General features: G+C 36.4%; 1 protein-coding gene across 1 annotated transcript; it reads right to left on the bottom strand.

Moving 5' to 3' along the window:
* Window positions 1-19155: 19155 nt before the first annotated feature.
* LOC145684722 (putative G-protein coupled receptor) lies at window positions 19156-62829 on the bottom strand. The gene is made up of 2 exons (XM_081757095.1): window positions 62723-62829; window positions 19156-20736 (listed from the first exon to the last, which is right to left on the bottom strand). The coding sequence occupies exon 2, from the start codon at window positions 20678-20680 to the stop codon at window positions 19292-19294; it is 1389 nt and encodes a 462-aa protein (XP_081613221.1). The 5' UTR covers window positions 20681-20736; window positions 62723-62829; the 3' UTR covers window positions 19156-19291.
* Window positions 62830-72089: the final 9260 nt, after the last annotated feature.

Raw genomic sequence — 72089 nt, 5'->3', positions numbered from 1 at the left:
AATGTCAACTTAAGGAACTGAGAAGTGTAGAAAAGTTTACACAAAAGCAAGAAGTAGCAAAGCGTTGCTATCACAACGTACTTCATCATCTAGGTCAGAAGTACTAAGATTTAATTTTCCAGAAGCCTGCCTATTTCGTAGACAGTGTACATCAGATGAATTTTTAAAGAAACAGAGTAAAAAACTTGTGAGTGACCGTGAGACTGTACATCGCTTGGAAACCATTCAAGTTAAAGATTGTATTATGGAAGCAGCTGACAGAAGAAATGACGACTGGGGCAAAGAAGTTAGCATTAGGATTGGCAATGTTCATGATTTAGTTGCTGTTGAAGCCAGATACTATTCCCCATGCATGAAAAATTCCTACAAGACTTTTTCTGGAATGAAACGTGGTCGTTCGAAAGATAATGTTGTTTCAGATGTCATGGCTTATGCTGCTTGTAGACGATCCAAGAAAGCTTGAACAAGACCATTCAATACCTCAAATTTACATGTTCAAAAGAGTATTGTTCAAGACACTTGAACAAGCGTCTCGAATGGTCTTGAAACAACTCTTACACGATCATAGAGGTATTGAATCATGTTTTATATACTTATTGATAGATTGCATTCCAAAACAAGTGACTGAAACTATGAAAACAAATGAAAGCGAAACTGCGTACTGATTTAGTTCAGATGTTCGCATGAATAGCTATATTACCATATTTTTCCTAACTTTCTGCAGGCATTTGGAATGTAATAGATTACCGGTATATTAAATCATTTAGAAAACAAGTCAATTGATTTTATAGCAACCCTCTTCGAATTTCCTCTAAGTATTTTGCCCCTTTTACATTAAATGCGGGTTAGGTTAGCTTACGTTAAAAGAGTAAAGTGCTGTTAGAAATAAAATCCCTGTACTAAGCTTTTTAAAAATCTGATTCTTCAAATGCCGTACTGATGGCAGAATCACACTCAAAAAGAAATATCGAACTGTTTCCCAAAATTGTATCACGAGCCAATGACTACCTTTTGATGTTATTTATGCTATGGCATCGAAGAATGTTTAAAGAAAAGACTGAAGACGTAGAAAACCAAACGAAGCAATGATAATATTTTTTTCAGCCATTGGACTTACCGCCCATATCTGCATCAAGCACATTCACAAACCTATCCCATATCTGGTACTGGGTAAGAGAAACCCGTCAAACAGATAGTAATTTTACTGTTAAAATGTGTGAGTGCGTATGAAAGAGGACTGTTTGGGATAATAATTTCCACTTACGGAACATGCCTGTATAATGTAGGAAACAAGTATTTTATGTTTAGAAGTTTAATGTTACCAGTATCGAATCATTACAAGGACTATAGTTGAGTTCAAATGAGTGAATACGATGTCAAGGGTTTGTTGCACTATTCTTATTCTTATGTTTCTTGCACTATAACCTCCGTCAATGACGCGTCTGCTCCCGAGAGACGTACTCTCGCGTGGGCCCCTTTCTATGTTCCTGCCCTGACACTATTAAATAGCATTCTCGGTTTTAATGCGTTTTTCTTACTTAAGAAAAACCTACCTTAAGAAATAACATCTGAAATACTACGTGTGAATTCCGTAATAGAATAATTGCATATTTTATAATAGAATAACATGTAATAATTTCCAGGGTACTTCAGTTTGCTAGCATAACATCAATCTGTACGCAATTATTATTTTTTCATTATCCCAGATTAATAACTGTACAAAACGTCTTATTAAAGCAAGAAAAGTCATATATATATATATATATATATATATATATATATATATATATATATATATATATATATATATATATATATATATATATATATATATATATATTTAATGAACTCTTCTTTCTTAATGTACACCCGATATTCTTGTATATTAAATTCTCAAATTAATACTTATATCTATTATTGCCTCAAAATTTAACAATAGTTACAGGCATGCAAGCACTGTAACTACATAAATCGTGTATATTATCAACAAAAAAATACTAACAGTATCTTCCAGCCATGATATTAGCTTTTCTTTATTACCATAAGCACACTTTGAACATCAGGTAATAATGGAAAAGAGTAATAAAAAGATATTTATTGAATAATTGCCGCTATGTCTCACGACGTCATCATACTTGTTTTGTATTTTCCTGCACTCAATTCGAGCGCTGATTGGCTATTGAATGCTCTTGAATTGGATTGTTTAGAACAGGACCGAAACGAAATCTCTTGAGCGAAACTATTGAATTCAAGACAAAAATGACGTCAGTGCTGACGTCTTTTTCATCAAATAGTCTTGAATGGTCTTGAACAAGACTCTTGTTCAAGCTTTCTTGGATCATCTACAAGCAGTATAATGCTTTCAACTACCTTGAATCTAACAAGGAAGAGTGCCTATTTTCATTCAGTGAAATTTTTCAAGATTATAATGATGCACTGCTAACTGAAAAAGCAATAAGAACTAAACTGAAAGAAAATTACTCAGAAGATATTATTATATCAACAAACAAAGAATGTAGGGTGCATAAGAACCAAAACTTGAAAGAGAGCTGCGTCAGCGTATGATGCACACAATCCTAACGAAGAGAGAATATTAAGAAGATGCTTACTACCATACTTTTGATTAAGATGCACTGCAAGTCCTACTTACAATGAGGATAAAAGATATTTTGGTGTAGCTGATGCAATTATGACGTGAGAAATTGTAATACTTTTTATTCCAAATTTTGTGATATTCCTTGTCTTGTTTTTCAAGATAGTAGTGTCGAGAAGGCATTTTAAGATCCCAGGAATGAATTAACGTCAATCAAATATTCTCTGCTGACGGCTATTCATCAGTTTCGTAAACCTGGGATCTGATATCTTCAGCAATTATTTGGCCGGCTCTCATTATGATTCTCAACTTCTCTTCGTCCATATACTTACGCTTTTGACGATCATACCAGGCATCCATGAGAATTTTATGCCATGTATCACGGAACCAAACTATGGGCTTTGTGTTTGTTGATATAATAATATCTTTTGAGTAATTTTCTTTCAGTTTAGTTCTTATTGTCTTTTTTTTTCGGTTGGTAGTCCATCATTATAATCTTGAAAAATTTCACTGAATGAAAATTGGCACTCTTTCTTGTTATCTTCCATTATAGAATCTTTAATTTGAATGCTTTCGACGCGACTTTTACGATGTACATTCTCACTCTCACTTACAAGTTTTTTACTCTGTCTCTTTAAAAATTCATCTGATGTACGTTGTCTACAAAACAGGCAGGCATCTTGAAAATTAAATCTTAGTACTTCTGACCTAGGGGTTATCGGCGTAGGTGATGCAGTACGTTGAGATAGCAACGCTTTGCTACTTCTTGCTTTTGGGTAAACTTCTCTACACTTTTCATAAAGTGTAACACTTCTCAGTTCCTTAAGTTGACATTCGTTTCCAACTTTCACTTTAATATTGCAGTCTACTAATGTTTTCATTCCTTTTGTTTTACTATACATGTAACACTATCACCTAGAAATCTCTTACAGATAAAACATTTTTCAGCTATCTTGAACATAAATGATCTAATAAACCTGATTACTTATCCTTAGTCACACCTGCAATGAATGACAAATATATTAATTTATATTTTATATAAAAAATCACTAAAACAAAATAGTATCAGAAAATTTTCGTTAAAGTTCTGTTACAAAGCGATGCTGAAAGAAAAAATGTGTAATTTGCCACGCCTATAACATCTACATGGTGCATCCTAGAGAAAAATGAAGAGAACATTTCTTTTAGAGAATTTAATGTAGATAGATTACTTTTTGTAATAACATGTTTTGCTCTAAAACGATTTCCGTGCGAGATATTTATAAAAAACTAATATTTGGCGGCATCTTTCCAAGATGGCGGCCAAATCCGAGGTGGTATCGTGGTGCAAAATTAGTATGTTGTTACGGGCACTTATATAAAGAAAATAAAATTTGTTCCAGCTTTCCACCATTGTTTTCCTTATTCGACCCTAAATCATCCCTTATTGACTGGCCTAATTATGGTATTTATGCATCTGATAATGGAAATGGTATGATACAGTCATTGGCATTATGTTTCGTACTCTATGTTTGGACATAATGCAAAACTATCATACGTATAATACACCATACAATGGTGCGGATAGCAGCTCCGCTGATTAAGAGTGGACTGGAGCTTTGCGAGGATGCCGTGAAAAATGGGATAAATTTAACATGGGAATTTTTCAATTTTGCATGATATCACGTCCTACACTACTCATTTGGAGAAAATCGTAAAGTAGGTTTATACATTTAACCATATTATTCATATTCATGAAGCATTCATAAAGTGTATGTGTGTAATGTGCACAAAATTATTAATATTTTTTAATTTTCTATAAGGAAATCAAGATTTACCACTAAACCCGATTCCGTTTTTTAAAGAAAGTAATGATAAATAGCAATTGAGGTGTATACCTTCACAATCTTTGATTCGTCTTTAATCAACCTATAATTTTCTTATTTCTGATTATTTATTATTTACAGGGAAAATGGTAATTAAATTAAAGAGTGCACATTCTCGTAGTAATAAATGTTTAAAAAGTTCAGCATTTTCCCGATCAGGATTTTCTTATTTCTTCTTATCATACGTATAATACACCATACAATGGTGTGGATAGCAGCTCCGCTGATTAAGAGTGGACTGGAGCTTTGCGAGGATGGCGTGAAAAATGGGAAAATTTAACATGGGATTTTTTCAATTTTGCATATCACATCCTACACTACTCATTTGGAGAAAATCGTCAGGAAAATTGAAAAAAAATCAGGACTGACATTACATAGAGAAAAAAGTGAGGACATGGTAAAAACGCGAAGGAAGCACGTGGGTGACGATGGTTGTAGTCCCGAATAATTTGTGATTTTCTCGGAAACGCCTATAACGATTTTTTCATATTTTATAAATACATGATTTATAACAATCTGATAATATGGGATAAATCATTTATCCTGAAAAATCGGCAAGGGGTAGTTCATTTTGGACGATTTTTTCAAATACGAAACAGACGATATATAATAATTTGATTAATAACCTTATAATAGGGTTGAGTAATTTCTTCCGAATAAATCCGCAAGGGGTAGTTTCTTAATAGAAGTGAGTTTATTACTGGATGATATTCTCAAAAGCCACTCAATTGATTTTGTTGATATGACATTAATAATTCTCTAATGTTGCGTAAATCATTTTGTTGACACCTCATAAATAAATATTCAATTAATAACCCTGATATACGAGGGTGCCATTTGTCACTTTTATAAAAAAAGTTCATGTAGGTAATTTTTCTCGAATGAAATTTCCTCAAAACAAAATGTCGCTCGTATTTCATGTTTAAGCAATAACTGCAACATAATATGATATAGGCCTATTTTAAGAAATTGGAGTGAGAAAATTTAGTGGAGTGGCCTATATCTTTTATCACATATCGAATTGCGAAAATAATTATATAATTTTTTCTCTTAATGCGGAATTTCACAAAATGCTAGAGCAACTGTTCACTTACTTTTAATAATGAGTTTATATACTGTTTCATCTCCCTAATATGTCGCGAAATATCCTATTCTTGACATACATTTTAAACCCTATTCCTCCACTTTAGCATATACATTTTGATGACATAACAAGTGAGTATCGTTTCACTGTAATTAAAACTTCCAAACTATGCGAATTCAAGGAGATTTAAACGTATTCTTGGGACACTAAATCGATTGCAAAAAGTCGCTTCTTGTTTTACTCATTTAAAAGCAAATATTGTACTCATCGTTGGTGTTTTAAAAATAACAGTCGTGCACGAGCAAATGCTTATTTCTTTTAAGGATTCTGTTAAAGCGGAGATTCGGTTAAAGAGAACGATAGTACAGTTTAATTAATTTTTTTAAAAAAAATTTATCGAAACAAAGTTGAAATAAGCAAAATAAATAAATAATAACAGAATTCATTCTCCTTAATAGTTTAAAGTGGTGTATATTTTATATTTTAATACATACTTTTAAGAATAAATTATGACATTTGCATTAAATAGTGAATATTACACATGATTTCTTGCTATAGATAGATCAGACAATAAAAATATGGTGTACTGTGAAATATTAAAATATTGATGTGGTCAGCGAGCTCAAGTATTTTTCTTTTATTTCGCATCATCGCAGTGTAAGAAGCTTCATGCTCAAGGGAGGTACAAAATACAAGAAAGATTGGAAAATTTTATAGTAAATATTCCTCCTCCCCTTTCAAATCACCCCTGCTCCGTTCCAGACTAACCTGACAGTAGTTTGGACTGGGGGAGCTAGGAGTGCGACCATAGCGCTGCTTGACAGCTCTAAAAGAACAAGAAAGGCAGAATGGTCGAAACTCACTCATCCTCTACTCGCTTTTTCACGAAGCTTTGCAGCCCTTGTAAACAATGCAGACGACAGTGTGTAAATGTTGCCAACTAACCAGTGGTGCCCACCACCCCTTATGTCCATGACGCACCCCCCCCAATTGTCTACCCGTAGGTGTTCTTCCATGAAAAAATCTTCTTTTCGATTAATTTTTACACTCCCTCAAACATATTTATACAGATTTTAACCCCCCCAAATATTTCAATGACGCACTTTGCGTCATAGCCCCCCCTTGTGGGCACCCCTGAACTAACAGACTAAAAAGTTTATAGAAAATCTCGAGCTAACAAGTTAAGAAACAAACCGAAGAGCGGGAGATTGAAAATGAAATGGCATGGACTTCTGATATATTACCAAGATGCATTTTCTTTCTCCTGAATCTTTGAAGTAGCATATAAATACAGACACAGAACACTAGGAAGCATGGCTACCCGCAGTGGGGAAGGGGGAAAGGGGATGTTGCCTCCCTTTGTTTTAAAAGATTTTTGGAAGTGCATGTCAAGACATACTAATTTGCTTACTTAAATGTTGTAACACTTAATATATTCATATTAAATACTATAGTATCTGGTATTATAGATTATTTACTGTAGTTAAAAAGCATACGCGCGTAAATAACTGTTGTTTTACTTGATTTATTATGTGCCCTCGTGTATCAAAATATTGTGTATTCGCGACTGAGTTTGTGTCGGTCTTTTGTCCTCCCCTGGAATCGGTATTTTACCCCCTTGAAAAAGTCCTGCGGATGTCCATGCCTGGAAGCCGGGCTGAACAATCTCTTAAATTTTCCCTGTAACTGCAAATCATGGCTAATCGTGGTTGACGATAAATCCTCGTCCTTTGATATCAGGGAGTTCGCATTAATGGTTCAAAATATTCAATCTATCACTACTAAATTTTATTTAGCCTGCCCATAGCGTCAAGGGATAACATGGAAAATTAGAATCAGAGCTATTGGATCTTACTATATTCTCTAGCCTCTGTTGTCTTACTATGTTTATTAGCTTGACTAGCAGATCTACTAAAACATATGCTCTTTACTCCTGTCCATTTCAAGACTGTTTCGGATCACTACGTAACTCTCAAGTAGAGGCAAGAGAACATGTGGATCAAATAATTGTTCATTTAAAAAAAACGAAAGAGTTTATTTATTGAATATATTACAATTTTAGTATCCCTTGAAGATTTTTTTAGGTATTTTGTTACTCCTGAGAACGGACAATCATTCTTGCGACTCTTAAATGTTCATTTAACCCTTAACGTATCAAGCCTAACTCGTCAACGTTGTTTACAAAGCTGGGGTCTTCTGGCGACTCCAAGTATTATTTTAATTTCTCAACATAGTATTGCAACTCAAATTATTATTATTATTATTATTATTATTATTATTATTATTATTATTATTATTATTATTATTATTATTATTATTATTATTTGATGTCTAAAAGCTTACCTAATTTAAATGAGCATTGTTGACATCAAATATTATGTTTCTTTAACAATATTCAGTTTTTCGTAAAATTTTATACTTTTGTGTTCGTAAATCTGAAATACAAGTTTAACAATGGAGCTTTTACATTTTCAAGTATGTTTTTATTTTTTGTATTTTTTTTTTAACGAACGCATCGTTGATCTAATTAGATAGTATATCCCAAACGCATGCAAGACACACACAAAAATCCAGAATAAATTGATTCTTATTGTTGCAGCAGTATCACCAAATATCACTCTCTGGGGTCCCTAGAGGGTATGTTAAGGGTTAAACCCGATCGTTTCTTTTAATCGATATGCGAATTATAACCAGGAGTAAAAGTGTAGGGGAACGCGGGAGAACGCCATCCCCGACCTCGGAAAAAATGTACGGCGTCCCCCAGTTCCTAAAAAATTAAAATGGGCAAGGATAGGCGTGTGGACGGCGTGACGTCATGCCGGTTGCTACCGTCCCCCTACCTTTTCAGATCCTCTTTTAACTCTGATTATAACATACAGAATTAACATCAGACGTTACGCTACTTCGAATCGGTGAACTAGCTTTTATCTTTCTTTCTTACTTATCTTTAAAATAATAGACCTACAATTTTTTATATCCAATTATCCGAAGTATAATGCATTTAATATATTAAATAGAAATTTAGCACAAGGGCTCAGTTTTTCTTTTGGGTAACATAATGCACATTTGCAGCCCAGTTAACTGAAACTGACTAAACAGTTTGAGTACGATTTAAAAAAACAAACAAAAAAACGAAATATAATCAAAAGTGAGCAACACTGACAATGAGCCAAATGACCATTATTCTTCCATAAAAAAATAGTCCCCAAGAAATTCCACTTGTTCAACCTAGGTAGCAATTATTGTATTTTTAAATCACACTAAGAACATTTTAGTTTCAATTAAAAACACATCTCTACATGTGGATTGATATCTTACACAAAAATATTAAATTTAACAATAAAACAGTCACAACCACTGACAAATACGCAGAGCGCGCGCTATAGTTGATGATGGTCATGCAGGCAGGAAGCTTACCAGTGAAGGATTACATGCACGTGCAGAAGCAGAAATATTGCGGGAAACAGACGAAGCGTTTTCTCCTGCACCAATCACTGAATACTCGTGCGCGGAGTGATACAAATTGAGTTACGCGGTTTGTTTTTGAAGGGTGCAAAGGTACGTGAAAAAGCGAGTACTCCACTGCAAAAGGTACAGATTGATAGGACAGCGACAAAGAGCAAGTTAGTTATATCTTACATTGTATTGTTACCAATTGTATACACGACTCCAAAAGTGCATTACCACCTGCTATTCTCCTTTTCCTGCAATAGCAGGCAATCCAAAAATATTGGCGTTTGGGTTGGTTGCAATTCGAAAGGCGTTGGACCACACCTAAATTTTGTAACAAATATATCAGTGTGACAAACTGCAAGAGAATAAAACAAATTGTTAACAATGACAATTTTACTATCGTGACGGAGTTGGATGATATAAAAAGTTACAAAATGATCTTACTTAAGCAGTTCAAACAAGATGAATGGCGGGAAACAGATACCAGAGGAAAGCATTCCTCTCATCCCCCAAAAAAGAATCTCATAAAAAAGAAAAAAATGAAATGAAATGAAATTTTTGAGTTTTACGTCCCACAGTTATGCCGGTTAGGCTAAAGGAGACGGTGATAATGAGAGATGAAAGAAATGGTGGAATGAAAGTGGGAGGAAACGGAAGAACCCCGAGAAAACCCACGCACGCGGTGTTTGTCCACCACAAAGTTCACTTGGCAGGAGCAGGGTTTGAACCCGAGACCCCAAGCACCAGAGGTGAACGCTCTACCACTGAGCCACCGCGGCCCCCAAAAAAGAAAAAAAGTTACATAATGTAAAGGTTTAATATAAAAGCCCCACCCAAAATTTAGGAAGTCGACACCCGAAAGGCAAAAACAACTGAGTCAATGAGCCAATTGAATGAAATTTTACACAGATATTGGAAACGTAAAATGAAAAAAATATAAGTTTCGTATTTCCTGGAAAAGGGGTTAGGTGAGACACGGCCACTCCAAACATTTGATCACGAAATACCAAAAGTACTAGTAACAGTATGTAAGATGTGTGTAAAGAACATCAAGAATTGCAACTAAACATTACGTATAGACAATACTAAAAATAAACGAATACGTTTTTTTATTTTCTGCGAAAAACGGCTTTAAGGGGCAAAAGCCCCATCTAAAGATTTGAAACTTGACGCCCGAAAGGCAAAAAGAAGTAAACCGAAGTGAATGAAATTGTGCGCAGATATTGTAGACGTAAAATGAGGGAATACGGGTTTCGTATTTTCCTGGAAAAAAAGAGTTGGGTGGGGCACAGACAAATCAAAACATTTTATCATTAAATATCAAAAGTACTAGTAACAGTATGTCACATGTGTGTAAAGGACATGAAGAATTGCAACATAAATTGGGGTATGGACAATACGCAAAAAATAAATGAATATTGGTTTTTATTTTCTGCGGAGAAATGGTTTTAGGGGCAAAAGCTCACCCCAAATTTTTAAAGTTGACACCCAAAACGCAAGAACAATTGAACCGCAGTGAATGAAATTGTGCACAGATTTTGTAGACAAAATGAGGGAATACGGAGTCCGTATTTTCCTGGAAAAAAGGGTTGGGTGAGGTACGGACTCCTCCAAACATTTGATTACGAAATAATAAAAGTGCTAGTAACAGTATGTCAGATGTGTGTAAAGGACATGAAGAATTGCAACGAAACTTTACGTATGGACAATACGCAAAAAAATAACGAATACAGTTTTTTTTATTTTCTGCGTAAAAACGGTTTTAGGGGGCAAAAGACTTCACCCAAAATTTTGAAATTTGAGGCCTCAAAGGCAAGAACTGCACAGAATTGAATGACACTGTGCACAGATACTGAAGACTTAAAATGAGATAATTGGGTTTCGTATTTTTCTGGAAATGCGGTTGAGTGAAGGACGGACCTTCTATACCGTTGATTACGGAATATCAAAAGTGCAAATAAGATTTCGTCAGAAGTTCGTAAAAATATTGAGAATTGCAACGAAACTTCGTATAGGAACAATTTGCAAAACAATAAATGAAGCGTGTTTTAATATTTGCGGAAAAACAGTGCTGGGGCCTAGGCCCCATCCGAAAAAGAACTAAATATTACCGTAATAGGGCAGGAAAGTGTGGACCGAAGTAAATGAAACTGTGTGTAGATATTATATAGATCCTATGTAAAATAAGGTCTAAAGTGTCCCAGATCAAAAGCAAACTGGAAATAAATCGACAAGTGTTTTTGGTTATGCACAAAACCATTGTGAGGGTTAAAGGTGCCTCCTGAAATACAATACAATACGCTATACTGTTTGTGCTTGTAGTTGATATGCCAAATTTGAAAAAATCGGATGGATACACGACACTTCTGAAACACGAAAGGCCATATTTTACATATCCAATATCTACATACAATTTCATTCGCTTCGGTCCACTTCTCCCGCTACTTAATGCCTCGGTCCACTCAACAGTTTTTTCTTTAGGAAAATACGAAACACTTATTCTCCCATCTTACCTCTAGTATTTGTGCACATTTCATTCACTTCGGTCCACTTCTTACCTTTCAGCATTTTGGATGGGAGCTCTTGCCCCATAAATCCGTTTTTCCGCAGAAAATAAAAAGCCAGTATTCGTTTATTTTTTGCGTCTTGTCCATACACAAAGTTTCGTTGCAAATCTTCATATCATTTACACACATCTGACATACTGTTACTAGCTATTTTGATATTCCGTGATCAAACGATTCGAGGGGTAAGTACCCCATCCAATCATTTTTTCCCGGAAAATTCGAAACCGTATTCTCTCATTTTGTGTCTACAATATCTGCGCACAATCTCATTCAGTTCGGTTCACTCCTCTTTGCCTTTCAGGCGTCATCTTTCAACATTTTGGATGGGGGTTTTGCTCCCTAAAACCGTTTTTCCGCAGAAAATAAAAACAACTATTCGTTTATTTTTTGCGTATTGTCCATACACAAAGTTTCGTTGTAATTTTTCGTGTCCTTTCCACACATCTGACATACTGTTACTAGCACCTTTGACATTTCGTGATCAAATCTTTGGAGGGGTTCGTGCCCACTCAACCGTTTTTTCCAGGAAAATACGTAACCAACATTCCCTCATTTTATGTGTACAATTTCATTCACTTCGGTTCACTTTCTCCTACCTTTCTGGCGTCAGTTTTCAAAATTTTGGTTGGGAGCTTTTGCCCCGGAAACCGACTTTCCGCAGAAAATAAAACAAACCTTATTCTCTTACCTTTTGCGTATTGTTCATACACAAAGTTATTTGCAATTCTTCCTGTCTTTTACACACATCTGACATACTGTTACTAGTAGTTTTAATATTTCGTGATCAAAGGTTTGAGGGGTCCGTGCCCCACCCAACCCTTTTTCCAGGAAAATACGAAACTCGTATTCACTCATTTTATGTCTACGAAATCTGTGCACAATTTCATTCACTTTGGTTAACTTTTCCTTGCCCTTCGGGCGTCAAGTTTAAAAATTTTGGGGGAAGCTTTTGCCCCCTAAAACCGTTTCTCCGCCAAAAATAAAAACAAGTATTCTTTTATTTTTTGCGTATTGTCCATACACAAAATTTCAGTGCAATTCTTCATGTGTTTTACGCACATCTGACATACTATGACTAGCACTTTTGATTTTTCGTGATCAAAGGTTTAGAGGGATCGGTGCTCCACCCAACCGTTTTCTCCAGGAAAATACGAAACTCGTATCTTCATTTTACGTCTGCAATATCTATGCACAATTTCATTCACATCGGTTCCCCTCTTCTTAAATTTCGGGCGTCAACTTTCAAAATTTTTGGTGGTGCTTTTGCCCCCTAAAACCGTTTTTTCGCAGAACATAAAAACCCGTATTAGTTTATTTTCTGTGTATTGTCCATACACCAAGTTATGTTGCAATTCTTCATGTCTTTTACACACATCTGACATACTGTTACTAGCACTTTTGATATTTCGTCATCAAATGTTTGGAGGCTTCGTTGCCCCACCCAACCCTGTTTTTTAGGAAAATACGAAATCCGTATTCCCTCATTTTGCGTCTACAATATCTATGCACAATTTCATTCACTTCTTTTTGCTTTTCGGGCGTCAAAATTCAAAACTTTATGTTGGGGCTTTTGCCCCCTCAAACTGTTTTTTTTCGCAGAAAATAAAAAATCGTTATTAGTTTATTTTTGCGTATTGTCCATACACAAAGTTTCGTTGCAATTCTTTATATCATTTACACACATCTGACATACTGTTGCTAGCTCTTGATATTCCATGATCAAAGGTTTGGTGGGGTCTGTGCCCCATCCAACAACTTTTTCTAGGAAAACAGGAAACCCGTATTCACTCATTTTATGCCTACAATATCAGTGCACAATTTCATTCACTCCTTTACACTCCTTTTTGCTTTTCGGGCGTCAAATTTTAAAATTTTCGATGGGAGTTTTTGTTCCCTAAAACTGTTTTTCTGCAGAAAATAAAAAACGTATTCGTTTATTTTTCGCGTGTTATCCACACACAAAGTTTCGTTGCAATTCCTCATGTCCTTTACACACATCTGACATACAGTTACTAGCACTTTTGATATTTCGCGATCAAAGCTTTGGAGGAGTACGTGCCCCACCTAACCGTCTTTTCCAGGAAAATAGTAAACCAGTATTCCCTTATTTTACGTCTACAATATCTGTACAAAATTTCATTCATTTTGGTTCACTTCTGCTTCTTTTTCGGGCGTCAACTTTCAAACTTTTGGAGTGCGTTTTTTTGCCCCTGAAACGGATTATCCGCAGAAAATAAAACAAACTTTATTCTTTTATTTTTTGGGTAATGTCCATACTCAAAGTAGTGTTGCAATTCTTCATGTCCTTTACGCACATCTGACATACTGTTACTAGCACTTTTGATATTTCGTGATCAAATGTTTGGAGGGGTCCGTGCCTCACCCAACCGTTTTTTTTTAGGAAAATACGAAACCATATTCCTTCATTTTACGTCTGAAATATCTGTGCACAATTTCATTCACTTCGATTCAGTTGTTCAAGCCTTTCGGATGTCAACGTTCAAAATTTTGGATGGGACTTTTATGCTAAACCTTTACATTATGTAACCTTTTTTATGAGAGTCTTTTTTGGAGGAGAGAAGAGAAATGCTTTCCTCTGATATCTGTTTCTTGCCGTTCATCTTGTTTGAACTGTTTAGGTAAGATCATTTTATAACTTTTGATGTCATCCAACTCCGTCAAGATAATAAATTGTCATTGTTAACAATTTGTTTTATGCTCTTATTTGCAGTTTGCTACACTGACATATTTGTTACAAAATTTCGATTTGGTCCAACGCCGTTCGAATTTGCAACCAACCCAACCGCCGAGCTTTTTGGGTTGCCTGCTATTGCAGGAAAAGGAGAATAGGAGGTGGAAATGACTTTTCGAGTCGTGTATACAAAATTAGCGCGTACTATATAAACAAATGTTTGCAGATTCTACGAAAGACCGTCATCACTCTATTAAAATGTAATACAAATGCGGACAGCTGAATCCTCTGGCAATGCAAATACAGGGGTCAATAAATAAGTCGGACATATACCTACTGACATACTCTAAGAGAGGACAAACATTCAAGAGAAGAAAAAAATTAATTACCCTATATTATTTACTTAAGGTAAATATAAACAGCAATAACAAAACTCAATTTCATGACTATAAAAAATACAAAATAGTGAAAATACAGCTAAAATCCATGCCACAAAAAGACCTCGGACAGGTTACAGGACCTTTTTCTTTTCGGAGTTAATAGGGGAATTTCTAAGATTGTGTCTACTTGGCAGTTTTAGGTGTCAAAGTGAAGCGAGTTGAAGCCGTGCTGTTTGTAGGTGGGGAAACTGTGTGTTTAAAAGTTAAAATGGGAAGTCAACGTGGGCAAACTTCTGTAGCAGTTAGAGAAGTTATTTTAAAATATTATAAAATAGGAAAATCACTTCGTGATATTGTAGAAATAGTAAATAGATCACACTCGACAGTTCATGACATTATTAGACGTTTTAAATCAACAAAATCAGTGGAAAATAAACCAAAAATTGGTAGACCTAGGGTGGTTTCAAAGTGAGACTAGCGATGGATTGTATTACATGTTAATAAAACCCCAAGATAAGTGTCGTAAACTGACCAAAGAAGTGTTAGGACATCTTAACGGAAGTGTATATCCCGAAACGACAAAACTGGTTTTAAGAAGAAACAATATACATAGAAGAACACCCTTAAGACCCCGTTTATGAGCAAGTGCAACAGAAAAAAAAAGACTCAGCTTTGCAAAAACTTGTAAAAATAAAGATTTTTCGTTTTGGAGCACTATGTTATTCGCGGACGAAAGCAAATTAAATTTGTTCCTCTCAGAGGGTCAATGTTATGTCTGGCGAAAACCTAAGGAAAAACTCCGAGGGCGTAATCTACGATCCACTGTAAAACATGGAGATGACTCGGTAATGGTTTGGAGTTGTATGTCTGGTGCTGGTCCAGGTAAACTGTGTGTAATCGATGGAATTATGGGCCAAACAAAGTATTTAAACATTCTGAAGTAAAAAATGGTTCAAATTGCTGAAACATTGGGAATAACAGAGAACTTCCAGTACTACCAGGATAACGATCCCAAGCACAAAGCACTCAATGTGCGTTTATGGCTCCCGTATATTTGTCCGCATGTGCTCGAAACACCTCCGCAATCTCCTGATATCAACGTTATTGAGCATTTATGGGCTCATTTGGAAAACCAGTTCAAAAGCGTACTATTAAGACAAAGAAAGACTTGGAATCAGCACTTCAGACTGAATGGGCAAAAATTGATTTTTTTTTCTGCAAGAAACTTGTAAAATCCATGCCCGAAAGATTGAAAGCCGTCGTGATAAATAAAGGATTGCCAACAATATATTAAAAATATCTAAAACATTCTAATATTCTGCTACAAATTAAGTGTACGAGTTCTTTTTTGATATGGATTTACTCTATGTTTTTACTTTTTGTATTTTTTATAGTCATCAAATTGAGTTTTGTCATTGATGTTTCTATTTTTCATAAGTAAATAATATGGAGTAAGTAATATATATTTTTTGTTCTCTGAAGCATACTCTTGGAATGTTTATTCTCCCTTGGAATGTGTAAATATGGATATGCCCGACTTTTTTATGTTGGGCGAATTATAAGGCATTCTCGTAAAGTAGATTATGTATACATGGCCTATCATGTGTTCACAGTGCTGGCAGATACTCTCGACACTCCACTGTTAACGATCTCATTATGAGAGCCCTCATATCCTCTGGAACGCCTTCCGTGAGAGAGCCAATGGGGTGTAGTCGCTCTGATGGCAAGAGACCTGATGGAATGTCTTTGGTGCCTTGGAAACGAGGGAAGGCTTTAATATGGGATTTCACTTGTACCGATACCCTAGCCCCCTCTAATCTTCCTTCATCTTCGACAAAAGCTGGGACGGTTGCAACTCGCAGAGAATATGAAAAGAGACGAAAGTATAGCAACCTGTTGGACAAATACCACTTCGTCACCATAGCCATTGAAACTTGTGGGTCCTGGGGTCAGGAAGGTGTAAACTTCATTAATGAAGTTGGACACCGTATAGCTATTAACACAGGAGACACCCGAGCTTCATCCTACCTTATACAAAGGATAAGTATGGCTGTGCTAGGTTGTGCTGTGTGTAGCAGCGATGCTAGGAACTCTCCCTCCGGGAAAAGCTTTGGACGAAATTTTCCTTTTGTAATCACTCTCCTCTCACCAAACTCTCGAAAAAAAAAATATATTATTGTGTATTTAATGACTTTAGATTTCTGGAAACAATGTGTGCAGAATAAAGTGATTATAGTGGGAAAAAATTAAAAAAAAAAATGTAATTTTAAATATGTATGTAAATTTTCAGTTAATTGTATGTAAATTTTCATTCTTTAGTGACTTTCAATAAAGAGATTTACTATTTTTAATACAACACTCTAATATCGATTTTATGTCGATTCAATGCTCCTTATGGTTCATCTAGTGCAGTGTTATTCAACTATTTCTTCTCGTGTACCCCTAGACACAGTTCACCATCTAACTGTGTACGCCTGAAGCTGTTTAAAAGGAATTAAACCTAAACTTAATACACATATTCCATTGATTAAAAAGGGGGCCAAATAGAAATCCAAGAAAAAGACAATCAGTGTACCAATCCAAAGATTATTTACAAGGGAATAAATGCACATCCAAAAAAAAAAAAAAATTAACATGCAAAATTTCAAAACACATGGAAAGACATCCAGTTCTACTAAGGAAGATTTTTCCTCATCCTCCCTGATAATTTACACACTGAGGACAATGTAAAAAAAATTAAAAATCCTAAAAGTAACTTTACAACTAATCTATTAATAAGATGACTGAGCTTGTTTCCGGGACGCCAACTCCTCGATTCTTGGTCGAATCTTCGAGAGTGAAAGAATAAGAGCTGATTCAGGATTCAAGCAATTCTGTGCTTCGTATTTTATTGAACAGAGAAACCCTGTTCACTCAAATATGTCAATGGAAATGGAAGGAGTTGTGAAATAGCACTGATCATTCAATAAATTCTCTATGATCATTCAATAAATATTGGAAATATGCTTATTTTAGGATTATGTACTCCCAGAAAACTTTTTGCGTACCCTCAGGGGTATGCGTACCCCCGGTTGAATAGCACTGATCTAGTGGGTATATGCAAAACTTATGATTCTATTACTCTAGAATCTTTTTGAAACCAAAAGTAACTTCTAATAAACAATAATATTGTTTGGATGATTTCTTTCCAAATAATTCCCGGTCACTTTCTGCCCTTAACTTCATTTTAGCTTTTGAGGATTTGTTACAATATTTGAATCACATCTTGTTATTCACCGTAAATTTCTGTAAACGTGTTTTATTAAGCACAGAAGGTCAGATGAAGACTTACCTTTAAATGCGAACCCAATATTCAGTCTTAATTTACAAATTATGATAATGGCAGAATCTGTCTTGAAAGTAACACTTTGATAACTAGTATATGGTAAACAATTTATGTCATTATCACTTACGTTTTTAGCTGTCTCTGATGGTCGAGTAGCTAACGCGCACCTTCGGTTCGCCGAGTTACAGCTTCAAGATCCAGTGTGAGAACCTTGAACTTTGAAGGCATTATGGTGGTTCGGAATTTACCTTAAGCTGTATATTTACGTCTCATATATACCTTCTGCTGAAAAGGGACTCAAAACCTCAGCAACAACCAACTAATGCGTTCAAAATAGTCTCGTCAAGACTGTATCCACTTCTTCCAGAAGTTTCACCATTGTTTAAATTGTCATTATAGACTTGCCGTCACGTTCCACATAACGTTCCATCTTGACTAAAATTGAAATGTTTTTTCAGTTTGTGTTACAGTCAAAACTTAGTACCTGTGTTTGGAGAGCAAGGAATGTTAGGAGTCAGAAGAATATTATGTTCGGTAAAACAAGTAAAAAAAATATCATATGCTAAGAATAAGAGAGTGCGCTGTACTGATCTAGCTCTCAAGTATTCGCTGCTCGTAAGTCTAAAAGTTCGAGCCACGAATCATCACGAAGACAACAGAGAACCACAATGCAATTACTTTTGATAATATTTTAGGCTTATTATGATTACTTATGTTGATCACTCCATGAAAGTCAAACATAACCGTAAACATAACAATGATCCTACTGGTTTTCGCCGAGGTTTTCTTTTTCTTGATGATAGCGAATCGTGTCGGTGGGTTTTCTCGGGTTACTCTAGTTTCCTTCCACTTTCTGATTCCATTCATCATTCACTTGTTTTAATCATCGTCTTCGTTAGCCTAAAGGACATAATGGTGGGAGCTACACTGAAAGATTTCATTTCATTTCATTTATGATAATAACGAATGCTTTCTCTGAGATGACCCACTCTGGTTTCCGGATTGTACCATCACCTCTAATGAAGGTATTCTTTAAGTCGTGGGTTTCAACTACGCATTCCAAAACTCTACGGCTCTTCACTACACTCTATTCATTCACAGTTTGACGGCCAGCTACTCAAGCTCATTATTGCCGAAAAATCTTGCAAGCGCACGATGGTGCAGTATACATTCCAATCATAAAACGTCTTCCGTGTTCCTTTTTGGGAGAAAAAGTAAGGGGATACTGTTTTGAATAGACCATGCATGTTTAATTTCAAGGTATATTCAATTACACACATTACGAATGAGTTCACGAGTAATAACTCATATTTCCATCGCAAACAATTAGATTTATGGATTTTGACCTGTCCTCTCTTCCAGAATCGTTGGGAGACAATGATCAGTTCTTTCACTAGTGACCAACGAAGATCTTGTAAGTCCTTCAGAGACACTGGTCTTCTCCAGAAACTGTAAGAAGTCTTCCAAATCATTTACACTTTCATCATTGTTTTGCCCTGTCTTGGAACGGGAGCAACAGATAATATTCCAGAACCACCGGACTTTTCGCAGCAATTCTTCCCTAATTGGCCGATTCAATAAGCCGTAAACCAAAGGATTAAGAGCAAGTGTTAGATACACTAACCAAGTAATTACAGCAATTCTGATGTCCTTCCAAAATAGTGCTTCTGATGATAGATGTGCAAAGCACCGAAATTGACACTCTTTAAGTACATTAGGAGCTGCTACGGACACGTCTTCCAATACTTTTGTTTCACTTGTTAATAAATTTTTGTCTATCTTTAAATCGTATAACATTTCATAGAAATTTCGCATTGCCATTTGGCACTTCAAAATCGTCTTTAGCTCACATTTATCTCCACTTATAGATGTCCAACAGCCATCACAGTAGGCACAATACAGATGGAACACAAAATACGGAGTCCAAAACGGGAAAAATAGTCCAAAGATTACTAAGAGAGTCTTTTGAGGTTTTCCTCTGCGTTTAAAACATTTAAAAGGATTTTGAATCGTTTTCCACAAAGAGGAAGATCGTTTCGCTTGAGATTTTGTAGCTGAAAAGGATTCTTTCTCGAACTTGTTGTCTATTGCTAGTGAAACTGACGGAATCTCTGATTGTGGAGATACTTGAAACCGAGCTTTCCTTGCAACTTGAAAAATACTTGAGTACATACATAACATAATACATAATGGGATAAAATAACAAAATATAAACACAATTAGCACATATTCCGGATCGCTCCAGTCCAAAATGAAGAGAAATGTACACGAATGCCAGTCTGATTGACTATGCGTAACGTAGGGATAAATTGCAAAGCCTGTAGAAGTCAACCAAATTGCTATAATTGCACCAGTCGCTCGAGTAACTGTCAATTCAGTCTCGTGGCTCATTGGAGTCACGATAGAGAATCTTCTGTCTATACTGATGACACACACAGCCCAGATGGTAACATACGCTACGAGAGAATGTAGAAAGCCCATGGCTGTACAACTAGACGAAGACATCTCGTAAACTTCACTAGAAAGGACTATGATAGCTTGTGGAAGCACAGTTATGCTAGCCAGAAGATCGGCAATACAAAGATTGAGAAGAAATGCATTAGTTGGTGAATGCTTCAGTTGCTGGGTTCGAAGTATAACACATAAGATGCTGAAATTCATCACTGTAGCCATAATATCTATTACTGTCATTACAATTGTCACTAAAAGATGCACAGCCATTATCCATGTAGAACTGGTGTTCCAAAGCACAGTTAATCACCAAGAATGTTGCTTCCCTGGAAAGAAACAAGTCATCAACAATTATTAAAGAAATTTTAAATATATCAGTATTAAGAAACAAAGTGATTTCGCCATATAGAAGAAAATAATAATCGGAAAAAAGAAACCCAGTTACAAAGAGGGGCTAATTGTGAGAAACTTCTCTTTGCATTCCAGGAACTGAAAACGAATAACTTTGTATACGATTGACTAAACATTTTGCTTTTTCAGAACGTAAATTCTACGTACGATTGCGTTCATTTAATCATTTCCTTCGGAAAACAAATAAAACGAGAAAAAGCAAATATGTTAAATCAATGATGAACATGATTTTCAGCACAGAAAGGAAGGGCTTGAATCCAATAGAGCCATTTACGCTAAATTTAAATATGTAATCAGTAGAGCCCGGCAGTTGAAGAAAAATGCTCTTTTTTACGAGTGCCCGAAGACGAGGCTTAACATTATATATGTTCATTTGGGGTCACTGTAGGCCAGAAAATGGTGGATTTCATTTGTCCTTTTTTTCCCTTTTTCGGCGTTTCTTGTTTATTGGTCTTTTCTAAAGCTTTTTATATGTCCTGACGTCTTTTTTTAAAACTTTATGTTTGGACAATAAATTTACTGGCCATTAACTCGAATCACCACCACCTCTTAAACATCTTTTCTTTACTAAAGAAAATTCTAAAGATAAGACATTCTTCAACGACTGGACTGATAAGACCAGATCTGCAACAATCAGAAGTCAGATAAGAAGGTGTAACAACGTCCTCCAGCAGGGGGATGAGGGTCGGGAAGTTTTCGTATTTTAGTTTGGACTTCAGTTTGTGGAAGGACAGAGCGTAACATGCCTAAAATTAAACCTAAGAAAACTTCCTTTTTGCGTCAGTTTGTATCTGAAGGAGCAAAAGTTTATTTCAACGGATAGAAATATTCTTTTCTGCAAACACTGCGAAGTAAAAGAGAGTGCAGAAAAAACGATTCCATGTCCAATAGCATGTTGGACGTGAAAGCAGCTTCCCGGGCTGCGGTGAAAAAGGAAAAACAGCTTCTATTATGACAAAGTACTAGTGGACATTTGGAGCAAATACCCCGTTGACAAAGATAAACAATGAAACTTTCAAAATATTTTGGAGCAGTATATAAATCAGAAGATTCCTGATGAATAGGTCCTCTGAAAGGAGTATGTGCACCGCTGCACCGTTTCTTTCAACAGTGTATTTTATACTACCAGAAGCTTGTATTTCTTGAGCATTATATTTAGTGATGAGCGCAAGAGTCTTGGTCTTGTAGTTTTTGCAAGAGTCTTGCATACAAAACCAAGACCAAGACCAAGACCAAGACCAAGACCAAGACCAAGACCAAGACCAGGATTCTTGATGCAAGACCAAGACCAAGACCAAGACCAGATCTGCAAGACCAAGACCAGACTCTTGCGCAAGAGTCCTGCACAAGTTCCGGCACTCCTTGAATTCTGTTTTTATAGAATGTAAAATAGAAGGGGATGTATTTCTTGGCTTCAGTAAAAATGCTGCTGAAGTGAATGTGTTCCCAGTAGTTTATGCAATCCTTGTGAGTCGATCTGCCCCTGTAGCATATAGTACAGCAGTAGTGTAGTAGTAGTGTAGTATGTCGTTTTCTGAATTGATTGTTCGCGTTTTCTGTAGATATTGGTCGTCTTCAAGCCCCACAGGTGTCATCTTGCGCCATGTCATCTTGTTTGATGGACAAAGACTGTGTGCGTGGATTTTCTAGGCGTATTTCCGTTTCCTCCTACTTTCTTCATTCCATCACTTCAGTCATTTCTCATCATCACCGCCTTCCTTAGCCTTGGTGCATAACCCTGGGACGTTAAACTAGATACTTCATTTCATTTCAAAGCATGTTAGTGATGTTCTTCCAAAACTAAAGAGAAATGTAGTATTGAACATCAGTAATTTCGTACACCAAAGGGTCGACTACATGGGTATGGCCTTGGCTCCGAGACATGTGACCGCAAGTTTGATTTCGTGGTCGGGTGCTTATACGTTGAATAATTGATTATAAGCCTGGAATGTTAGGGGCAGTCGATCATTTTTATATATCTTCCCTCCTCTTTTATATATCTTAGGGGCAGATCGACTTTAACGGATTGCGTAAACTACTGGGAACATTAGCTTGGCAGAGGGGAGACAAGATATATAAAAATGATCGAAAATGACGAATATTAGTGTCGATTCCATAGTTTCCGAGGTCGTTGATTTGAATACTGGCACTTCCGATACCGTTTACGACCAAATGCAGCCCCGTAACTTAGGGGAGGGGGATATGCATAATAATGATCAAAAATGACCAAATATTAGTGTCGAATCCATAGTTTTCGGCGTCGCTAAGGTGAACAGTCATACTTCTGATCCCGTTTAAATGCAAATTCATCACCGCAATTTGGGGGCTGGGGAGGGAGGAGATATATAAAAATTATCGAAAATGACCATTAACAATGTCGAACTCATGGTTTTCGAGGTCATTGAGATGAACAATGACACTTCCGAAGCCGTGTCTCGCAACAGGAGGTTGGAGGAGATATATATGTTTATTGAAAATGACCGATATTAATGCCGAATCCATAGTTTTCGGGTTCTCTGAAACGAACAGTGACACTTCTGATGCCGTTTAAATTCAAATTCAGCCCCACAACTTGGGGAGGAGGAGAGGAGAGAAATATATAAATAATCCAAAATGACCGATATCAGAGAGCGCTTTAGTAATAGTAAAAAGTGACTGACGAACGAAATATGTTATTATTGTTTTAGTTTAACCCAACGAAGTGGATAATTGATGCTAGTAATTCATATTCACAAGTGAGACTTCAAATAACTTGGAATTTGATGCCGTTATTTTGTATTTCTAATACATGTCAACATTATTTATATAAATTGAGTTTACACAAAAGACATAGACAGTTGAGTCGTTTTCAGTTTTCACTCAAATTATTCTAAAATATTAAGATGTTTGATTATAGTAATTATTATTTCTTTTTTTCTCTCTTTTTTGGGTCAATATTGCTGAACATATTATTATCATCATCATAGTTATTCTGCCGTTATTGGCAGGTTACTTACTGCAACTAAAAAGCTTCGACGTATGGTGTCCTCAGCTAGTCTCTTCGTCTTGACGTAGAAATTTTTTTTTTTTTTGTTTAATACCTTCCTTCAACTACAGTCTCCTTTGCTCCCTCCTTCTCTTTCCTTCCACAATACCCTCTAGCACGTCTCTCATAATACAGTTCCTCGTCAGCCAATATCGCAACCAGTTCCTGTTTCTCCTCTTAACAATATCTAAAATTCTTTTTTCCTGCTATTGCTAATATTTCTAACACCTTCTCATTCGTTTTCCGTTCAACACAGATAATTCTCTCCTTTTTTATCCATGTTTCGAAAGCCTGCAATTTTTTCATCGCTTTTGCTAATGTCAATGTTTCTGCCCCTTAGAGTACATATTGGAATTAGTATAACAAAATCTCAATATTTAATTGGAAGTTTGTTTAATACAAGAATTAGCTAATCGTGGTTGAAAAGAAAACTCTGACGCCTTTAGAGTGTAAAAATAATTTGGCAATTCGTGGTATTTCAATAATCTGTACCGTCTTGATTTTCTTTCATGTGTCTCAGGGGTAGTCTCCCCAGTTTGGGAACCAGTACAGTGTTCGATCTGTTAAAAAATATAAACAGATTACGAAGCGTTGTGATTTATCTTATCAGTAGTGAAGAGTGGGCACCCATTAAAAAAATAAAGGTAATCACCTATGTTGTACACTCTCATCATACTTACACGAAGGTAAAACTATATTACATTTAGAAACTTACATTGCATTTCCGTTACTATTGACGCATTATAGAGTTTATTATCCCTTAAATCGAGAGTAAAATTTACCTATGAAAAGCACAAGATTTCTTAAATGCAAGAGTTGCAAGACTCTCGCAAGCAAGACCAAGACCAAGACCAAGACCAAGACCGTATGTGCAAGACCAATCTTGGTCTTGCATTTGCTCATCACTAATTATATTTAGGGATGCGCACGAGACAAGATTTGTGGCTGCCTCGTCTCGAAAATGTGCTGTAACAGTGATGGCTCGACTCGAACATGTATATTTCTCTATTGGAAGAGCCGTGTCTCAACTCGAATTTTGTCTGGAAAATCCTGTCTCGACTCGTCTCGTGCCCATCCCTAATTATATTCATTAAATATGCAATTCTAATTACATTGGGTCTTATTTTTACGTTCTTTATTTTATAGTTTTAGGTCCTTTTTTATAGATATTTTAAGTTCTTTTTATAGGTCCTTTTTGGGCAGGTTTTATGTCTTCAGCTTCCGAGCCCTAGTAATTAGTCTTTGTCTATCATTCTTGTTTCTCAAGTGATATTCACGGAATCCTTTTAAAATCATACTTTTAAATTTTTTTTAAATATTGAGTTTCAGTTAAGTACCTGAATTTGCTTTGCAAGAATATTGCTCATTCTATTTGAAATTAAACACGGTACATCAGTTTTGTTGCCATCTTACATATAAGGATTTATGATTTTTTCCACAATTTCAATGGAATTTTTTAAAGTCCTAGATCTTGTACTTTCAGTAATACAAATGAGTGGCTCGAGAGAAGACAATGGTAGCACTATTTCTAGCAAAATCCGATTATTAGGTGGAATGGTATGGAATTGGACCACAGAATAGCATGTAGGTAGCTTGCCTTCTCAAATGGCAGAGGAAACTTGTTTGGTACGTGCCATTGCATGTAAATATTGAACTTTCTTTTCCAGTTTACTCAAAAATTAGAATACGTCACTTACCAATGTTTTCACCCGAGCCGCTTAAATAAAGAAATTACACCAAGAAATATTTGTACTTACACTTGACAAATGTTGAAAGTATTGTTTGAATCATATTACCATTTTTAGAAAAATAAGTATTTCCTTTCATCTAAACGTAACGTAAGAGGCATACTTTGTAAAGCCCAGATACGGTGAACCTCCATAAAGAGTCAATTAAAAACAAGTAATAAATAAATTAATAAATTTAAACTAGCAACCAGAATAGGGATTTCCACTAAAATACGGATTTAATATTTAACCATTTCACTGCGTAAGTCTACTTTTGTAGACGGAAAGAAAATTTCCCTAACCTGCGAATGTCGACTACAGTCAATGTTTAAAAAATTTTGTCCGTATCTTGAATTTGTCGAGAGTAGTCGCCAAAGGTGTTCTGTGCGAATCTTTTGCATCCTATTGTTTATCATGCAATATCATGTATCTCAGAAGAAATAGAGGAAAATTATGAGAAAATTGAACAAACAATAGATAGGGAAAAAGGGAGTGCATTCGTAATCGTAATGAGAGATTTCAATGCAGTAGTGGGAGAAAAGCAGGAAGGCGGTATCGTAGGTAAATATGGTTTAGGCGAAAGAAATGAAAGGGGAGAAGGACTAGTGAATTTCTGTAGACAGAATTTACTAGTAATTAGGAACACTTGGTTCAATCAGCACAAGAGAACAAGATATAAATTGGAAATCACCAATAGGCGGCGGAAGATATCAGATAGACTATGTTTTGATTCAAGACAGGTACCGGAATAGCTTAAAGAACGCGAAGACCCTTCCCGGCGCCAATATTTTGTTTGATCATAATCTTGTGCTGGCCGAAGTAGATATTCAACTGAAAATGTAGAAAGAATAAAAGTAGGCAACAAAGTGCTGAATACTGAAAAGTTGAAAAACAAGGAAATAAGAAATCTTTTCGTTGAAAAACTTGTAGAAAGATATTCAAACGAGGAAAGAATAGGCGCAGGTAATAACGCACGGTGGGAACACTAATCTTTGCCTACTGTAGGCTGCAGAAGAAGCATTAGGTTACCGCAAGCACAAAACGGCTAAGAAACCGTGGGTTACAGAGCAGATGTTGCAGAAAATGAGGGAAAGGAAGACGTGGAAACAAGTTGATACAGAAGAAGGCAGAAAGATGTACAGAAAGTTAAATAATGAATTACGGAGAGAAACAGACAGAACGAGGAAAAAGTTTTACAAACGAAAATGCGAGTACATAGAAGAATTAGAAAGAGTTGCGAAATATGAAGAAATGTACAAGAAGGTGAAATCTATGGTACTTGAGAAACTGTAAATGCATTCAATCCAAAGTCAATTGCGAGCAATATTGGTGAGAGGGTCGAAACATTATGATGTGTTTAAGGTTGTCATCCGCCATCTTGGGATCAAGTTGTTTATTTTAAATGACAATATGGTCGTGTGACGTACTAAACAACATCCTCGTTCGAAGACAAACACGACGGTCATGTTTTTCCGAACGCTGCAACGGTTTTGAAGTTCTGAATAGATTTAGGATATATTATGCGTGAAATGCTATGAAATGTGCTGTGCAAAATTTCGAATTGAAGGATAAAGTAAAAAACAAGCGTTGCAACACCTCACAATTACGTGATTTTTAATAACCAGGCAAAGAGAGAGCTAATACATATTGTAACGGCCCAAAAGTAGCATTACATTTTGTTTTCTCTTTCGTTCGCATTAATTTATTAATTAGTTATTTTCTATCTTCTTTACTATTTTGTAAAATTATTGTATTAAAATATTATACATATATATGGTAGAACCTATGAAAGCATAAGTCATGACACTTCCTTGAAATGTCACGGCACTGGAAAGAAAATTGGGAGTAGAAGAAAAGAAAGTTGTATTAAATACTGAATATACATTTTTCCTTAGTGATTGTTGATTTTGTAATGAGTTCTTGTTGTACACTCCACATCAAAAAAATTGTGACAGATAACGCCGTGCAGTTAGGCCACCCAATATATACTCTCTTATCACTTAATCGTGTCAGGTAAAGAGACCCCCTCTCACTCCTCCTTTCTTCTCTCCCATACTAAAGTTAGCTAACAACATGAGCGCAATTCTAATTTCAAACTACACATGTATTAGTTTCGATAAAATGAAACAACAAAACCGAGACGAAACAAGATTCATAAGTTGATGTAGGGAGAAACTGAAACACACAAAATGAAAAACTGAAACAAATGGATTACTATTACATAGAGATTCAGCAATGAGGCAGAGAGAAAGAGAGAGAAATTGAGAGAAGAAGGAAACGAAAAGAGAGAACAGATAAAAATGTGTAATTCAAACGTAGTAAGAAAAGAACCTAACATTATAAAGTTCCGTTTCCAGAAATCCAACAGTAATATAGAAATAAGTTTGTTTTTACATGTTTTTTAAAGAACCATTCGAATATATTAGAGATGCTTTAAATGTTCATTAGGTCACTTTCATAAAGGATAGCATACTTAATTTGCAGTAGAACTGTAGATCTCCGAGACACATCTAGGATAATGTCAAAATTTAACATTTTGTTTCCGAGTGGTTCGATTGCAAATTCGGTAGTGTTTATTGGACGTACTGATTAAAAATACATTCTAATAAACCGAGTAGGTTAGCGTTGGTCGTATCCTCCATTTCAAACTACTAATGCAAACTGAACAAATAAATAAAAACGAAAAGAAAAAAAAGGAAAGAAAGAAAGAGAAAATTGAATGAGTGCTATTTTACTAGTAAGTTTCTATAAGAAATACCCTATTAAAAGTCCAAAAGTTTATGTTTCGTAATGAAAAGTTACAAATGTTCCAAAGGAAAAGTTTATGTTTCTCATAGATGTAGCATGTTTCAAATTTCAACGTGAATAAAACATATTGAATTATAGGATGGAAACAAATTTTTTTGTCGAACTAGTATAAATAAAATTTTGTTTTCAAATAACCAAAGAGGTCACCATTTTCTAGTCTTTTCCGAATATTTATCTGTTCCGAACATCCAGCATCGATTTCCTCTCTTGCGGATATAACGTAATTTGCACAGAAGGAATGAACATGCTAGAGCTCAAACGGATCATCGTGTCAGTCGGATGATATTGGTTAGGTAATATACTACCACTGGGTCGATGATTCAAACCCGTAGTGACCCGGTAATTTTACTGAGACTCAGTAACTTAGAGGTTAAAAAGAGATTTCACTTATTCTTTACGTTTAAACAGTATTTCTATCAGAGATGACGAGGACTGGAGATGTTATCCCCAGAGCGCGAAAAACACGACGCCGAAGTTCCCAGTTAATTAGATTTTCCAGACCAGGTATATCGGGCTCTTGCTCCGTTTTAACTTTGGAACACGCACACGCGCATGAAGTGCGTGTTTGTGGGAGACAGAGAGGAGGGGAAGTGAAAGATGCAAAGACAGGATTGGGGAACGTCAAGAAACAGAGAGAGGGGGACGATTATAAATATGAAACATACTTATCATTACAGTGTATGATATAAAACACATACACTACTTGAATTATCGCCAGTGATGCTTTGTAAGCTCTCCAATAGAAGATGAATCTCTGTTTATGCCATTATTTTATGCAAGAAAAATCACACTACCTGGTGGGAATCGAACCAAGATTTCCGATTTGGAAGTCTAGCACTTTACCACTACACCATCGATTGCTTTCCACAAACTGTATTTAACAAATGGTGTAGTGTTTCTTTCTGTGAACGATAACACGTGAAGTATATACTGCAGATCAATAAAGTGTTTGGAATGTCTGGTGATTCCCTTGCCCTTTCCCAACCAACATTCTTAAATCGCCTTTATCATAATACAGGTGTTTTCTTCCACATTCTTAAGTATTGCTATTCCAGTATTATAAGTGGATTCTTCACAAGCACTTTGTAAAAGAATCAACTTTGGTACTAACAAGATTTGAACCTATGTTAGACAGCTGTATTATTTATAAGGCCATTACGTTACCTCTACCCTATCATGACACATTAAACTACAAACCAAATATTACTTACTTTAGCCCTGATTTTTGGAACGAACCGGCTTCTTCCTGTAAGGTTATTTGAACCAAAGTGTATAACGACATTAAATTATTCGACGACCTAGAGAGAAATTAGTTCCCACTTATAAGTTAAATAACATACAATCCAGGAATATTTACAGAAATAAAAACATATTTTGCAGTAATTTCAGCATGCAAGTTCAGAAGTACGCAAATAATAATAATAATAATAATAATAATAATAATAATAATAATAATAATAATAATAATCTATATTATAAAATTGAAAATAACTATGTTTATGGACCCTAATCTCGTGAACCATACCACCGATCTCGATCAAATTTTTAACATTGATGAGGTTCGGACCTGGGAAGCTCTTTTATCATTTCATTTTAACGGTAGAACTTAGGGGGAGAAACAGACGAGATATATGGAGATGAATAAAACGTAGTAACTCTTGAACCACCAGACCGATCTCTCTCAAACTTTCAACATAGATAAGGTTCAGATCTGGGATGATTTTTATAATTTCAGTTTGACAGTGCAACGTAAGGGCCGGAGAAGGGAGATATATGTAAAAAAGAAAATCAAGTTCAAAAAATTATTATTATTATTATTTTATTATTATTCACGTACTTTTGAACTTGTACGGCGAACTTACTGCAAAATATGGTTTCTTTCTGTAATTTTTCCTGGATTGTATGTTTTTCCTTTATTAGCGTGCACTAATTACTCTCAATGCCATCAAAAATATGAATTTTGTTGTGCACTTTAGTGCAAATAACCTAACAGCAAGAAGCCGGTTCGTTCCAAAAATCAAATCTGAAGTAAGTAATATTTGGTTTGTAGTTTAAGGTGTCATGATAGTCGGACTGCGCCAGGGGTGCTGTCTTAGCACCGTTCTTTTTGCTTTGGTTTTAGACACACTTCTCCATCGTTTGGCCATGTTGTCTTCGAATGGACCCTCCCTGTTCCGCAGTCAAAACATTTCCGCAATCCCTGTTCCGCAATCGGTATGCTGACGATTTGACCATAACCGGAGTTGATCCTGTCTCACTACAGGGCGTGTTTCCTGTACTGACCCGTTTTCCCGCTGCTAGGGTTTGCAGTATAACGACAAGAAAACACAGGTGTTGTCTTTTAGTGGTTTCCAGCTCCCAGAGGCTCCTTTGGTTTCTCCGGCCTTACCGTATGTCACTTCACTAACTATTTTAGGCACCCCCTTTACGTCTCACCCAACTCCCAACTATGATAAAGTATGGGCTCCCGTTTTAACGCAAATCCTTAAGCTGTTCTATTGACAGCGTTTCCGTAGGCTCCATTTACTTCACCGTATTCATTTTATCAATATTTTTGTTGTGTCTAAATTGTGGTACAGAGCGCGTGTTTTTCCTTTCCCAGAAATTTATGCCAAACGATTTGAATCTTTATTCCTTTGGCATATTTGGCGAGGTTTTTAATTTCGCATTCCTCGTTCCGCTGGCGGGTTGGGCTTAGTCAATATTCGTATCAAAGGCCAAACGTTCTTTATGGCTGACATTTATGCGGCGCTCTCAGCTCTATCACTAATCATTGGGTAAGTTGTTTTTGGAAGGATTATGGTCAACCGCAAAACCCTCCTTATATTCAATTCGTTGATCAGTGCCCGGCGTATATCAAGACGTTTATCCGATATTGGAATTATTCCGGGATGTTCCTCCACCCTCAACAACACAATGCGCGCTCGTTATATAGGACACTCACCGCGCACTCTTTCTCTACCACTATTTTACGAGTACCTCAGCTGGATCCACACGTAGATTGGCCGCAGGTGTGATCTAACATCGTGAACCCTGTCATACCTGAGTACATACCGGTTTTGTGGTTTCAGGTAGTACATCAACTTCTCCCAACACGGGCGCGTCTCTATGAGATTCAACGAGCCCCAGATGCCTTGTGCGAGCACTGCCAGCAAGAGGACACATTAGCTCATCGATATACACACTGTGTCGGCTCGCAATCAATTTGGCACACCATGCAGGAGGTGTTGGGACGCATCACCCGTCGCTCGCCTTCACACTTCACGGTGCAATTTATGTTATTCCCTGATTTTCATTTTTATCCCCCCCTAAACATCGAGAGGTGCTGTTTCTTGTTGCCAGCACTCTCGTCTATTTTCGGCGCTTCACAACCTTGCACGTATTTTGAATTTTTGAAACGCACACGTCGAAAGTTATATACCCCTGACAGGGACCGGTACTTTTTTAGCCGGTTTTTAGAAGTGGTTTTGCAATAACGCACATTCCTCTTTTTAAGACTAGCAAATGGCAATGTTTTTAAATGCCATATAATATTCTTATGTGATACATAGTATATAAGTGTTATTATGATATATAAAGCAGGTTTCAGCCTCCTTTTGTACTTAATTATGTTTGGCTCACATGGTTGTGTTTCCAGTTTGTAATTTATGTAAGGAAATAATAAAACTGATAGTGTAGTGGTAACGTAATGGACTTATGAGTAATACAACTATCTAACATAGGTTCAAACCCTGTTCGCGCCAAAGTTGATTTTTTACAAAGTGATTGTGAAGAATCCACTTATAATACTCCATTATCAACACTTAAGAATGTGGAAGAAAACAACTGTGTCATGATACAGGCGATTTAACCTTTTGTCACTCGCGCTGTTGGAAAAAGCAAACAGGTGAATAAAAACTAATGCTGTTTACGAACGGTCGCATTAGCGGAATCATCCCCTCTGCTATTCCTCAAGTGGTTCCTCCCCGTCTTCTACCTCGAAGCTCGTTGACATGTTGCAATTGTAGTAGCTTCCAGTACAGGTTGAGGAAATAGTTTCGTCTGTGTTTGCTTTTTCAAACGCGCGAGCACTTCCGTGATAAAGGTAGCAACCATGTATTATTATGGAGTTTGAAATTTTCCAACGCGCGATCAATTATGTAATAATTACTGTTTATGAGTGAAGTTTTGTTTTTCTAAGCAATGTCTCGCTTTTTGAATGCAAGTGAGATACAAAAGTGGCTTGACAATATTAATGATGAATCTGATGTTTATTATCGAGAATTAGTGCCTGCTAAAAGGGATGCAGATATAAGTATTGAAGAAGTGAATGAGTATAGATGCAGACTCAGATGCAATCGACGTGGATGTGAGCCACAGTCACAGTGAAGATTGCTTCATCGGGAAAGACAAAGTGTAAAAACATTGAGAAAAAGATGTGAAACCTAAGGGTATCTGAAAAAATAATGCTTTTTTGAAATTTATCAATGCAGCCATGATTGATGAAATTGTAAAGTGTACTAACAGGTATTTGGATAAATTATAAACCAGTTTCGAAAGAGAACGTGACTGTAAAGCAACATCAAAAGCGGAAATAATGGCTTTGTTTGGACTTAGCTAAATTTGTCGAAATAAGTAAGTACACCATTATATCAAACAGTCAGAAAACATTTTACAGACACAGTCTTACAGTTACAAACAATTATCTGTATTGCATATTATTCAGACTGTAGCGTCAGTTATTTTTAAAACTTAATTCGTTTTCGCAATAGATATAAAGTTCATTACGCTCATTTTTCATGTAGAATTAAAGCATATATATATATATATATATATATATATATATATATATATATATATATGTGTGTGTGTGTGTGTGTGTGTGTGTATTAGTTCCAACAAAAGTTACCAAATATAGTGTCTGTATCTTAAAATGTTAATGTTGGTAAAAAGCAAACGCGCGAGCATTTGTTACGAAATATCGCGCGAGTGATAAAAGGCCGGTTGGTTGGAAAAGGGCAAGAAAATTACCAGACATTCCAAACACATCATTGAACTGCAGTGTACACTTTACCTGTTATCGTTCACAGAATAAACACTACACCATTTGTTAAATACAGTTTGGGTAAAACAAGAGGTGGTGTAGTGGTAAAGTGCTATACTTCCAAATCGGAAATCTTGGTTCGATTCCCTACCAGGTAGAATGATTTTTTCGCATAAAATAATGGCTGCAAACAGAGATTCATCTTCTATTGGAGAACTTACAAAGCATCACTGGCGATAATTCAAGTAAACAGTGTGTGTGTTTTATATCATACACTGTAATGATAAGCATGTTTCATATTTATATTCGTCCCCTCTCTATCTCTTTCTTGACGTTCCCCTACCCTGTCTTTGGATCTTTCACTTATCCCCTCCTCTCTGTCTCCCACAAACACGCACTTCATGTGCGTGTGCGTGTTCCAAAGTTAAAACGGAGTAAGAGCCCGATATACCTGGTCTGGAAAATCTAATTAACTGGGAACTTCGGCGTCGTGTTTTTCGCGCTCTGGGGATAACATCTCCAGTCCTCGTCATCTCTGATAGAAATACTGTTTAAAAGTAAAGAATAAGTGAAATCTCTTTTTAACCTCTAAGTTACTGAGTCTGAGTAAAATTACCGGGTCACTACGGGTTTGAATCATCGACCCAGTGGTAGTATATTACCTAACCAATATCATCCGACTGACACGATGATCCGTTTGAGATCTAGCATGTTCATTCCTTCTGTGCAAATTACGTTATATCCGCAAGAGAGGAAATCGATGCTGGATGTTCGGAACAGATAAATGTTCGGAAAAGACTAGAAAATGGTGACCTCTTTGGTTATTTGAAAACAATTTTATTTATACTAGTTCGACAAAAAATTTGTTTCCATCCTATAATTCAATATGTTTTATTCACGTTGAAATTTGAAACATGCTACATGTATGGGAAATATGAACTTTCTCCCTTCGAACATTTGTAACTTTTCACTACGATACAGTTTGGACTTTTATATAGGGTATTTTTAATACAAATTTAACAGCAAAGTCTCACTCATTCAATTTTCTCTTTCTTTCTTTCTTTTTCTTTCTTTTCGTTTTTATTTGTTTGTTCAGTTTGCATTAGTGGTCTAAATGGAAGATATGACCAACGCTACCTACTGGGTTTATTAGGATGTATTGTGGATCGGTAATTCCAATAAACACTACCGAATTTGCAATCGAACCACGCGGAAAAAAACATGTGCCTGAAACTTCAGACATTATCCTAGATGTGTCTCGGAGATTTCCACTGGAAGTTCTACTGGAAATTGAGTATGCTATCCTTTATGAAAGTAACTTAATGAACGTTTAAAGCATCCTCTATATATTCGTATAGTTCTGAAAAAACATGTAAAAACAAACGTTATTTCTATATTACTGTTGGATTTCTGGAAACGGAACTTTATAATGTTAGGTTCTTTTCTTATTACGTTTGAATTCCACATTTTTATCTGTTCTCCATTTTCCTTTCCTTCTTCTCTCCTCTTCTCTCAATTTCTCTCTCTCTGCCTCATTTCTGAATCTCTGTGTAATAGACATCTACTTGTTTCAGTCTTTTATTGTGTGTGTTTCAGTTTCTCCCTACATCAACTTATGAATTTTGTTTCGTCTCGGTTTTATTTCAGTTTATTGAAATTAATAGATTTGTAGTTTGAGTTAGAATTGCGCTCATGTTTTAGCTAATTTTAGTATAGAGAGAAGAAAGGAGGAGTGAGAGGGGGTCTCTTTACCTGTCACGATTATGGGATAAGAGGGTGTATATTGGGTGGCCTAACTGCACGGCGTTATCTGTCGCAATTTTTTTGATGCAGAATGTACATCATGAAACTTGATAGTCTTTCTGGCCAACAAATCATTTTTTACTTTCTTATTGCCATGAATAATTGAAATTACATCTGAAAGTAGCTTATATAGTCAAATGTTATGGAATATATTATGCAGCAGTTCCTAAAATAACCTAGATTTTGTACAGTAGAAGCTGGTAATACATTGTGAGTAAAATTTTAGTCAAACAGTTATCATAGCACAAATCTCAATGTAGTTTAATCTGTTCCTCCATAGTACATTTATATACTTTAATTCAACTACTATTGCAATGTGATGAATTGAAGATAAAAAGGCAGAAGAATAAGTGAGTTTGCTAAACAGACATTATGAAGTAAGTTGAGGAGATGACGAAGTAAGATGAGATTTTAATCAATATGATTGAATCAACGATGTAATTATGTATTATTGTTATAAAATATTGGATCATATGAAACGAAGAATTAGGAATTAAGGGGATTAATGTATGATATTAAAGTATTCCTCCAGTACTCATGTAATTACTCTTGTCATTCTCTACTTTGTGATGTTATGCAGAATTTCAGAGGAATAGTTAGGAAACTACCGCGCTATTGATGTTATATAAGCTGTGTACTACGTATAGATATGTATCATTAATGCAAGGTGAACTTAAGATCCATAGCCCTACTGTATATTTGTGGATATTAAATTTTATTACTGATGGGAGATTGTTGAACATCGTTATTAATTGAAGATCCCTTTAGCTGAATTCCATAGCATAGACATATGAAGTTTTAAACAATAAGCGCCCGTCGATGGCCATCCGCTTCCCTTTAGCTCCTATTCTTCGAAAGCAAATTAGATGCGTTATACAAGTATAGTTTCTATTAAGATGGCGACCCAAGAGCTAACTTAATGAAGTGAAGGAGAAAAAAAATAGTTGATGTTAACTTCTTGGTACACCCAGCCACAAAAGTATCTCCCCTAAGTGTTCCAATTCCATTACTTGGGGTCCAGGTAATCGTACAAAAAATAAATACCAAAATTTATAGTTGTAAAACAATTTCTTCTGTTATGACTTTCGGTTTTAAATTTCACGACTGTAAATCAGGTCAAGAGGACAAAAGTTAGTTGTAATATGGGCAAAGTTACTACAATCTAAGAACCCAGCAAAGCTGACTCTCAATGAATTATATATATAAAACTAAATATTCTAAACTTTCTAAATAGAGTACTCAAAAAAGATCTCAAGATACGTGTTTTTAAGCAAGTCATGATTATACTAACTACTGCTTACTTATTAACGACTAGCAGCGTTCACCCCGCTTCCCTGCGGTCACCCCGGAACGCAATAAACTTTGTTACTTAGATAATTTTTACTTTTTCGCTTTCAAGTGATATGATAAAAACCATAGAAGATTGCAGTAAATCTTAACATTATATCGCCTGTCATTTATGTTAACCCGCCCCGCTTCGCTGCGGTCATCCCGGTGCTGGCATATTGTAAAAGTGTCTGTAAAAATAAGCAAATCAATTAAAAAATTTTAAACAGAAGATTCAAGCTATTTTCCGCTGTATATCGCCTGTCATTTATGTTAACCCGCCGAGTGACACGGTCATGCGGGTTGCATATAAATACGTTTATTTTTACCTATGATGAACTAATAACAAAGGATTTGTACGTTATGGACACTTGAATGGTCAATTATCTCAAGACACTGGTAATTAAAAATTAAAGTGATATGATAAAAACCATCTAGGGTCCAAATCCTAATAACCCCCCAAAAATGAAAGAAATTGGTTCAGCCGTATTAGCGTGATGAGCGGACAAAGGATTTTGTACGTTCTCTTTTATATATATAGATAGAAGATAGATGTTATTATTGCTATAATAATTGCGTTTCTTCTTACTTTCCTTATCCATTTTCTGTTAAAGATTATAGCTTCTTATTGAAGACTTTTTTATTATTAACTTATTACCAACTGCATTCTTCTACTTATAATAAGGAATACATATATTGGTTTATTTCGAAAATGTAAAAAGGAAGCTGACATCCGCTTAATGAATTAGGTCAGTCATAGACAGTGCTGCTCGTAGATTTCATGGTCTTTCACAAAATTCTATGCGAGGTCCAACCAAACTTGTGAAATCTCCATCTCCGTAAAGGTCGTTAGCACAGTTGCAGCTTCGTTTTTGTTGAAATAGTCAACTAACAATATTTATATGGTTCAAGTTATTTTTATTATTTCTTCCACTACTTTTAAATTTGAAAATTGGAAGATCTTTTGTGTAAAGTGTATCCATCTCATAGTGGGCTACTTACATGATGGTGCACCACAGGCACTTCGACGGTAGCTTCAAACTTGAAATACTCATAATTGAATAAGCAAAATAAATAAAGAAAAGAAATTAACGGGTCCCAAAGACCCGTTTTCCCACAGTATTAGCCACGGTTACCCCCTTTGCGGTCATATTAGTAAAGAAACACACTTTGTCCTTTACAAGATAATATTTCCTCGACATACATTTTCATTCTTTTTATGATTAACCCCTTTCTGCATGATTTGTTTTCTTTTAGCGAATAAAAATAATCAGTATTGGAAATCCTCATATGGGAACTTGAAAAATGAATTAAAACTTGAATTTTAGATTTTTCACTTAATTCCGACGAAAAATAAGTAAGTGCCATATATCACACACTTACAACTTACAAAGAACATGCCAGATTATACCAAAATCTCTTATTCATACACGTTAATATCTCACACAGCAGACAAAACAGTCATTTGATGCCTTTGATAAATCACCAAAAAAGCTAAAGTGAAAAAGGGTATGTGCCATATATGGCACGGCATGCGGTAAGGGTTTAAATAATATACAATAAGCCAGTACATTACTCACATATTTATCTTCATATTCTCTTGTATTTCTTTCATTATAATATATTCATGGGCATGTTTAGTTTAATCCTTTAAAACAAATGCTATAACTTCAATAAAAGTATCACAAATTGCCTACTTATAATACAGTACATAGAAAGTATATACAGTATATTCTCTTATTATTTGTGTTATTCTCGTACATACAATTTTCACTTTATGGTTGTCAATGAATAGGTTAGGTTCTCTAAAATAACGATGTGTATGACATGTTCCTTTTTCTGTACTTAAAGAACTATAAATTTATTTACACAAAACTTAACATTTCGACTCATATTTCTTTGATTTACATAACTAGTTATATATTTTCATTAGTCATTTCGATAACCTGAGAATAGGTATAAACTACAAATTTATAAAGTAGTCGTAACTTCGAAATCAACATGTATTCTTCTTCCATTTCTCATTCAATCACCTTCTTTTAGACATTTTTTTTTTTTCAATTGCAAACACAATTAGAGTCACAATGACACAATTTGGCATGTATAAATATTATAATGTCTTATGAATGTTCGTTAAAATGTCACACATTAAAGCTTATACATACCACGTTCTTGATAAAGTTATTAGAACCCATTACATATCAATAGAAGCATCTTAGGAAGAAGGGCAATGCATTATACGACATTACATTAGTAGAATCGCTGTTGGTGTTCTTTTAGGTACCTTATTGCAACCACAACATTGACCTACACCACGAGATATAGAAAGAGTAGAAACAACATTTTGATTTTTTTTCAGTTATTATGTAACAAATTTAAGAAAGAAGATGATAATGGTGAAATGAAGAAAGTGGGAGGAACCGGACATAACTAGAGAAAACTACACGATGTTTGTCCATAAGGCGCACTTGCTGGGAGCTTGGATCATAGCAGGGTCCTCCCAAAAAATGCAGTTTCTACTAACGTTAGAAATATTTAACTCAGTAGTCGTGACGAGGTACAACCCCACTCTAGTAAAAACACTGTATAAGATGTAACGTTTCAATACTATAACAGTATCTTCATCAGACTTAAACACACTTATCCACACTAGACAAATGTGTTTAAGTCTGATGAAGATACTGTTATAGTATTGAAACTTTACATGTTAACAGTGTTTTTACTAAAAAGTGTTGTACCTTGTCACGACTATTGAGTTAAATATAAAATATATTTACAAGGTCTACAGGTGGTTTATTTAACGTTAGAAATATTCTTTGAACACATCGTTGTGCATGTTAAAGAGATGCAAAGAATTTTCACCTATACAAAATTAAACATCATTTTCATTACTGCTTACAGCAACTGTATACATATACTTAATTTTCAACTTTTTTCATCTCTGGAGCAAAAACAGATAATTCTTTCAGATATATTTATTTCCTTTTTACAGAAAGTAATTTATTGCTTGAATTATTAAAAATAAACTAAAATATCGGTCTGAATTTTATCACTATTTTACTTATTTATTTATAGACCATTCTCGTGGGTAATGATGTATATAGTTATTCGCTGTAAGTCGTAAGTAAGACTCGTGCGGATAACCATAATTGATAGGACAATCACTACCAACTTAATTAGAACATGTCTGGCCCCATGTGAACGCAGGAACAGTAACCAGTCTACTATTGAATCGCACGTTTATGTACTTTTCCCAAGATTTTTTCTCCATCTGTTCATCGCTTACAGGATTTTCGTCATTGACTAGGCACATGGGGGATGCTGATATTTCGATAATATTGTCGTTTTACCCTTTAACACAATGACGACTATTGAGTGTGTTTAAATTTCGCATATAGGATGAATATCAAAATTTTACTATAGGGCATTAAGCTGCATATCCACTAATCTGTTCTTCCGCTATGGGTGCTTTCATCCTCAATTGTCATCTCTATAAATATTTGAACAACTTTTCGCGATTTCATCTTCGAGGAGGATAACATGTTTTTATAACACGAATCAGGTGTATTCTACTCACCGTACACCTTCTACCCTCGCTCTATAATCTACCCTTGGTTCATCTAACACATCCCTAGCATGCGATTCTGACAGACGCATGATTATGACAGCATTTCCTACGACCACCACCTAGCTACTTTAAGACTACATACCCGCTCAAACAGCAGTTTGTATTTATGCTGGAAGGTGATATTAACATGAGTACTATGCGTTTTTACAGCCTTATGTGCTAGATGCGAGCAAGTGTTGTAATCATGAACACCAAGTTTTCCTTCTTCTTTTGAGCAAGCTTTCGTGTAGATGAATGAATTCTTATTCTATGTACTTATTTTGAATGGCGGCAGACATCAAAGAGTATAAGGGTTAGAATGGTCTAAAGCAAATATTGTAATCTTCGGAGTGTATAAGAGTTAAAATGGTCCTAAGCTAATATTGTAATGTTCTGAAAGTCCTTTTTGCACATTTATCTACAATATCTATAAGCCCTCCCTTTCAGCCTTCGGGTTAATCTAGTTGCTAGTACGTGAGCATTTTGTGTAAGGGGTCCCGGTCTTGATTCCTGGTAAGAGACACTTTGTGATTTGCACTGTACGTTACATTTCTGTTTGTCACTAACGTGTATGCTTAAGTTGAGTTACAACCACAAAAGGACTACACAGTCGGGTGTCGCGGTTGCAGCTAATTAAACTAAATAAAGCTGGTATAGTGGCTGGTGGATGGGTTTTTGGTGTACGGGTCCGACGTTTCATCCGCAGTGGAGACTCTCTGTGATTTTAACTGTCCTCGATCTTTCTGTGTTCGTGTCTCTGTCATGTTTCATTCAGTACAATTAGAATCAAAAGATAATTACATAGAATATTGTCTCAGTTCGGGCGAGTTAAGAGACTGACAGCTGCCCAGGAAACGGGAATTGCATATTTACAGTGGGAGAGTAATTATGACATAAATTCACAAATAAAAGAATAACTTTACAGTTAACTGAAGAAGAGAGTGAGGAGATAGAAACAAAGGGATCTAGCGGAGAGGTGCTGAGAGCATAGAAAGGTCAACAAATAGATGATTAGGATGGGAGCGGATGTGTTGTTGGGCACTTGTCTGCATCGCGCATATCCTCTCCTTTCCTACCTTATTCTATACGACCTGTTCCCTTCTCTTTTCTGCATCTCTCACCTGTTTCTTGGTCACAGGTTTCGGGACATTTTGTTCATCAACCCTTTTTTTTCTGCCCCGCTCATTCTGCCTATATATTCTCCTGTATCATTTGTATCTACATACATGCGTAATTCCCTCATCCCGGACTGTTGCGAAAGAATGTTTACAAAATATTCTGGGAATTTGTGTCTTAATACATGTCTGCATATAAACATATTTTATAGAAGTTCCAAAAATGACATTTTTTTAGTTGAACGTCAAACGCTTATGTCTTTTAGGATATCTCCCTGTGACCCTCTTGGGGATGATAGGTGTATCTCACCCCTACAACATTTTTCTCTGGTTATAAGTAATATGTGTACCAAGTTTCGTTAAAATTGCTCCGGGTGTTCCAAAGTTATGCTGGACAATATATAGATGCATACAGACACACTTACATACATTATTTTTTTACATATCATCCTCCTGTGATTCTACTAGAGATGAAAGGGGTATATTTCGCCCATAGTTTTTGTTTCCTCAGTGTAAGTAATACGTGCACTAAGTTTGGTTGAAATTGCTCCAGGCATTCGAGAGTTATGCTCGAACATACATACATACACACATACATACATACATACATCCTTTTATAGATATATATATATATAGATAATGCCTTAACAAGTTTGACGTTGATGTTTGATGTTATAAATCTATGTACAGTACAACCTCGTTTATCCGGCCCTTGTTCACCCGGATCCCCGGATAATCCAAACCAGGTTTGTAGAAACTTTTTAAAATGTAATGTTCTCATAGATAATAATTTTAACTATGATAGCAAGAACGTAACCGTAAGTACGACAAACATTTCCTCAGGATTATTCGGATTTTCGATTTTCCAGATTGCCTTTGGTCCCAGATAGTCTAGATAAACGTGGATGTACTGTATATGAAAAAAGACGTATGTATGAACGTATGTAAACCCTATGCGTATGTGTGTATATGTTCTAGCATAACTCTGGAACGCCTGGAGCAATTTCAATCAAACTTGGTACACGTATTACTGACAGTGAGGAAACAAACACTATGAGCGAGAAATACCCCTTTCGTCCCTAGGAGGGTCACAGGAGGATGATATGTAAAGAATAATATATGTAGGTGTGTCTGTATGTATATATTGTCTAGCATAACTCTGGAACGCCCGGAGCAATTTTAACGAAACTTGGTACACATATTGTTTATAACCAGGAAAAAATGTTGTAGGGGTGGGATACACCTATCATCCCCAAGAGGGTCACAGGGGGATGACATATACAAATAATCGAAAATGACTGGTATTAGTGTCGAATTCTTAGTTTCTGGGGTCACGGAGATGAATGGTGACACCCAATACCATTAAAGTAAAATATAGCCCCCACTGGAATGGGAAATGAGGGGGAGTCAAAAATAAAAAGTCACAGTCAGTATGACATGAACAAAGAATAGATACAGTCGAGATAAAATCAATCGTTCAATTGAGCATTGTATGGGAAGTTGGGCGATTCAAATATTTTTCACAAACTTCGTTATCCTGTGCGAAGGTCTAACATTTTAGCTAGTGAAACTTGTATAAAACGGAAGGCGATGGGTCCGAATTTTACTCGAAGGAATAACAGCGACCGGTATAGACAGATTTCCGTTTTATTCAAGTTCCGGTTTCTACAAGTTTCACTGCATCTATCTATCTATCTATCTATCTATCTATCTATCTATATATATATATATATATATATATATATATATATATATATATATATATATATATATATATATATATATTATTAATGTCAACCATTATCAATACACTGCTGGATGAAGGTCTTTCCAACTCTTTTGCACAACAACCTATCTTCCACTTCCACTTCCTCTTCTGAATGGCTTGTGGTAGGTGCATACACTTGAATCACTTGTAGTGTATATCTCTGGGAGAGTTTGACTACAAGCCTTGCTACTCGACTAGATATACTATCTACCTCAAGGACCTTGTTTTTCAATTTTTCATTGGTAAGAAATCCCACTCCGCCGGTCTTGCCACATGCTGATCCTCTGTAGTAGAATAAGTGTCCGTTCTCCAATTCGATTAATTCTTCTCCTTTTCTTCCTACTTCGCTCAATCCGACGATGTTCCAGTTGATTTTCGGTAGCTCTTCTTCCAGCTCCTGGAATCTTGCTTCTGAAGCTAGGGAACTTGCATTGTACGAGGGCCATCCGGAAAGTGGTACCCGTTTGCGCCGCATGAAACGCTGACGACTCGGGGAGCCACTGGGCAAGTTCAGACCGCGTCAGTGGCTTGTCTGCCTGCTCTGTGCGAGGTTGCGTGCCTGTGTTATGTCTGTGCTCGTTTATAATGATTAAACGAATTGAGACCCCCGCCACTTGTGAAGTGAGGGCCGTGATTAAATTTCTTAATGCACGAAACGTTCGACCTTGTGAAATTCATCGCCAGTTAAATGAGGTGTATGGACACAATGTGTTGGACGAGTCGTCTGTTCGGCGCTGGTGTCGCAACTTCAACCTGGGGAAGGGGAGTACACACGACAAGGAGCGTTCAGGGAGACCATCTGTCATTACAGACGAACTGCTGAGGTCAGTAGACGAATGCGTGAGGAACGATCGGCGCGTCACAATTGATGAACTCTGTGAACATTTTCCTAATGTGTCTCGAACAATTGTTCATGAAATTGTCTAAGACCATCTGCATTATTCAAAAATCTGTGTAAGGTGGGTCCCTCGCATGCTCACAGATGAGCACAAAACCAAGCGTATGGCTGCAGCACCGACGTTTCTGGGACGTTATTCCGATGAAGGAGACTCTTTCCTGAATCGTATCATACAGGGGACGAAACATCGATTTGTTATGCATCACCTGAGAGTAAACGACAGTCCATGGAGTGGCATCACGCTCATTCACCAACCAAAGCAAAAAAAAAAAAAAAAAAGTTCCACCCACAATTCCGTCCACCAGGAAACTCATGGCAACCGTATTCTGAGATCAACGAAGTGTACTGCTCATTGATTTTATAGCCCGTGGAGACACAATTAATGCTTGCGTATTGTGAAACATTAAAGAAATTACGGCGGGCAACACAAAATCGACGGCGAGGTTTGTTATCTACAGGCGTTATTCTCCTTCATGACAATGCCAGGCCCCATGCAGCTGCGAAAACACAACAACTTCTGCAGAAATTCAAGTGGGAAACATTCGACCATCCACCGTATAGCCCGGGCTTGGCCCCTTCGGATTTTCTTCTCTTTACAAAGCTTAAAGACTTTCTGGCGCGAAAAAGATTTGACAGCGATGAAGAACTTAAACGAGGCGGCGGAGGACTATGACGCTGAAATACAAAAACTCGTTACACGGTATGACAAATGCCTCAATTTGCTTGGTGATTACGTGGAGAAGTAGTGTAAAGTATGCTCTTTCCAATATAGTCTGGTCTCTTAACAACAAAAATGGCTCGGATGGTGACAGACCGGACACAAGTATGAAACTTGACAGACTGAAAGTACTTCGGTATTCAATTTGTTTTAGGGTCGGGTGCCAAAATTTTCTGGCCGCCATTTTGAAATATGCCGCTATATTGGATTTTATGTAATGTTCTCTTAAAAGATCATTATCTCGGTAACTAATGGTCCGATTTTCATGATTCTTTTTCTAAATTATAAGTTAAGCCCGAATGCAATCGATTATAACAGTAACGAAGACAAGGAAATATGATAAAAACGAGAAAATTAGAAATATTTAAGATTTTATAAAACATATTTACATATAAATAAATTTTTCTCCAAAATGGTCCATTTTATGAAAGCATGTAACCTATAACATTTGAAAGGGCATATAAAGAGCTTCAATTTGATTTATAATACGTTAAAATGCGATGAAAAATAACCGAAATATAGTTAAATTAAGAAATCAGTACAATAGAATACAAGGAGTGTGCAGAGAGTCAACTAGACGAAACTTGGTGTTATGTGATCACAAGCATGCTCGAAACCTGGCAAATTAATATTTTTTCTCCACTTTTGTGAATTGTTATTTAAATCAATATAATTTACATTATTACTATTGTTATTAAATGATCATTATACTGTTCATATAAATTTTATTATGTAAGACACTAAAAAGCCACATCATAAATATGTCTTTGCATATATGTCAATTTTTAAATTTAACTCTTTCAAACATAATAAATAGCTACTGAAAAACTGAATATTCCAAATCAAAATGCTAACAAAGTGACAAAAATTGATAACACCCCAATCGCCTATTCCACAAAGAAAAAATACTTCTTAGTCACATTGCTGTTCATCACAGCAGCTTCTACAGCAGCAAAGATCTGTATATTGAACACCATTCGTTAAACATACGCACTGTTTTGAGCAAAGAGGAAGAGTTTTGCAGCTATACTTTAGCAATTCTCTTGAACTTTTAGAAACTTTTGGTTTGGTCATCCATAAGGGCTTCCACGATCCACCTTCTTTTACCCAGACGAAGTTTTCTGGACTTGAAAATATTCAGTAGTTCAGAATTGTTTTAAGACAGTAAAAGTTTCTCGTGATTAATGATGATAGCCAACTACGATTTTCATGAGAAAAAGAGTTGCAGATCACCCTCACGCGGTTTGCATGACATATACAGTCCACTGAACAAACTGTAATCATTTCCCAATTCATCTATCTTCTGTTCAGATGATCTCCTACCCTTCTTTAAGTTTTCTCAAGAAAACAAAAAAACTATTCCTTTTTATGGGAGACTAAATTGACTCGCTTTGTTTTACAAACACCGAGTCAACAAAATCTTCATATTGGTTTTTACCAATCACCTTTATTACTGCAACAGATTTTGAAGATCCTGTAAGGCATATGCATGTGATGATAGATTCATTACCTGTTACGTATCTAAAATAGCATTTCCTGCAGCAGAAATTGTGTCATGCAATGTTTGACAAAGATTCTTAAAACTTACAGCACTTCCAACATAATTTTCGTTAATTATTTCCTCAATGTATGCAACATCTTCAAATTCTTTTGTGAGTCTGCATAACTCAGTAGCAGTGAGCATTCACCGTTGAAAAGCACTTGGATTTTTAGTTAATGGCTCCACTGGAGTCTCTAACACTTCTGTTATTTTGGTCGAACGGCATGAAACAAAACTTCTGGTTAGTCTTTGAAAACACCCAGTTCTTCTTAAATTCTGCCTTTCCTTTATTTAAACTCTTCATGTCCCTGAGATGCACAGATAAAGGCAGAAGACGCTCCAACACAGTTACATATAATAGGAAATTACTTTGTCGGTGAGCTCTAACAAATATCAAAATTAGAAGTTCCAATTCCAGTACAAGATCCCAATACGAAAACATAGATCTTTTCTATATCATTCCTTCCCGCCACTTTTGGAATTCTTGTTTACAGTTTCTGGATTCTTGTTCTGTATGAAACCCTGCCATTTGAAGAAAGCCTAGTACTGCAGCTGGTTTCTGCTGTGCTCTTCTGGTTCTGGTTAGGTGTGAGCAGTCCAGGAATGAATCATCTGACTCTGAACCTGCTACTCCGGCCTCAACTAAGCACGATGTCCATCCAGTACCATTTAGTATGTGGCCTAACACTCTTCAAAGGGTCATTTCTATGTGTAGTCCACCAAACATAACGATAGAACTTCTCCATAGTGTGAATCGGACCATCTCCACTTTATTTGTTTTGGTATTGCAAAGAGAAATTGGTCAAGGAAAATAACCTGTATTTGATTAGGATTACATCGATCAGTAATTTTCTTTATGATAGACATATCATGCTTCACCATTGAAAGAGACGCCGCTTTTTAGTAAAAATTGGCAACATGACGTTGGTACCTTTAGTAGAACGTACACTTCCTCATTAAATCAAATTATACTCTGCACACAAGCATTTATTTTCACCTAGCAGAGAATTTCTTTCAATCCACCGCCTTTCTGTCTAACCCCCTGACCGCCCTGACCGTATTGTTTATTGAACAGTAATAGGAACTTGCAGTTTGTCAAAATCACATGATGATACTGATGGCACAATAACATAAATATCTGGTAATAAGTAATCTTCTACTGATGAAGAAACTTCAATTCGCATTGGGGGTAAACCAGGGTTGGAATCAGAAGGCAATTGGAATACGCTAATACTTGTTCCATGGAAAACTCCTGTCGAAGTAGTTGATTATGTGTCGTGGTCTAAATTGTCCAATGCACGGATGGTGTACACATTAGTCATTAATGGAAAGGGGCACACAAGACCCTCTAATTTGTAACGTCTGCATGACACTGCTGCTATCTGATCTCCAATTTGGATCACACGATTATATGTTACAAAAATGTCTAAGTTATGTAAATTACTGACAATCTTTTTCTAGCAAGTAAGAGTGTGTACCTGTAAACCTACATACAGTGAGAGCGGCGGTTCATGAGATATGTTGTACCTATTTTCGTGGTGCTAATCTTCTGTTCTTAAAATTAAAATATATTAATTGACTTGTTAGGGCAGTTTGAGAATATGTTAAAGAAATTTCTTCTATATTAGATCCATATAGCAGCAATTGAACGAAATTCTTTAGATTTTCTGGAACACTTTCATCTTGGCAGTTTTCTGTACAGTATCCTGTAAATGTTTGGCACTCCCAGTTTATCATATTTCTTCTTAAAGACTTTGAACACATTGAGAAGGCAAAAATCTCCTCTTCATTTGATCGTTTAGACATGAAATCCTCGAGTAATTTTTAGTGTCCTTTCTTTAAATACCAATAACATTTTGCCATCACTGTTTAGTACAATCAGAAATAAAATGAATGAGGATTTTGTTCTTTAGTCTTGTTTTATTCATTGCTTTTGAATAAACCTACCGCTCTCAACTTATATAGACTGTGCAGCTCTGACAAATTGAAAATGAAATGAACATTTTCTATTTTACATTCCAAGTGATCTATGAGTTCATCAAATACACAAGACTAAAACATCATCATCTTGACTTTCGGTTTCATTTAAAGATCTGTTCTCCCTTTCCCAACTTCTGTACCTATTTTATACATCCATAAGCACTATGTGGTATGTAGCCTCCATTGCTACCAAGTCTCCTCCGGAAATTTTAGAAAGCAGAAATATATATACTGTAATTATTAAGCCATTTCCTTAAGATTTTTGTCAAATGTGACAGTTTCTTCTAACCCCTTTTCCAGAATTACAAAAAATATAAACCGGTGGAATTACGTTTCCTCTACTTTCATTTCTCCTCTTACGCTTTGGTTCATTATTTTCTGTTGATTTCTGTTTACTTTGTTTTCTATTATTTTGGGATTTCTCTTTTTAGTTTTGAAGCAACAAACTTCAGTCTCCATTGTTTATGCCACTTCGCTGCATTGTCAATTAGTGTGTTTACTAATTATTCTTTTCCAGTGACAAGTTTCATAGATATCTTCTAAGTTATCGAAATCTCTATAGATCCTCAGGAATTCTGAACACGAATCGCGTAGAAAACACTTAATAAACACATAATATCAAATACTGCAAGGAATGATATTTTTCAACTTTAAAAGGCACACTACACTTTTAATGTGTTCACAGTTACATTACAATAACCAATATTATGTTTAAAAAAAGAACTAGCTGTTCTTGTCTACATAAAACTGCTGCAATGAAAACTCCCATAACGATACTAAGTAATGATTAAACGTAGATATTATTAAGTAATCACTACAAGAATAAAAACTAGATAATTTAATGATAAAAAAATTCTGCCAAACACCGCTAAATTTCACAAAGTTGACCGATTACGCAGTCTTCCTATCTGCGCTGGGTTTGTTTTCAAAACTTATATTTCGACTATTTCTCATCGCATTTTAACATATTATACAGCAAATTAAAGCTATTTTTATGCTCTTTCAAATGTTATAGGGTACATGCTTTCATAAAATGGGCCATTTTGGAGAAAAACTCATTCATATGTAAATATGTTTCAGAAAATCTTAAATATTTCTAATTTTCTCGTTTTTATCATATTTCCTTGTCTTCATTACTGTTATAATCGATTGCATTCGGGCTTAACTTATAATTTAGAAAAAGAATCATCAAAATCGGACCATTAGTTACCGAGATAATGATGTTTTAAGAGAACATTACATAAAATCCAATATGGCGGCATATTTCAAAATGGTGGCCAGAAAATTTTGGCACCCGACCCTAAAACAAATTGAATACCGAAGTACTTTCAGTCTGCCAAGTTTCATACTTGTGTCCGGTCTGTCACGATTCTGTCCTTAACAGACCAGACTAATAAAAATGTGTATATTTGTTGATATGTACTACTGTCTTTATTGCACAAACGGGTACCACTTTCCGGATGGCCCTCGTATGTAGCCATGGTCAGTTTTAAATGGCAACCTAGTCCGTAACTCCGGGGTTTCTTAGCACCCTCTGCCTGTATGTGATTCTGAACGTTGCCTTGCCCAGACACAGTTCGGCTTCCGGAGAATGAAGGTCTTGGCTTATTGTGTCCTATCATTATTGTTTAAAGAAGTTGGAGGTATTTTGCAAAAATCACCGTGCCGGCCAGGCATGTTGCTGATAGTCCTCCCTGTTCGCCTTCCTATCATTAGGAACATATGTAAGTTTCACCGTGGATAGAAAGTTACCAATCTGCACCACTAGGAGGTACGGGTAGGACATAAGTGGCTAGCCCGGCCGATTCCATACATCGTCGACTAATTCCTAGCGTGCGGGTCTCCTTCCGATTTACTACTAGACATCATTGTGCAGAATATATATATATATATATATATATATATATATATATATATATATATATATATATATATATATATATATATATATATATATATATATATATACTGTATATATATATGGGGTGTGTCATTTATAATGTCCAAGCGTGATAACAGAAAAACAAAAAGAGGGAGGGAAGCGAAACCTTGCATGAAGTAACTGTAGGAAGGGGGACACCTAGCCACGTATTGGTTAATATCACCGGAAAAGTGTTGCCAACTCAACACAAAGTTTTATTTTTAAAATAGCACTACGTTAATTATTCCACCGGTTTATATTTTTTTGTAATTCTGGGAAAGGGGTTAGAAGAAACTGTCACATTTGACAAAAATCTTAAGGAAATGGCTTAATAATTACAGTATATATATTTCTGCTTTCTAAAATTTCCGGAGGAGACTTGGTAGCAATGGAGGCTACATACCACATAGTGCTTATGGATGTATAAAAATAGGTACAGAAGTTGGGAAAGGGAGAACAGATTTTTCCGCATACAATCGAAAACAAACAATACCACTTTTATTGTTCAGTGTTGCAAACTAAGGATGCTATAGTATCACAAAAATTCAGCAACTTTCCAATTTTGGAGGTCTCTATAACAGTAATGACGCGAGTGAGACGGATGGTGCATCGCACATCGAAAGTACCTTAGTGTCCAATACTATGGTCAGCATTTGACGTATTTCTATCAAACAAGAAAAAAGCTACAAGGAATTCAAAACTTGACTTCTTGCAAAGGACTTTATTTCGAAAAAGAGCTAAGTATCACATCTAATTGCGTGGATTATTTTCAAAAGATGTAATGATCATAATGCCGTTTACAGCAATTTGATATTTTACACCGTTTAGGAGATATTATAATGAATGTTAAAGTTGGCAATACTGCTAAAAGTCGTGAAATTAGGAGAATATGTGGTAATCGCCACTACCAAAAACTGTTGGTTAAGTGTCAAAAGGTGCAAGAACAAGCAACGATCGCTTTAAAAATTTCTCGCAACTACGTCATTTTAAGAAGTATTGCCAACTGTAACATGTATATATGGTAATGTCCAAGAGGTCGGGAGCCCCCAAAATAAACCTCAGTGCAGAAAGGGGACAATCACTTCAGCAAATAACAAGAACATTCATTTTTAACAGTGATAAATTCATCAAAATTAACACATAATTACAAACAAATTATCTCTCATTGCGTAAGAGCATGTACGATTTATTAAACTTTTACATCATACGTCTCTCCGGTCTTCACAAAATAACCATTTTTTTTTTTAAATATACTGAGTAAACGTTAATGTTATTGTAAATGGTTACCTCGTTCTAATCCTCAAATATTTAGGCGATGATTTGATTACTTTCTATTAATTACTCTTAGTTTCTTGCTTGATATTCATAAATACTTTCTTTCTGTATGCTTTTTACTAGACTATCCAGTTATTTGATGATAATACAAACAGAGTTAGGTGTTTTCCGTTTGGAAGGTTTGTCAATTGGCAGATTTGGTAATTGGCAGATTTGTCAATTGGCTGATTTGTCCATTTTCACGATTAGCGCATTTGCTCATTTTCGCGTTTGACAGATTTGGTAATTGGCAGATTTGTCAATTGGCTGATTTGTCCATTCTCACGATTGGCGCATTTGGTCATTTTCGCGTTTGGCAAATTTGGTAATTGGCGGATTTGTCAATTGGTAAATTTGTCCATTGGCAGATTTGTCCATTCTCGCGACTGGTTCATTTAGTCATTTTCGCGTTGTGCAGATGTGGTAATTGGCAGATTTGTCGATTTTCACAATTGGCGCAATTGGTAAATGGAGATTTGGTGATTGGCAGATTTGTCATTTGACGGATTTGTCCGGGTCCCACTTGGAAGGGAGTTCCGACAATGATGCTGCCTCTCGCCAACACTATTTAATGTCTATCTAGAAGAGATAGTGAAAAAGAGTGTACAAGATGATGACAGCATTTCGGTAGAAGCTAGAATGATTATATGCATAAGATCTGCAGACGATATGGCGCTTGTTGCAGAATCTGAAAAAGAAATCAATAAAATGTTAGTAAATCTGAGGATGGGCTTTCAAGAATATGGGATGAAAATATATATTAGAACGGTGATTGGAACGAAGAGGTCTGCGTCAAATATAAAAGCAGGAGGGGAGAAAATAGAACAAATGAATAGTTTTCGATATCTGGGTAGTATTCTCAGTAATGAATGACATGTCATCCTCGCAAACGTGAAATAAAAGCAAGTATAGGAATGGCGAAAGAAGACTTTAGGAAGAAGAGAAGTCTGTTTTGTAGTACCTTGAATAAAGAGTTGAAAAAAACTCATAAAATGCTTAGTGTGCAGTGTTGTACTGTATGGGGCGGAAACGTGGACATTACGTAAAAGTGATGAAAAACGACTGGAACCCGTCGAAATGTGGGTGTGGAGAAGAATGGAAAGAATTAGTTGGGTCGAGCGGAAAACGAATGAGAGGGTGTTATAAATGGTGTGGGAGAACAGAACACTTTTAGATAGTGTTAAAAAGAGGAAGAGAAACATTGCCTAAGAAGAAATTGTATCATGAGGGACGTCCTAGAAGGTATGGTGGAGGGAAAGAGAGGGAAGGGGAAGGAGACTACAATTGATGGATGATATAAAAACAGAAAGATCACACATGAAGACGAAGAGGTTAGCGGAGGACCGTGGAGCATGGAAGATTCTCAGCTGCTGCAAGTGACTTGCCAGTAAGGGCAGAATACCTATGATGATGATGATGATGATGTTTATCATTGACTATAGTCAATATTCGCAGATTAGGGAAGCTTTCTTTCCGTCGACAGAAGTCGACTTACCCAGTAAAGAGGTTAAATTCAGAAATAAATGTAAAACATTTGTATAAAACGTCTCTTAAAATGTTCCTTCAAACACTTTACAACAGATACATCCGAGAGAAAAATACCGTCTGAATTATCGGCGAAAAAATGCAATTTTATTGGTCCACGTTATAGATGCGCCTGCCTTTGCCCAGTGGCGTATACTGGTTTTCTGACTTGTGCTACCACTAACTTTATAACACCTGTACATTATTATTATTATTATTATTATTATTATTATTATTATTATTATTATTATTATTATTAATAATAATAATAATAATAATAATAGCGCTCCCTTTTTGGAGTAATGAGTAATTGCTAGGGAGCCTAGTTTCCCTCTAGTTACGCCTATGCTCTTTCTGTTGGTCTAGTCACGAGCGCGCGTGCCTTTATGGACATGGTCCCGGGTTCAATTCTCGAGGGACAGTGTTGAACGCATTACAATAGTTCTACCTTAGCCTGTCGGTCCATGACTCATGTAGCCTCGGTGCTGTAAAGGGACACTTCTATCGAACAAACAAACAAATAACAATACATAAAAATACGTAGTAGTTTGCAAAAAATACTGCTATGAATGAATTACTCATCTATTAATATTTGATTTCTAGGGGTCTTGTTTGGTACGAAAATGTCTTGATGACTTCATCGTTAAGGTTATAGTTGGATTACTTCCGAAGTTTCTGAAGAATTGATTTTTTATTCGGCATTAGCGCTAAACCAGATAAATGTTCCTGTGTCTGAGTCGAAAATAAAATGAAATTTTTAAGTTTTGCGTCCCACGGTTATGCCGGTTAGGCTAAAGGAGACGGTGATGATGAAAGATGAGTGAAAATGGTGGAATGAAGGAAGTTGGAGGAAACGGGAGAACCCTGAGAAAATCCACGAGCACGGTGTTTGTCCACCACAAAGTCAACACAGCGCAAGCTGGGACCAAACCAGGGACCGCAAGCACCGGAGGTGAACGCTCTACCACTGAGCCACCGCGCGACCCCTGTGTCTGAGTTGATCGGCAATAAGATATGATCCTTTTCAGCGCAGGAAACATTCTTTCCACGGATGCTGACGTAGTAATCACAATTATTGTCACAATTAACGCAGCTAACTTAACGCATGATTATTTGATTTAACTTTTTGTGGTAAATAGTTGACAATATTCCATAATTTGGTTTCTGCGAGAAATCAAAGGCTTCTGCTTAATACATTACACTTAACTCATTTTTCAATCGGACTTTAACAAAATGATTAACGTAAGACTTTAACAATGTGTTTAATGCCTTTTTATTGGGGGGGGATTCCTTTTAGCCTACAAACTAAGAAATGTTGAGAGTCCAAAAGATGTGTGAATTACAGCATAATCAGAAAACTTATCATTAATTTCCACATACACTCGATCTATTATGCTGTAATATAGTTGTTTGTAGTGAACTTCACCATTCCCTTTCCTTGTTTCTAATAGTGATTTTGCTGTAATGTGCGGAAACCTTGCAGTTTCCGTATCATTCCAAATGGAATTAAATCCATTATGTTTGTATTCAATTTGTAAACAATATGCTACCTCAAGGGTTATGGTTTGAAAAGTATTGACGCAAATCGCTACGGAAAGAGACTCAATATGTTACCAGAGACCCCAAAATGCGCTGTCATTACTCGTATAGCTTTACTTTTCATTCACGCCCAAAAAACCGATTTCTCTCGAGGCAACTGGTCCTACCTGGCAGGCCGTTCGATTGTAGGTGGAGCAAAGAGGAATGCGCTCACGGCTACACGATTCTTGCTGAAGCAATAATGAGTAGATGTTTCTGCTGTGGTGCGATGTCGAAGATCTCAAGAATGTAAAACAGACTGCGGGCAAAGATGTATGTGGATATTTCTAAGTTTATAAAGTTCTCAGAAACTTGTATCATTGAAAGAAGATACTGAAGTATAAAATTATTAATATACAAAGTAAATTAATTTATATTATAATAACTTTATTTTGTAATATTCTAGGGATACCGCCGTTATCCCACAAAATACGCTACTGCCTTTGCCCAACATAGATAATGTGAAATAATGTGAATGATAATGTGAATAATAATTTAAAATAATAGCTTTATACGATAATGCAAAGAACAAATATCTATATAGTTATGGAAGAAGATCTCTGGATACTATTTAATCAAGTTTACCCATTGTAAATGTAAATTCTTTGTATGCAATAGTGATTTTTTTCTTCCCCCAACCCTCTATTAAAGCTTTCACTTCACTACCATGTAGTTGACATGGCATGATATATGTGTTACTTAACAGACAACTTTAGCTGAACAAAGCTTGAACAGATGAAGAGGTAAGTGAACTATATAAATGTAGAAGAATTTCTTCGAAAACAACTTGAAATATATGTTGTTAATTATTATTTAAAATCAAACTTATTTGTTTCGAATCTGTGTGGTAATAGGTACTTAAGAACAAACTTGTTTTCATTTGATTGGTGAGTTAGGTTGATTTAAGGACAATTTAACATTTAAAATTTATATACAGAATGTTTCAAAACAACATCGGTAACGTTTGGGAGGTGATTCCTGACACCAAGATAAGACGGAAAGTATAGACCAACCTGAGTGCACAAATGCTTCCTTTCGAAGTTATAGGCTACCGAAAACATGAAAACATGAACTTTAAAGATCCATAACTCCAAAACTATGGGACATACCGTAGTCGTGTGAAGACTTCACTTAGGAACTAATATGTGCACCATAGATGTTCATTTTACTTCGACCTCACTCACCTTCGCCCTCGCAGTAGCAGTTGGCCCTCACCCTCGTTCACCCTCGCCCTCGCGAATGGAATTGTCCATCGCCCTCGCGCGCCCTCACCCTCACTGTCGAAACTTGTCCTCGCCCTCGCGCACCCTCGCCCTCGCCGTCGAAGCTTGTCCTCGCCCTCGAGGCCAAAACTTGTCCTCGCCCTCGCGCACCCTCTCCCTCGCCATCGAAGCTTGTCCTCGTCCTCGCGCACCCTCGCCCTCGCTGCCGAAACTTGTCCTCGCCCTCGCGCACCCTCGCCCTCGCTGTCAAAGCTTTTCCTCGCCCTCTCGCACCCTCACCCTCGCCATCAAAGCTTGTCCTCGCCCTCGCGCACCCTCACCCTCGCTGTCGAAGCTTCTCCTCGCCCTCGCACACCCTCGCCCTTTACGTCGAAGCTTTTCCTCGCCCTCGCGCACCCTCATCCTCGCCATCGAAGCTTGTCCTCGCCCTCGCGCACCCTCGCCCTCGCGATAGGAGTTGTCCATTATCCTCGCTAGCCCTCGCCTTCGTGCTCAAAACTTTTCCTCGCCCTCGCGCACCCTCGCCCTCATATCATTGAGGGCGAGGGTAATTGAGGGTGAGGAGACCTCGAGAGGGCCTCCTTCGTGAGGATCAGAGCATCAATTATTCAACCTATTTGTTGAATTATTTCCTTATCGTCAGTGGCGGATCCAGGGGGGGGCGATCGGGGCGATCGCTCCCCCCCAGAAGAGGAAACTTCTTTATTTTATATATACAAATAAAACGCATCCCAGAGTTTGGAGCTCTTAAAAGTAGCTCTAAGTAGCAGTATTACAACCCACCACCCCCACCAGAAATCCGTCCTGGATCCGCCCTTGCTTAACATACGTCCTACAGAAAGGAAACTAAACATATCATCGTATAACTTACTGTGGAACACCTAAAATGGAACAACTGTTACAATGGAGATCTCGGTCGATAGTGACGTTTACATCATTTATCAACAGTATCCAATGCCTTTACTTCAAAATGTTCCTTGATCTACGATGCAAGCATAAGTATTCAGCCACACAAGGGCGGCTCTCATGAGGGTGAGGGTGAAATCAAGGTTTGATGAGTGGCAGTAGAGTGACTGCTGCGGACTATCTGTCAGAATTTGACAGTCAACACGTTGGCCATCCCTGATGTATGTAGCGTAACTGAGGAATTTGAACAAATTCAAAGGGAAAGATCTAAAGAGCTTAATTTTGAAACTTCTTCAGCAAACAAATAAAATACTTCAGAACACTATTGTTGAATTATCACTCGGAAATATATACCCACTCTAACCTATAACATGAATGACTTCATTGATTTGAATGTGAATCTAAGTTAATTGGTATTTTAAAATATAAACTGAAATGTGTCAACGTGCTTGTAAGGTTAATTTCGATGCTCAAATATTGTTAATATTCACCACTAATAGAGATACATTTGTCCTACCTTAAAAATGTTAAAATTTTGATTTTTTTTTTTCAATAATTGCCATAAATATGAAACTTTGTCTTAAGAAACTACCCTAGGGGCCAATTTGTGCACTTTATCACTTTGGTCTTGGTTCATTTTTGGCAGCTATCATTGTTGGAAAGTTTATTTTCAGTAATTCCCACAATTATGAAATGATATCTTTCAAACGTTGTCTCAAGGATTCCTTACACTACAAATACGTAAAGGCAAATGAAAAATAAAATCTTTAGTTTAAGATCCCACGATTATGCAAGCTAAATGCTAAAGGAGACAAAAGTGAATGATGAAAGAAATAGTTGAATGAGAATGTGGTAGGAAACTGGAGAATCCCCAGAAAACCCACGAACACGATGTCCTCCACCACGAACTTACTTGGACGGGAATCGAACATGCGACCCTTCGAACAAAGGTAATTTCTCTATCGCTGAGCCACCGTTCCTACCTAAATGGCACGCTCAGAGCTTAGCGCCGCAAGGGGCCTTGGAAAGATTATCGAGCCTAAAATGATTTAGCACTGACTTTTATAAATCCACCAATTCAACAATTAATAATGTCGTGCAAACTTTTATACGTGCAAACTTTAAGATTGTAGTAATGAAAGAAAAGATGAAATCTTTAGTTTAGCGCCCCAGAGTTATGTAACTGCTAAAGGAGGTGGATGAAATTGCAAATGAATGATGATGAAAGAAATGGTGGAACGGGAAAGTAAGAGAACAAACCTTTATTTTCTTTAGCACAAATAATTAAATGTGTAGATTAATTGATTTCCAGAAATTTTATTATAATTAGCAATTAAAAACTGAAAGGGCGATCACAAACTTTTCTTGCCCAGGACCTCGCAACAATTTGTTACACGCTGCCATACGGTACATCATTAAAACAGGAGTAGAGTGACTGAATTATTTTGCTCTGTGGTTGAAAAGTAATAATGCAAAACAGACAATTATTGACTTGAAGAGATAGGATAGTTTAAAAATTCTGACTGGGGAATAAAATCTTCATTTTTACGTCCTACGATTATCGAAGTCTTGTAGCCAACCTGGAACGAAAGAGATTCAGCCCACTGAAGATTCTTTGCGAATATCATTTCAATGTGAATTTCGAACAAAGATCTAAGCTTATCTTCATGCTTACGTTACTTCAAACAACTAACATATAAGGTGGAAATTATTCAACTTTTTTCATAAGATGTAATCCAGCTGACTAATTAAAATTTTATAAGCTTTATGTGTTATATGTTGATTGATTAAATGTTGCACCTGATAGTATGTAGTCGTTACTGCTTGTTACATAGTATTAGCGTGTGTAATGATTGTATGGGGGAGAGGAGTATTTAAACGCTAATATTCTAAAGTGAAATATTTACATAAAAATTAGGATAATTAAACATTTTCAATAACTCCCTCTTAGACTTCGACTCTGGTTATAGGTCGAATACCGGTGATTACTGAAAGTTAATGATATTGAAATATACAAAGGAAGTTAGTATAGTGTCTAGCAAGCATGTCTGCTTTGCAGCAAAAGTCTCAGGTTCGATTCCCTTGAGTGAAGTTTGAACGCATTATGGTGGTTCGGATCCTACCATAAACTTTAGATTCACGTACCATTTAGCATCGGCATCGGTGATGAATTATAAAGGGACATTAACTCTAATACGTCAAAATACAGACAGATCGACTGATTCCCAGATATTAATAAGTAAAACTTATATTTTCCAAAACAGCAAATTACGTTAGTAGAGTGCTATTTTTTCTAAATATAGATCATGAACGGTTTGAAATTGTTTATTCTATTGTGTGACAACGTTTCTCTATAGTTAGAATTGAGGACATCCTCGAAAGTTCCCCTTCGGGAGGATGAACACTAAGAATCATGAAATTATAGGTGTAAACCTGAATGCAGTTTTACCCACTTATCTCAATAGTAATCTATGTAAATGTAAGGTCATTTGACAGGTCCAAATGTAAGGTCACTTGACCAAAGGCTTAGATAATGTCCCCACAACCTCCACGATGCGGGGCCACCAACTCCAGGGATGTAAAATATATAGAAAATGTTTAGAAAGTAGAGGCGAATAACTAGGGGCTGCAGCGGGCAGGGGCTGTGTTGCAATAATAGACTATCAAAAACTTCCTGCTCAAGTCCTAAAATTTCACACGGCGTACACCATAGTCTTAAAATTTTCACAGAGTATTCGCTAGTCTTAAAAATTTCACATGTTATATATGCTAGTTTTGAATATAGTACTACACGCCTTGAAGCAGAAAGTATGCGCAAATGACTAAGATTGAGCAATACACCTTCGTATACTCTCGACTACACCCCTGAATATATGCTTTTATTTTCTTAGTTTGCTTACATACGTGTGACGAAAATCTGGGAGGAATGCGACCACCCAAGCCCCTCGTTACGACGCCCATGATTAGATGAATCATAGCCGAATACTTCAGGTAGTTTTGCTTCTTTATTTCTAAGTTTTCCTATGCTTTGCTGACTAAATATCAGTTGTCAGGGAGCTTTAAAACTTGCGATATAGAACCAAATCATTCTATTTTAATATCCTATTTAGCAAAATAATAATAATAATAATAATAATAATAATAATAATAATAATAATAATAATAATAATAATAATAATAATAATAATAAAAACGTCGATAATGAAGGGTAACAGATGACAGAAAGAAGCCTACTGGACGCCCAAAATAGTCTCCCTTTTCAAGACTGTGCGCTGCATATTCTTACACTATATTAAAAACGCTTTCAGAGATACCAATCTTAAAAAAAAATAAATAAATAAAATAAAAATAAAATAAAATAAAATAAAATAAATCTTTAGTTTAACATCCAACGGTTATGCCTTCGATGGCTAAAGGAGACTGATGGAATTGCAAGTGAATGATGATGAAAGAATAGGTGGAATGAGAAAACGGGAGGAAACGGGAAAATCCCGAGAAAACCCAAGTATACGCTATCGTCCTCCACGAACTCACTTGGCCTGGGATCGAACGAGTGACCCCTGAAACCAGAGATTGGCTTTAGCACTGAGCCAACGTGCTCCCGTCCAATAATACCAATCGTGTTAATCGTTTAATTGCAATAAATATTTTCGTTTTTAGTTTTCAGTATTGACTTAATAGTTTTGCAACTGGGTACTTGGAAAACGGATAGGATTTCAATTAAAAACAGTTTGTGGGCTGGTCTAAATAGTTGCGATCTACACTTAACGTAATTATCTTAGAATGAGATTTTATTTACAAAATTGACAATTCAATTAAACCATTAACAATAGTGATTTATAAGATAATCCTAATTTAAGATCAATTAAAATTATTGATCAACTAATAACTGACTTCGATGAAGTGGATTACACTAAGTGTTATCAATTTACGGTGTCTACATTTAATTCATTTAAAAAGTTCGTTATTGAATTCTTCGCCCTAGCGCCTTCGCTTTTCCTCGCCCTCGCGCACCCTCACCCTCGCCATCGAAGCTTGTCCTCGCCCTCGCGGATCCTCACCCTCGCTGCCGAAACTTGTCCTCGCCCTCGCGCACCCTCGCCCTCTTCGTCGAAGCTTTTCCTCGCCCTCGCGCACCCTCACCCTCGCCATCGAAGCTTGTCCTCGCCCTCGCGCACCCTCGCCCTCGCTGCCGAAACTTGTCCTTGCCCTCGCGCACCCTCACCCTCTTCGTCGAAGCTTTTCCTCGCCCTCGCGCACCCTCACCCTCGCCATCGAAGCTTGTCCTCGCCCTCGCGCACACTCACCCTCGCCATCGAAGCTTGTCCTCGCCCTCGCGGCCAAATCTTGTCCTCGCCCTAGCGCTCCCTCGCCCTCGCGTCACTGTGGGCGAGGGAACTTGAGGGTGAGGATGCCCTCGAGAGGGCCACCCTCGCGAGGGTGAACATCTCTGATGTGCACTATCCGAAAATACATATTTCAGAATCTTAAGGTACTCACGCAACAACTTTTATAGAGGCAGTTTGGCTACGAGCATATAATTTGAAATACTAACCAACTACCTCTATCAAAACTGTTACGAAAGTACCGCAGGATTCTGAAACATAGATATTTGGATAGGGCATATACTAGTTCCTAAATAAAGTCTTGACCCGACTACGGTAGGTCCTATAGTATTGGAGCTATAGGCCTTTAAAGTTCATTTTTCATGTTTTCGGCAACCTTTAACTCCGAAAGGAAGCATTTGTGGCACTTGCATTAAAATTTTACCCGTCTTCAAAAACGAGATAGTGCGAACGAAACTCATCCTAATGATAAACTACTCTTCCTTAAATCTTATTTAGAAATCAATTATCTTGTAACGAATCTCTAATGAAATTTATGAAATATGAACAAAATAACTAGAGTGGTTTCAGAGACAGTCATTCGATACACGTAACTATATTCTTTCTGAGCTCTCCTTACACAAATGCATTGTAGAATTTTGATTGAAATACACTTTTAGGAATTATTACTAGTTTTTATCTCTCTCACACACATTATATTACATTTAATGAAATTTACATGAAGAAAATCATTGTAGTTGTTTTCTGGAACCTTATTAAGAAAGAATGACTTCATTTCCTTTCTAAACTTCGTTGCGAGAAATGAACCATGGCAATTTGTAGAATAGAAAATTAAGTTTTTATTTATTTATGAAATATGAAGAACGTCATTAGAACCGGTTCCAAGAAAATAGTTTATACAAAGCAACTCCATCAGAACATTGCCCTTACTGAAATGTTAACTATCGCACATTATTGAGTGGGTAATTAAATGCAACATTGAAGCTCATTTACCTCTTAGTTCAAGCTTCTCCATAATTGTCGCAAAACTATGTAGTGCAATAATGTGTAAACTTTTTAGTGAAGGAGCAAAAGAAGAACGAAAATGCTTTACACGGGAAACAACAATTGCAGCAAATGCCTTTATTCGTCAGATTAAAAAAAAATGTCGAGGGCCTAGAGCTGGATAGAGTTTTCAGAGGAAGTGCGTCGGCCCGCGTTCTGTAGATTGCCCATTACTGGCCTAGTTGCGAATGCCAACATTTATTTTGCCCCACTTGGAATCAAACGCACTGAAGGGACGAGCGCTACTCATTCAATTACACTGGACCACATTACATCTTCACTATTTTTGTATATAAGTTTATTTCCATAATTCATCCGCTAGTGTTTTACCTCTTCAAATTCTAAGATTAGTTCGATGTTTTTATGAGTCTGCAATGCTTGTTCATACATATCTTTGTTAATATATATACATCTTTGTTAAGAATAGATTCTTACCTAAAATTAAACTATATAGAAATTCGAATAAATATAATCGTATTTAATAATTATCAATTTGTTAAGGAATGGATAAAACACTACAATGGATATTAGCAAGTTAGATGCAAAATTATTTTTAAAAAAGAAAAGGAAAGAAAGAACGAAAAAATACTCTGAGCCAAGAAAAGTAGGCGACTACTCTACCGTACCTACGAGTGCCCATGGTTCTAGATTTTCGTTTCCAGAAGCCAATCAAATTTTATACAAACATCTACAGTTAATATAAGTACCTATTTTCCGTTCCCACTTCTTGTTGAATCGAAAGCCACTATTCTCCAATGGATAACTCATGGTTAATTTCCTCAAAGCAGGTGAATATCAACCAACCGGATGCGCGTTATCATTGACACCAAGACAACGCGAGGTACTTGGATACCCATTAAAATCAAAGTAGATGGACATTGATTTTTCTTATGTCAACATTTTTTTCTCAAATACATACACATTAACATCTGGCCAAATCCTATTATCAGTAACGTGACACAAATGCTTAGCGATCATGCGACCTTATCGATTTTGTTTGCTTTGCGACAGATATTTTGGGAAACTTAAGAAAGAAATAGCATTCTTTATAAACCGTGTTTCCTTTTGATTTACTGCTGAGAAATTTAGACAAAAAAATCAACATTAAGTTGTACGAAAACCTGTACCAACATCAATCTATTTTTAACTTGTATGTGCTGTTCCTTTTCATAAGTTTCTTCTTAAATTCAAATACAGGCAAATTATTATACAAATATTATGAGCAGTGGCGTATTTAGGGGGTGGCTATCGGGCTCAAGCCCCCCGAAATAAATTTGTTATATGCAAACCATTAAAATTTGTCGCCACCCAAGAGGAAAACTATAAGTGCTCATTCACGTGTTGTGTATAGCCCCCTCCGAAACAAAATTCTAAATACGCCACTGATTATGAGCATTTAATGGAAAGAAATGTGAAGGATGAGACATATACCAATCGATAGCTTTCTTTTCTTTCTTTCTTCTTTTTTTGTTTTAGTTAGTTAGTTTGTTTGTTTGTTTGTTTGTTTGTTTTTATAAACCTAAATATTGATGCTGTATGACAGGCACGCCACCTATTAAGATGAAACTCGTTCTCCCTGGTCAACCTCTTCATTTATTACACTAGCAAAACGATAGTAAATTGTATGGTTAATGAAATACGGATCAAAATCATGATTAACTCTAAAACTAACTAACTAACTAACTCTATGGCCTATGGAACCCGGAGGTTCAGTGCCGCGTTCACAAAAGCTCTCCACTGACTTCTATCCTTAGCTAATTGCATCCAGTTTCTACTTTGTATTCCTATCTCTGCGAGATCCATCTTAATATTGTCCTCCCATCTGCGCCTAGGTCTTCCTAATGGTCGTTTTCCTATGGGTCTACCAGTCAAGACTTTGAAAGCGTTTCTACTTTCTTCCATTCTAGCTACATGACCTGCCCACCTAAGCCTCCTACACTTGACGACCCTAACAATGTTGGGTAAACCGTATAAACTATGTAGTTCCTCGTTATGAAGCTTCCGCCATTCCCCATTCTCGTTCCTCTTGGGTCCGAATATTCTTCTCAGGATCCTGTTCTCAAATACTTTCAATCTATGTTCTTCCCTCAGAGTAAGCGACCATGTTTCACAACCATACAGAACAACAGGCATGATTATCGTTTTATATATTTTAAGCTTCAAATTCCTCGACAGAATTCGCGACGACAAGAGATTTTGAACCGAATAGTAACACGAATTCCCTGCTTTTAGTCGACATTTAATTTCTTCGTGAATATGATTTTCGTCTGTTAATATTGATCCTAAATATTTGAAAGTATCCACTTTATCAAAAGCATTATTTAATATTTTAACGCCTCCACAATTTGCCGTATTACGGTCCCGACGCACTTCCATGTATTTAGTTTTCTCTGCATTTACTTCTAAACCCATGTCCCTGCAAGCGTTTAATAAGATCTCTGCATTTATTTCTACTGTTCTCCTATCATCCCCTATTAAATTTACATCATCAGCATATGCCATAACCTGGTGAATGCCGTTCAACTCTACGCCCTGGTTGCTATCTTTGATTTTCCTTATAGCGTATTCCAGCACAAAGTTAAATAATAATGGCGACAACGCATCTCCTTGTTTCAGGCCATTTTCGACGTGGAAGCTCGTGGACAAAAATTTTCCTACCCGGACTTTACTTTGGGATTCACTTAAACATATCTTAATTAATCTAATTAGCTTTCTCGGTATTCCAAGTTCTGTAAGAACGTTGTATAATGTTTCTCTCCTAACCGAGTCGTACGCCTTTCTAAAATCAATAAATAGTTGATGTACCGGGGTATTGTATTCCCACTTCTTTTCGAGTATTTGGCGAATGGTAAATATTTGGTCGATAGTTGATCGATTTCGTCTAAATCCGCACTGATAATCTCCAATAATTTCATCTGCGTATGGGGTCAATCTTGCTAACAGAATATTTGAAAGTATTTTATAGGATGTTGACAGAAGAGAAATGCCTCGATAATTATTACAGTCAGTTTTGTCGCCTTTCTTGTGAATTGGAACAATGATTGATTCTTTCCACTCTTGTGGCAATTCTTCCTTGTTCCAGATAAGGAGAATGAGTTTGTGTATCTTGTTCCACAATTTTTCGCCTCCAGCTAAAATTAACTCAGCCGGAATTTCATCTACACCCGGAGATTTATGTTTCTTCAATTTCTTTATAGCAGCTTCCACTTCTATTCGATTGGGTTCTGGAATATACGGTTCTGCGGTGTGTATCTCCTTTTCTCCACGCACATTAGTTTTTGGCTGCGTGTTCAGCAAATCGTCAAAGAAATCTTTCCATCTATTTAAGAGGCTATCCGTATCGGTGAGAACTGTTCCGTCAGATTTCTTTAATATATAAGCACGAGGTTGATAGCCTTTCTTAAATTCGCTGATCCCCTTATACATGTCCCGAATATTTTTATTTTTACTATTATCTTCAAGTTCCTTAATTTTAGCTTTCAAAAAACCCCGTTTCTTTGTTCTAAAAGTTTTGGAAGTTTCCCGCCTGATATCTGCGAAATTTTGTGTAGTTGTTTCATTCGGATTTTGTAGCCACCGTAATTTTGCCTGTTTTCTCTTCTCTGCTAGTTTAATGCATTCTTGGTCGAACCATGGTTTGTTCCTACGTATTTCCGCGTGTCCCAATTTTTCTATTGCTGAACTTTTAATGCTATCTCTAATTTCAATCCAAGTATCCTCAACACTAGTGCACTCCGAGTCTTCTAAAACCGCGAATCTATTCGAAACTTCAATCTGGTATTCCTCTCTTACCTGGCTCTCTTCTAATTTCTTTAAATTAAATCTCTCCGTTTTCGGACATTGAATATTACCTTTATTCAACGATAATCTCTCCCGTATTATCGCTACTACCAGGTAGTGATCAGTGTCACAATCAGCCCCTCTAAACGACCGGACGTCAATTATGCTAGATTGTCTTCTTCTATCTACTAAAACGTGATCAATTTGATTATGTGTTTTTCCGTCTGGTGATGTCCAAGTGTATTTATGAACGTCGCGATGTGGGAATTTTGTATTCTTCACGATTAGGTTTTTGGATGTTGCAAAGTTCACGAGTCTAACACCGTTGTCATTACTTTCCTTATGCAAACTTTCGTTCCCTATAATCGGTTTGAAAATATCCTCTCGTCCTACCTTCGCATTGAAATCCCCTAATAGAATCTTCATATGGTATCGCGGGAGTTGGTCAAATATCCGTTCCACTTCTTCGTAAAAACAATTTTTTATATCGTCACCCTTATCTTCAGTTGGAGCATGTACATTTAAAACAATAATATCACACCACCGTCCCTTAAGAGTAATAAAAGAAAGTCTGTCAGTAACAAATTCAACCCGTTTAATTGCTGGTAATATTCGTTTGTGAACGAAAAACCCTGTTCCTAACTGGTGATTTTTATTTCCTTCCCCGTAAAAGAACGTAAAATTTCCGGAATTCTCAGATCCATTTCCTTCCCACCTAACTTCCTGAACTCCTACTAAGTCCATCCTGTATTTCTCTAACTCACTCGTTACAGATTTTAACGCGCCTGCCCTATAAAGACTTCTAATATTCCATGTTCCAAATCTCATGTCCATTTTCTTTTGCTGATGTCGTGCCAAGTTATCAGTCCTTGTCCGAGGCTTTTGTGAATGTTTCTGAACAAGTACCTTTTTTTTATAGGATGAGGGTGTTAGCCTTACCCAAACCCCCAAGCTGGAGGACCACTCCTAGTCGTCTGTCCGCGACTGCTTATTCAGTATATTCGCAGCTAACCTCTATATCTAGAGGCCTTCTCCTCGATCCGCAACCTGAGGACGCGCCATGCCGTGGTGACAGGAACCCACGTTACACGGCATGATTAACTCTATATTTAAAAAAAAAACTGTAATTTTAGTGTTTAGCCGGCTGTTCACATATTACGTAACGCTATTTTTGACCAATTTTTACCCGCTCCACCCGCTTGTTACACTTCGTAACGCAAGACCTATCCCTACCCCCTGTCATATAACGCTTTTTGATTATTTTCCACCAAATTTGCTTATTTTGGGGTTATTACAGCAAAAAAACTAATTTTAATGGCAGAACGTTTTATTACAAAGTGCTTTTGTATATTAAATAGTGTTTTTCATTATAAAATTATTCAATATGTACAAGCACTTTATATTACAAGTCAAACTTATTATATATATTACAACAATATTGATTTATATATAACAAATCGAAATATTAAAAAATGATAGTATCGTAATAATATTTTAACCCCATATGGTTGTTTAGTCCAATCTTAATTCTTCGAAATTGCATACCGTCGTTTTCCCAATTGGAGAGATCGCACAAATTCTTTTAGATTAACGATGACTTGCAAAGAGGGAATACTATCAGAAGATGCAGATGAAACGGGATTTAAAGAATTGACATCGAGTTCTTCTCCCACGATCCAGGTCGCTTCCTGTATTTCAAGTTACCAGTGTCCACGATGCAAAGCAGCTGTCTCTCTTGTCGGCCACAGATTTGACGTAGCTGCACATGCGGAAGAGTAGGAGCATCTAGTTTAGGACAAGCTTTAGAGCATCTTCTTTCGACTTGGAACTTCAGTTCACCCCTTTTCAAATTCTTTTTGTCCTAAATCAGTGTCAGAATGCGAGTAGGCTCGATTTCTCCGGGAAAATTCAAATTCAAAGTGCAAAAAATTCAGTACGAAATGAATATCTGAGGAATTGGGTTTTTAATATCTTATTTTGCTCTGCAAATCCTGAATCGCTCCGTCGCGAAAAATATTATTTCAAGAAAGAAAAGGAAAAATAAAAGGAGTTCGAAACACGCGAAACTTCTTAGAAGAATAGAGTGGGTAACGATTCAAATCAAAAGTTTTGAATCATATTCTCAGAAATAACGATACGAGTGGGAACGCAAGGGCATTTTAAAGCTGTGGTTACGATAGCTAACAACCAATTCCAGAAAAGTTTCGTATGTCGTAAATGCATTGCGGAAATAGCCACAAAACGGAGTTGTATTGTAATACACACAGGGTTCGTCACCAGTCATGCTGGTGTCTAATAGCGTCTTTGAATCCCTTCTAAATGATTCATTTGTATAGGCTATATGTTCGCAAGTTCCCAAAACAACAAATATTTATTTATTTATAGAAAAAGAAAAGACCTGAATAAAATTATTTGTTTAAAATATTGTATATAAACTTGAGAATAAAAATTACAGCAAAAAAAGCGTTACCTAACAAATACCTAAAACTTCTCCTTCTCTTGCCGCGTTACGTAATACGTAGACGACCCTTAAGTGCGTTTGCACACGGCAACGATAATATCGGTGGAAGCCCCGATAATATCGGTGTCGGTGTCGGCGTACTTTGCACACGTCGCCGACAATATCGGTGGAAGCCCCGACAATATCGTTGCCGGTGATAAGCGAAGTAAGCGACACACACAAAAAAATCTTCTCCATATATGAAAACAAATAAAAAAAATAATAATTGGGAAAATTATTTTTTAAAACAAGGACTACAAAAATTGTTCTGAAGAGGTGTGGAGGACGGTACAAAACTTAGAAAAAATAGTCCTATGCCTAAACATGTTTAGATTTAACAGTGCTGTTTTAAAAATATGCTGTAAACATATTATTTTCGTTTCGATGAGAATTGATGCTGCTGTACATTGCAAACTATATTAGTTTTAATTTTTGTTGGAACACTGTTACATATTGTATGTATATTATTTTGTTTTCCATGTAATTAACATTAATGTCATAGTAGATTAATAGATAAGATTCGAATTAGTAATTCTGTTTTACATGCTCCATACATACACTGGCGCAAATCCCAGGGAAATGAAGGGGACATGTCCCCTCCAATCTTGGAACTGGGGAGATTGTCCACCCCCAATAATCCGATTTGAAATGCGTTTTTTGGGACATAAATTTGATTGTATCCGATCGCCAAAAAGGAAAGTGAGATGAAATTAATGTCCACTCAGAATAAGCCTCAAATCTGTCCGCCTCCCAATGTTGAAGACAACTCTGCTCCCCTGATCCTCCACAGCATTGTTTCTCGACTACAGAAATAGTTTGAACATCGCTATATATATATAATATGGGAACGATCTTACCCCCCCCCCCAATGTTGAAGACAGATTTGCGCTGTTGCATACATACCTGTCGTTTCTCGTTTCTTTTTGTCCATGAACTCAAAATCCTGGGCAAGGCTTGCATAAACTTTTCGCCATGCTTTTTGCTTTTCAATTCTGTCCTTGAAAGAGTCTGTTATCTTATCCCATATGCAAGGTCTACATTCCACAAGTTCAATAAGGGTTAAAATATCGAATGGAAAAATTCCTGCCATCTCTAAAAATCTAAGCAAAACTAGAAAGATACGAATGCAATAATACACAACCTTTTCATTCAGTCACTGTAGCTAAACTGCAGAACTCTATCAGGGGGTCGATTTCGATACAAAGGGGAGAGGGAAAACTTGGATACATAGCTTAGGTCTTTGTTTTCAATTGCCATTCCACAAATTATTTTTAAAAAGGGGGGATATGGGATAGTTTTGGAAATGAGAGAAAAAATCTGCAACAAGTGAAGCATGAAGTTACATCCCTACTGTTGAGATCACAATCAAGAAAATGCCAAATGAGTAACTTGCCCTTGGACCTTTGGAAAGAGTGTTTGATTGTGCTGGTTTCGTTTCAAAATAATAATAATTCTACTTTGACTTGTCAACAAATATTCTATTCAATCATTGCTTATTGAGTGGAACCGGGAAAAGTGATCTGCACACAATTCTGATGAAAATAAAAGAAAGTAATAATAATCAGGATTTTTTCCATATGCTTATGTTCACAGTGTATCAAATTTTGAAAATTACGCTTAAATTAATTTCCAGAATGTATTAAAATTTAAAAGCATTAATAGATTAAAAAATATACCATCAAAGAGTGTGTGTGTGTGTGAGAGAGAGAGAGAGAGAAAGAACAAAAATATAAAAGGAGAGGAAAATAATCAAAAAATTGGTTATCTATATTTGCTATATTCTATTTGGTAATAGCTATTTAGAGGGAAACCAGTACTCTTCAGACTTCCCACATTTTATATTTATTTAATAAAGGGGATTAGCTACTCCAAAACAGAGACTTTAAAAAAAAATAATTAGCTGTTCCGTTGTTTATAGGACAAGATAATAATAATAATATTATACAATTGTAATAGAAAAAATGGAAACAACAAAATTCCAAAGACAAGAAACGAAACAAAAATACACAGCGCCTTGTCACTCACTCTCTTCATCTAACCCGCTGGCCGGCCGACATTATCGGTGGCGTGTGCATCCAATCATAAGAAAACATTGCCCCCGACAAAATCGGTGTCGGCGATACCGCCGACAGTATCGGGGGCTTGGCCGACAGCATCTGCGTGTCGGAGGATCGGCCGATAATATCGGTGGCGTGTGCAAGCTACGATTTGAATACATTGAAGTCGATTTCACCGCCGACATTATCGGTGGTTCCACCGATATTATCGTTGCCGTGTGCAAACGCACTAAGGCTCGGTTCAGACGAGCAGAAAAGTCTAATGCGGGCTCGCAACGAACTCGGGCGGGCGTTTGAGTCCAACATAGAAAACAGTTTATTCTATTTTCAGCTACAGTTGTCTGCCATGCTTATTGATTTACGCAATGACGAAGAGAAGTACTTTAAATTATTTTCGCATGATCAGCACTTCGTTTGATGAACTCTTAACGATAATAAATTAAGTGATAAAATTAAAGCACAAGGTACTATCATAAGACTTCCGATACCACCAATTCAAATGTTAGCTGTTACATTAAATGTAAGCTGATTATGTTAACTAACTATCGTTTGTATGAATGCAGAAAGTAAGAAATTCGGGGACCTATTCATAGACATTTTCAGTTGTTATTAGCGTCCACTAGCATGGTTTAATTACCGCGTGACTAATTAAAATTTTTGGCATATGTTAGCAACTTTAAATTGAAAATTAGACACTTATTTTAGCGTTTCCAAATATTCCGCTCCTAAGAGGGTAAGAGAGGCATTTCAGTAACAGTAAAATTTCCCTTTATTTATTCACAAAGAGCCGAATGTGAGAATTCACTTCGGTTAGAGATGTAAAATTCAGAATATAAACCCCTAAATAAAAATAATGGAGCACAAGTTCCAGCGTTTTTGATTTTTTTTTTCTCTTGAAGAGGAGAAGGGAGATTTCTATAGTAGTGAGGTCGCTGTGACTCAGTGGTAGTGCGTTCACCTCTGGTGCGTGCCGTCCCTGATTTGATCCCATTTCGCGTTAAGTAGGCTTTGTGGTGGACAAACACCATGTGCTTGGGTTTTCTCGGGTTCTCCCGTTTCCTCCCACTTTCTTCTCTCTACCATATCATTCATTCTCATGATCACCGTTTCCTTTAGCCTACCTGGCATAAGCGTGGGACGTAAAACTCAAAGATTTCATTCCATTTCTATAGTAGTGAACTTTCTCTTTATATATTGAGAAAGTGTTCAATGTGAGGATTGGCTTAAATTGGAGATGTGAAATTACGAATGTAAACTTTTAAATAAGAATATTGGATTTAGTGTTTCCGAATAGTCCATTTCTGAGATTAGATAAGGGGAATATTTTTTAACAATTGTAACATTTCCCTTTATTTATTCACACAGTGCTGTGTGTGAGAGTCTCTTAGGTTAACCATTAACTACTCCGGTGGGGTCTCACAGACCCCATGGCAAGTTATCGTCGTGTGTGCAGTGTCAGCGATTCCTTTGTTTGAAACAGTTTATGTATTTGCCCAGATTGTCCGAAGTAGCGCTTTACCTGCTTGTAAGATCCATCGTACGTTAATTGACACGTATGTAACTTGTATTCCAACAAAAACTAAATATTTGAATTAGCATGTGATTTTCATGTGATGCGGTCATGTGATGTGACCCCACCAGAGTAATAGTGCAACTTTTACTCACCGTAGTAGTTTAGGGTTAAAGATGTGAATTCCAAATATGAACTCTTACATAAAACAATGGAACATGTTTGAA

This window comes from Thermobia domestica, chromosome 5, assembly GCF_964235325.1.
Source record: "Thermobia domestica chromosome 5, izTheDome1.hap1.1, whole genome shotgun sequence".
NCBI lineage: Eukaryota > Metazoa > Arthropoda > Insecta > Zygentoma > Lepismatidae > Thermobia > Thermobia domestica.
The sequence above is the reverse complement of the archived record's forward strand: the minus strand, read 5'-3'. Positions and strand labels throughout refer to the sequence as shown.

Bases quoted from the DNA above. Each gene is read 5' to 3' on its own strand.
- LOC145684722 (XM_081757095.1), bottom strand. From the start codon at position 20,680: ATGGCTGTGCATCTTTTAGTGACAATTGTAATGACAGTAATAGATATT.